The following is a 72,089-nucleotide window of genomic DNA, read 5'->3' as shown; positions in this document are numbered from 1 at the left end:
CATTAAGACGTCCCTTGATAACTAGATCTCAAGTTTGTTGCCTTTACGGAATAAAATAAGAGTTTAATGGAAGAACTAAGGTTCAACTCTGATACATTGGGCGTACTTGGAGGTACATTGCGCATACTAGGGATTAAGCATGTGGATTTGCGAAGGAACCCATCTACGCTAGGCGTAGAGGGGAGTACACAGCCCAGAAGACATCCATGACTTTTTTACTTTGACTTTGACTGGGATTTTGACCAAGTTTGACCTAGAGGTATTTTAGGTATTTTAAGTAGTAATTTAAGAGTAGGTCATTACTGTTGTATACGTGATCTGTAGAGCCAACAGTTAAAGTTGTGATTTGTTCAGCTATCTTTTCAGACTGTGAGGTGTGTTTTCCTCACTGTACTCGTGGTTCGTAGGCACTAATGTCGGCCCACTGGATTATCTATACTGGTATATTGGATTTGATGCTATGCTAAGTACATGTTAGATTGGTAGATCTATATGATTACATATGCTCATTGAGTATGCGTTAGATTGGAAGATCAGTATGAATACATGTGTTGCTGGTTATTGATGTGTATTGTATATTTCGACATGTTATTGTTTGTTAAGTTGAGGCACTCTTGCTTTGTGCATAAAGTCAAGATACTCGGGGAAATCATAATATAATAAAGTCATGTAAGGCGGTCCAGTCAGGTTGAAGGCTCGGAGAGCGGTCCAGATAGGTTGTACGCCCTGCGAGAAAGTCCAGTTAGGTTGGAGGCTCATATATGCATGTTGTTATTTGTATTGGTTGTGTGTAGTACTTTGGGGGAACTCACTAAGCTTTGGCTTACAGTTTATGTTTATTGTTTCATGTACTTTAGATTATTAGGGGAAAGCAAATGCGTAATTGTGCACATCCTTCTGATTTCATGATTTTTGATTTTCGGATACTCTGATACATGGTAATTGCATTTGGTAACCATTCTTTATAAACAACTCTAGTTTGTGGTTGGATTTTTAAAATGAAAAATTTTCCTTGATTTTTGGGATGTCGCAAATGTCATACGCCAAACACTCAATTTTATGACAGACAAAAATGTACGTAATAAAAAAATGTCATTTTTTGCGAAATCTTAAGGATTTACGATGAACATAATTCACTATCGTAAAATTTCGACATCTTTAACGAAATATAAAAATGTGTGTAATGTTTTAGTGTCATAGTTGAAAACTTCATATATATATATATATATATATATATATATATATATATATATATATATATGTGTGTGTGTGTGTGTGTGTGTGTATGTGTGTGGCACTTTCTCACTGTTATCTATCATCTTCAAAATAAAAATAGTAGACATGCATTCAATAGATATCCCGCTTCGATATGCTAGAATTAACGTCGAATCATCTCTCACTTTCTCTCAATACCTTAGCATTTTTCATGGTGAAATATTTTGGTGACATTGACCCTCCTGCCTTATCATTCCCTCATCGCAAATTTAATATTTTATTATTTAAGTTGTAGCACAAAATAGGTATGTTTGCGCATATGTGTATATATATATATGTATATATATATATATATATATATATATATATATGTGTGTGTGTGTGTGTGTGTGTGTGTGTATAGTCTATGTTCCTTATATGTATCACACCTTTGTGTAACGTCCCAAAATTATGAGGTAAAAATTTACATTTTTAATTCAACCAAGACATTAATTATCTTTAAGACAACATTCAATATATTTTTTCTAAATATCCAAAAGTAATTTATAAGAAAAAAGTTATCTGAGTAAAATCTTAAATCATCACAATGTGGAAACATGGGTGGATGCGCTGCGATCAAACTGGGCCCTTTCCTTCTAGACTGGAAGTACCTGAAACCATAACCATAAAAACTGTAAGCACAAAGCTTAGTGAGTTCCCCAATTACCATGTACCATACATAATAAACATATATTAGGCCACCACACTTCATCGGGCCTCGCCCAGCAGCGGGTCCACCCCGGTATCGAGCCTCGCCCGATATCGAGCGTCGTTCAGATATGTCAGTCATCAGGACCCGCCCGATACTCTTATAATAATATAAACCTATAATCATACGAACACATGCGATAATCACAAAGACAATAGCATACCATACAGTCATCGAGCCCTGCCCGACATCGATCCTTTCTCGATAAGCATAAAAACACATACTGATAACTAGCACATAATATACTTTTCAAGCCCCACCTGGCATCGAGCCTTTCCCGGTAAGCATACTATCACATAACTCATGCAAGATTCATACAGACATCCAACATCCTAATATATAAACCGTGGGCCAACATTGGTGCCTTCGACCTGCTAAACTCAGTAAGGAGACTTAATATACAAGTTGATAATTCATGAAACCTTCATTACGCTGAGTGTAATTCCTGCATAGACCCAACATACTCATCAGGGGCCCAAAACTATGAAATAAGTTCTTAAATGTTTAAGATAATGACTTCTAAACTTATATATGACCCTAATTAGATGTCTTAACACGTAAAGTTGGCAGCTTTATACCTCGACAAGGATTACTCTAAGGACCAAAATGAACCCAAAATACTCCTTAAAATAGATCTAAAACCTGGAGTCATCAATATAGAAATTTTATACCTCCACAAGGTAGATCAAGATGCAAAAGCTTCAAGCAATCTGTGACATCCCCATTTTCACGGCCAAAAAAGACCGATTTTGTTTATGCTTTATTTAAAAATCATAGTAACATTTTTAAGAAAAGTGTTGCTGAATTTGTTCCCAGAAAAACATGATAAATGTATTATCAAATCCTTTCCGAAGAAATATATTTTATTCTTTTTAAAACATTTGGGACGTCATCGTCAATACAAAAACATAAGCATAAACAGGACTTACATTCATTATCACTAGTGATTTATATCTCCTTAATCTCTCAGTGTAATGTAACTTCATATCGACACCTGTGATATAAATAAGTTTGAGTGGGTCAGGTTGGGAAACCTGGTGAGTACATACGGATTTCAATCCCACAATGTTATATCATATATATAATTTAGAACTCACAAAATATACAATTTCCCCATATATATAATCAACTCTTACCCCACCCTGTTAATCCTCAAACCGATATTATCCATACTCTCGGACCTTAGATTTTACATCTTACTCCGGGTCTAATCCATGTTCTTGGATCAATAATTGTGTCCATTCCATACTCTCAAATTAGGGACAAGTGTCTATGTCTAAATCCACACTCCCGGATTAGTGACGAATAACTATGTCCTATCTGTACTCCCGGACTAACGACAACTAACTATGTCTTAATCCATACTCCCAGATTAATGATATTTGACTATGTCCAATCCATACTTTCAGACTAGGGACAATGACTATGTCTAATCCATGCTCCCAGATCAATGACATATTAAAGTTCTATTCTCTGAGTATAACTCGCTCGTACTCGTAAGAACATACTACCCAATATTCCTCATAATTAATTTAGGTTTAATCTTGATCCTAAATCATCATATATAATCAGGTATGTTTTTCAACACGTATTTTAGACAACAAAAACTATTATTATATAAGTGTTTAAACAATACTTTTCACCCACTATGTACAGACAGGGGCCAGATATAAAACACCGGAGGGTAGGACCATTTTGGCATATAGCACTTTTGAAATCCAAAAACCCTATGCGGCTCTTTAAAACCAGATTCCCCGTACCGCGAGTAGTTAGAAAGATATTATAACGACAGTTATACAAGTCATAATCATAGCCCAAATATTTATTATAAGTTCATAATAACAATACTAATTTTAAATATAGGCTATATTTAAAATATGGTAAGCATAACTTATATACAAGGGGGTTTTAGCTAAAATCCGAGCTCTGCAGGGGTAGAACTTTGTCGCTGAATATTTCTAAGAAAGATTCGTGTAGAGCTTTAACGCTCACATTACTATACTAAAACTACAGAAAGAGACGTCGAATCACGAGGGACCGAAATGCTCGGGGGATAAGAATCGAAAAACTCTTGAATCAAGAAAATGATGCAAGAAATATGAGAGCTAGAGGCTCTTATTTATAGTAATTAAATATTCAAAAACTACCCTCTAAGTTAGTTAATGACCTTATAGTTATATAATGTAACATCCCCAAATCGAGACCCAAATTTTTTTTCCTTAATTATATTGATTATAAAAATAGTTTACGGAAAACATCATTGTTATCATTTCAAACATCAAGTCACAAATCATAAGTCTCAAAAAACCATATCATCAAATACTAATATGTCAGAGTACAATCCAAGGGTTCTCAAAGCGGAAATCATGTGTGCGCGATGCGTTACTACCCTGACGGCTCCTTCCCCTTAGCTGAAGAGGTACCTGAAACCAAAAATAAAAATTGGAAGCACGAAGCTTAGTAAGTCCCCCCATTATACCACATATCATACAATTATACATACTGCCATGAAATTCTAGGGTGCCCGACCTTCCCACGTCAAGCCATTCTGGGGTGCTGACCTACCTATGTCAGGACATTTTGGGGTGCCTGCCTACCCTATGGTCTATCTCACCCGGTCACGGGGACTATTTCACCCCTACTACTATCACATAATGACATATCATAAACATGTTGTCAGACATATATGGGGTGTCCGACCTACCCTTTGGTCCTAACGACTGAATCGGGGGACGATTCCCCTTCTACTACCTCTATCACATAGAACATATCATACTGGTACACAGGACACATCAAGTACTAGCAAACCAGACAATTATCACAAAGACAATCATCTCAGTTGTAATCACCCACTAGTGGGTCGGCCGTGGTGCCTTAGACCCACTTCTACTGAAAGGTAACTCGGCTCAACGTCGTGTAGTGTCTACACCATCCTCGGTGTGAAAATCGACTCTCCCCGACTCCTTAATCCCTACACAACAACTTTTCTAAGTTATCAACTCATACTCATAACCCTTACAAGAGTCACTCAAATCCAAGTCAAAGTCAAAATCAAATCCTTTGTCAAAGTTAACTTTTAGTTAAAGTCAACATCTGGTTGACTCGACTCGTCGAGTTGGCCTGCCAACTCGTCGAGTCCCCATATCTACATAATGTCATAATCGCGTCCCTACTCGTCGAGTCTAGCAAGAGCTCGACGAGTTCGCCTTCAATAACACATCAGACTATCTTCAACCGACTTGTCGAGTTCGTCCTTGAACTCGCCGAGTTCATCTTCATCCATAAGAAGGTGTTCAATCTATGACTCACCGAGTTCCCCTTGAACTCACCGAGTCCATCTTCACATGGCTGGGACATTGGTTTGAACTCACTGAGTCTGTTCATCCACTCGACGAGTCCTATGATTTCCAGGTCCCTATTGAACCTAAACAACTAAGGAACCTTCGATCTTAACATTTGGTCCATAAACAGAAAGGGTTTGATGGAAAATACACCCCGACTCGTCGAGTCCCTCTTTGTCCAAAACCATACAATCAATTATAATGGTTGTTAACACATCAAAACCATAGATCTGGACTCCTAGGGTCCATTTTATACGTAATGCTTCAAACTTGATGCACATGCATGGGGCCTTTGGTTTAAAAAGCCATAAAAAGAGGTCTACAAGATGCATGGGTCTTGTATGGCCATAAAGTTGGCACCTTTATGCCATGGGAACCCTCAATGGTTCCATATCTGAAGCACAAACTCACTTCTACACCCAGTCCCGAATATAACTTCACTAGTGCTTAGAAAAATGTAGAAAATAGCCCCAAATCAAGATCTAAGCATTGAATAGCCAAGGTTTCAGCTTTATACCTCAAATAAGCTAGAAATATGCCCAAAACTCTGGATCTTCTTGCTTCCTCATGATCTCACAAGCTTCCTACTCCTTCTCAAACTTCAATCACACAAAAATGGCACCACCAAGCTCAAGAACACTCAATAAATGGCTAGGGTTTTGAGTTAACGTTTTATCTGGGTTGGGAGGGACGATGGGGGTTGGGTTGGGGTGTTATAAGGTGTTTAAATAGGATGCAAACCCAAATACTAGGGTTTCATCCAGACAGTCCTACTCGCTGAGTCGGTCTTCTGACTCATCAAGTAGGTCACTTAAACCCCCGATCAAAAGTCCAGTCTACTCGACGAGTTGGACCTCTAACTCGCCGAGTCCCAGAGCAAATTACAACATTACTTGAATTTAAATACATACTAGGAACCGGGTGTTACAAATCTCCCCTACTTATTTTAGACTTTGTCCTCGAAGTCTACTGCTGAATCTGGAAAAAGCTTGGGTAGTGCTCCCTCATCTCATTCTTCGGCTCCCTGGTCCATTCCGAGCCCTTGCGGTGCTGCCATTGCACCTTCAGTAGTTCCACCCTCTTGTTTCTCAGATCCTTCGACTTCCTGTTGAGGATAGCTATCGGCCGCTCGATGTAGTTCAGGCTGTCATCCACCTAAATATCCTCCAAAGGCACCACTGCTAAGTCGTCCACCAGGAACTTTCTCAATTAGGAGACGTGAAAAGTACTGTCAATCCAGCTGAGTTCAGCTGGCATGTCTAGCCTATATGCCACCTTACCCACCCGTGTTGCAACCCTGAAAGGTCCAATGTATCTAGGGCCCAACTTTCCCCACTTCCTAAACCAGATGACACCTCTACAAGGTGACACCTTCAGGAGCACCATATCCCTGACCTGGAATTCTAAGTCCGAATGATGCTTGTCAGCGTAACTTTTCTGCCGACCCTGAGCAGTCTGAAGCTTGCTCTGCACATGTTGGATCCTCTCCTAGTATTGAGTACCACTTTGGTACTCCCCATGACCCTCTGGCCAACTTCGCCCCAGCATATCGGGGTCTTGCACTTCCTCTCATACAACATATCAAAGGGAGGACGGTCAATACTCGCATGATAGTTGTTATTATAGGAAAACTCAGCCAAAGGAAGGTAAGTATCTCAACCACCTCCGAAGTCTAAAATACAAGCCCACATCATATCCTCCAGAGTCTGGATGGTCCGCTCACTCTGACCATCCGTCTGCGGGTGAAAAGCGGTGTAGACGAGTACCCTACTCGTCGTGAAACTTCTTCCAGAATCTGGAAGTAAACCGCACGTCTCGGTCCGAAATCACTGAGACTGGCACTCCGTGCCGAGCTACTACATCTCGGATGTAGATATCAACCAGCTTCTCGACCGAGATGCTCTCCTGGATCAGTATGAAATGGGGACTCTTGGTCAACCGATCCATGATTACCCAAATTGAATCCACTCCTCGTGTAGTCCTGGGAAGCTTTGTGATGAAATCCATAGTAATATCTTCCTATTTCCACATGGGGATGTACAACGGCTGCGTCTTTCCATGAGGCCTCTAGTGCATGGCCTTGACCCTTCTGTAGGTCAAGCACCTCTGAACATACCAGGCAACGTCCCACTTCATTCAAGGTCACCAGTAGTCGGGTCGAAGATCTCTATACATCTTCGTTGTCGTTAGATCGATGGAGAACCTGGACTTGTGGGCCTCCTCCATCAAGATATGCAGTACCCCGCCCCAGTACGGTACCCATACCCTCTCATGCAAGGTCAACAATCCACGACTATCATAAACAAAGGAGGCCACCTGTCACACCCCCAAACCAAGAATGCAGGAAACGTTCGGGGGTGGTGGACTTCATGTGTATTATCATAACAATGAGTATAATAGTGTTCAAAGTAAATACAACCATCACAAATATAATAAAATTGTTACATCGTAGTACGTGTTCACATATTCTAAAAAAATTACATTATGATGACAAAATGAAATGTTTGACGTCTGAGCGTCCTATCCTCAAAAGCTGTTGTTTATCTGATTTACTGATTTCCTGAGAATACAAGTAGTTTCAAAAAAGTGTCAACAATTAAGTTGGTGAGTTCATAAGCTTTTGAATGTGATGCTAAAATCCTTTTCCGTTCGTAAAAGTGATGCTTATTCAAGAAAAATCCAATATTTCCCTTTATAAAACGCATTATAGTCTTAAAATTTAAGACTGAAATGTACAAGTATCTTTCCATACTTCAAATAAATTTTATGCAAGTCAAAATTGACCTAAACTTGTTCAATTTAAAAGTAAAAACCCATAAAACTTATGTTTTATTAATACCCCATGTGAGTTATTTTAACCATACTATGGCCCTGTCGGCCTTGTAATACGACGTTCTTCAGGCATCGCCAGTTAAATGACACTTGTCACCCCAGCCCTGCTGGTCTAGCTATGGCATGCAACTCAGGTGTAGGTTTTTCAGACCCAATATAGATCTTGTGACATCCCCATTTTCACGGCCAGAAAAATACCGATTTTGTTTATGCTTTATAAAAATCAGAGTACCTCTTTTAATAAAAATGTTGCGGAATTTGTTCCCAGTAAAACATGATAAATACGGTATCAAAGAATTTCCAAAGAAAAATATTTTTATTCATTTAAAACATTTGGGATGTCATCGTCAATTACATTCATTATCACTAGTGATTTATATCTCCTTAATCTCTCAGTGTAATGTGACTTCATATTAACACCTGTGATATAAATAAACTGAGTGGGTCAGGTTGGGAAACCCGGTGAGTATATAGGGTTTTCAACCCACAATAAATAATTTTATTAACTTTATCAAACAAAACAAACCCGATTACCCGTTCCCGTTATCCTCACTTTACATCCCTAAAACATCTAACACAAGGGACCTAGTCTAAGGGACTTTCATCGGGGTGACAACACATGCTTCGGGGGTTCCTCAACAATTCATGTCAAATAAGATAACCATGTGGGGGATGGAGTACTGCTGGTGAGCACACAGTTCAAATAAACACACAGTTCAAATAAACACCTACATGTTGCGAGCCTGCTAGCGTTCCACTAGACTGTCTAGAATAGTCTGTGGTCGTCATCTATACTCCGCTAGATGACTGGATCATCAATAACATCTATAACGAGGCCTCTCATTATTTTATTTTTTCACACAACAACTATTACATCTACCTATGTTTTACCTAACACATTTTGTAGATATAAAATACATATACAGTTTAAATCATTTAAAACATGTATAAAATTGTTCATCCAGCATAGATAACAAGTATTCAGATAATATTCACACATAGCACGTAATTTATATTAAATACTTCATATCTATGTGTAAGATGAAAGGGACAATGCACTCACTTGATAAGGTGGTGACTGGGTACTCGTACAGCGCTTCGTTTACTTTAAAATAATTTCCTTCGACGAAACCTAGTATTATTACCACTAGAGTTTAGTATATTATTTATCGAGATGAATTAATAGTCTAGCTATTATTACTATTATATAAGCATTAAAGAAGACTTATATAACCCATAATAATAGTTCAAGTACTTATTATAAGTTACTAGTAACGTTACTATAATTAAATAAAAGCTATATTAAAAATAGCGTAGGCGTAGCTCACTTACAACGGTTTTTATAGAAAATCGAGCTTTGCTTGGAGCAGCATTCGCGAGCCGAAAAGCTCTTCTTCTCAGAGCCGTCAAGCACTCCGGGGCTTCCGCCTCGTGCTAGGGAGGTTCCCTAGGCTTTTCAGGGCTTTCGCGGTTAGAGAGAGGTTCTAGAAAGAGAGTAAATAGAAGAAAGAATGGGAAATGTGTGAAGAAAATGAGTGTTGGAGAGGTTCTATTTATAGGGTGAAAATGGGTGAACTTGGTGCCAGATGTGACCATCTAGTGGCAAGACTTGGGGAGAAAGCAATGGCCAAGATTGTGCCACATCACCTATTTTCGCAAAGCACACTCCCGACTTCTAAAATCCGTAACTTTCACATACAAACTCCATTTTTGACGTTATTTATATCCACACGTAGGTAAAAATAAGATCTACAACTTTCATTTTGACTCCGTCGGCTAATTCTCGACCGATCTTAAATTTAATTGTACGAGGAGACTATACTGTTAAATGTCCGCGTAAAATTCATAACTTCTACGTACGGACTCTGTTTTCATCTGTCTTTTTACCGTTGAGTTCCTATTAATGAGATATTCAACTTTCATCTAGGTCACGTAGGCCAAAAACCACTCGAACTAAAATTTGAGTTTCGGGTTGTGTACTGCTATGCCAAATGTTAGAAAATTCATAACTTCCTCATACGAACTTAGATTACTATGCCAAATGTTAGAAAATTTGGGCGTTCTTTTTATGGACGCTCTTATTTTAACATATTCTACGACTTTTGTTTAGATTACTAAGGCTAAAAAGTCCTCTATCGTAAATTCACTATTTACGTCTCCCGGTGTCGTGTCGGTTATGCCAAAAAACTTCGATGTACCATAACTTCTTCGTTATAACTCGGATTTCAACGTTCTTTATATGTTTGGAACCCTTGAGACGTATTCTACAACTTAGTTAAGATTATTTATTTTAAATAATCTTTTGTTAAAAAGTCGTTTTCAACCCCTATTATCTCTAAATTGACTAGCCTGGATCTACGGGCGTTACAGATCTATACACAACTATCACATTCTCCCTACAAGAGACTCTGGTTACAATTTATAAGACTTTTGATTTCATTACTTTGGATGTAACGCGAAGCGAATGTCTCACAAATTTATTCATTAACAGATTTACGTGAACTGAAAACCTTTGGTAATGAGTTTGAAATGTAATTGAAACATAAACTATACCTATTATAGTTTAACATAACTTTTGTAATGTGTATGAAACATAAACTATGCCTATTATAGTTTATCAAAAATGTTTGTAATGCAATTGAACCCCATTTTATGTGAGTCGAATATATGGAAAAACATAACTATGTTTATCATGCCTTATCTGGTATTATTTGTAATGACAAAGGACTCTACCAATCAGCGAGAATTTTCTTTTATATAATTATACTACAACGGAAAACACAGGTAAAATATGAAATCATCAAAGATAAACACTTTGCTCAACACGTTACAAAGTGTGATGAAAGTTGTAAGCTGTTAACTGGTTTTTAACATTTCTGCACTGTTTTGGAAAAATCACAGAAAAATCATACAAAGTCGAAAATTTAATCCATAAACTCTGAGAGTTTATAAAGTGTGTCTAGTTTGTTCATAAATTTTATTATGATTTTTAGATGTCTCTCACTTATGTGAAAATGTCCATATTCACAGACTGGTTCGAATTCGTAGCTACAGTGATAGGCAATTTTGTTAAAATCGCCATAAATTGTAGAAATATTGTATGGACATATGCAAGTAGTCATTTTAAAGGTATAAACCTGAACTATTATCATCTAATATAGTTTTGAAAACTAAAATGTTTAGGTTGACCAAAACAGTCCGTGAATGGAGTTAAACTTTTCTGATGAAAGTTGTTGGATGAGTTTAGTTATGTTCTTGGTGTTTTAACTTGTATTCCCCCCCCCCCCCCTTAAAACTTGAGAAAACATGAAAATATAGTGGTATGAACTCACCTTGAGTGATTTCAGAAGATGGATGGTGAATAGAAGGAGTTTCCAAGTCAATAACACTTGGGAGATGCTTGAAGATTCGATGACCTAGCAATAATTATGATGATGTTTGAGTAAGGAATCCATGAATTGGGTGAAGGGATGCAAGATAATCAAGTGTAGGGTGAAGATACTTACCAAATGTGGAGGTAATGCTCAAGAACAACCTTGAAATCTCGAGATTTAGAGAGAGAAAGTGAGAGAGAGAATGAAGTTTGTTCTTTGGTGGAAAATGAGAGAAATGTGAGGAGAGAGAGGAGTTTGTAGCCTTTGACCAAGAGTGTAGCTGGAAAAATGGTGGGAAAGGACAATGAAATGACTGGGTATGGTGGAAGGACAAGGGCTGGTCATTGAGTGGGTATGGGGTGGTTGCTTGTGTTATACACTAAGGCAAAGTCAACACTCCACCTATAAATCTTACTTACTAGATTTTATTCTTAGGCAAGGATTTTCCCCAAAATATAATTAAAATATGAATATTTAGTGTTTATTATGTTAAAATATGAGTTTAGGTGAAAATTCCACATTAAAATCACCAAAAACGGGCTCAAAATGCTAAAAATATTGAAAATCGGGTAGAAATTGCTGAAATCCGAAACTCAAGGCCGAAGGTGCGAAGGTTCGGCTCCTTTGGAGCATAGAACCAAAGGTAGGGTTCGGTCTCAGTTTCGCCTCTCGGAACCGAAGGTTCTATCTCGGACCGAAGGCTGCAATCTCGGACCGAAGGTCATTCTTGTCAGAACCGAATCTTGTTAGAAGCAAAGGTGAAGTTCGGTCAAGGAGGCTTCTTAGGGTTCGGCTCCTTAAGAGGGTTTAGCTCCTTAAGGTTGTTTTTCGCGTAAACTTCTGTTTTTGAGCGGTTTTCGTCTAAATTAAGGGTCGGGATGCCCTGAGTGGTTATAAGAAGTTGAGAGAGATTCGGGAGAGATTTCACATACTTAGGGAGCTTTCTCATTCAGAGAGAGATTTCGGAGAGATTTCTCATTCAGAGAGAGATTTGGGAGAGATTTCACATGCTTGGAGAGATTTGGGAGAGATTTCACACACTTGGAGAGATTTCTCATTCAGAGAGAGATTTGGGAGAAATTTCACATGCTTGGAGAAATTTAGGAGAGATTTCCCATACATTGAGAGATTTCTCATTCAGAGAGAGATTTCTCATTCAGAGAGAGATTTGGGAGAGATATCTCATTCAGAGAGATAGAGTGAAAGAGATCGAGAGAGAGAGACTTTGTTTGCGACCTTTTTAAGTGTTTGGCTTCATAACGCAAGGTTTGTACATCCCGTTAAGGCTCGTTATGATTGTTATATGCCCCCGAGGGTTAAGGAATAAGGTTTTATCAAATAGATCCATCACGTGCCCTGATTAGGGTTTAGAATTTCCGAACATATGAACTTTCCAAGTGATGGATTCTTATTAAAATAGCGAGTTGAACAACTTTAAGCATAAGGAAAACCCTAATATACAAGGGTTAGATGAGTTGACCGGTTTGACCTGTTGACTTTATTTGACTTTGACTTGACCAGAAATTGACGATTATCACACCACCTGGCCTATGATCCGCTCGCACTTCCGACACTCCTCCTTCAGGCCCTCGACCTACGCCTCACGGATATGCTCCAACAGTGGAGTCACTACCGTCATCCATAGGCAAACCTCTCTAATCGGGGCTGCCTTGTGGCTAAGCGTGTCGGCCCCAACATTGGCCTTCCACGGGTGGTAAAGGATCTCACAATCAGAATCCTTCACCAAATCCAGCCATCAATGTTGTCTTATGTTCAGATTTGGCTGATCCATAAGATACCTCAAAATCTTATGGTCTGTGTAAATGGTACAACAGACCCCATAAAGATAATGACGCCAAATCTTGAGGGCGAAAACAACTGCCCCCAACTCCAAACATGCGTCGGATAGTTTGCCTCATAAGGCTTCTGCCGCCTCGAAGTGTAGGCGATAACATGCCCCCTCTACATCATTACCGTGCCTAAACCTGAGATAGACGCATCACAATATACCATAAAATCATCCATGTCCTCTGGCAGGGATAATATTGGCGCCTCGCACAATCTCTGTCTCAGAGTCTTGAATGCAGCATGCTGGTCTGACCCTCAGTAAAAAACCACTACTTTCATTGTCAACCGGTTCAAAGGCACGACTATCTTGGAGAAGTCTTGATTGAGTCTCCGATAGTACCCTGCCAATCCCAGGAAGCTCCAAATCTCAGATGGAGACTTTGGGACCTCCCACCTTATCATGGCCTCCACGTTGTCCGGATCGACTGAAATCCCGTCCTGGTTGACAAGCTGCCCAAGAAAATGCACCTCGCGCAACCAGAACTCACACTTGGAGAACTTGGCATACAAACTCTTCTCCTCAGAGTATCCAATACCTCCTGCAATTGCTCCTCATGCTACTCCCAAGTCTTGGAATAGACCAAGATGTCATCAATGAAAACTATCAGAGACCGATCCAACATCAGTCTACACACATGGTTCATGATATCCATGAACGCGACAGGAGCATTAGTGAGCCTAAAAGGCATCACCACAAACTCATAATGACCATATCGAGTCCGCAAATCATTCTTCTGATGGTAACCCGAACACAGATCGATCTTGGAGAACCAATATGCTCCCTAAAGCTGGTCAAAGAGGTTATCAATCCTCGGGAATGGGTAAAGGTTCTTCACCATTACCTTATTCAGCTCTCAGTAGTCTATACACATCTTATGCGACTCGTCCTTATTTTTCACGAATAGTATTGGGGGTCCCCAAGGCAAACTGCTCGGTCTGATGAATCCCTTGTCTAACAGCTCATGCAGCTGTGTAGACAACTCTTGCATCTCAGGAAGATCCAATCGATATGGTGCCTTGGCTATCGGAGCCCCACCAGGGACCAGGTTGATCCTGAACTCTACCTGCCTCTCCGGAGTAATCCCAGGCAGCTGCTCTGGAAATACATCCGTGTACTCTCGTACCACTAGCACATCACTCACCATCACCTGGCCCACCTCTCGGGTATCCAAAATATAGGCGACATACGCCACACAAACCTGTTGGAGGTAGCGCCTAGCACTTGCTGCTGAACATAAAGCTAGTCCACGTTGTGGCCTCTCGCCCTTAATCACCAGCTCTCCCCCACCTGTGGTCCTGATCCGAACCAACTGTTGCGCACAGTCGATCAGTGCCCCCATTGGAGCTCAACCAATACATCGCTATGATAACCTTGTTCCCCCGCAATGGTATGGGAACCAAATGTACCAAGTAGCGCTCCTCGTACAACCTCAAAACAGAATCTATAAATACCTTTGATGCCCACACTAACCGGTTGTCCGCAATCTCGACCTCTAGAGGGCAATCTAACATGTTCGAAAACTCAGGAAACCTCTTGCTAAGCACAAGAGAGACAAATGATCGGGTGGTACTTGAATCAAACAACACCTGGACCGGGATACCGTTCACATGGAACTATCCTAAACAAAACACATAGCATAATACATCAATATCACAAGCGACATATAATAAAAATTTAGAGGGAAGCAACCATAACCGTCACCACATCAGGTGCGGCGCGTGCCTCCTTGGTTGTCAACTGAAATGCTCGGCTCCTCACCACTGGAGCCTTTGAATTGACCTTTTGGTCATCTGTAGCTCGCGCAATCGCTGGAGTCAGCGCCACCACTGGCGTTGTTGCTGCTGTCAATCTAGGGCAATTGTCCTTTTTATGGCCCCTCTGATTGCAATGAAAAAAATCAGATACGAAGTCTGAACAGTGAGGGAAGGAGCACTACAATCCCTGCTAAAATGCCCCATCTTGTCGCACTTGTAGAATCTTGATGATTCCGCTCTACAAGATCCCTCATGCGGCCTACCGCATTTCCTACAACGGCTCTAGCCTAGCTGGCCCTTCGACCTAGCATCGGATCCCTTGGGTTTCTTCCTCGAAATTCCAATACTCTGCTCTGTCTCTTCCTTCCTCTTCTTGAGGTGCTCTAAGTCAATCTCTCTCTCTCTCTCTCTCTCTCTCTCTTTCTATCTCTCTCTAGCAATCATGGACTCCAGGGTGGGATAGGCTGAGAAGCTGACATGCTCCCGGATATCATCCCTTAACATGTCGTGATAGTGGGTCGTCCGCATGTCCTCATCTCCTACATACTGAGGTACCAACAAGGCCCTCTCCCAAAACTTAGTGTTGATCTCTGCCACTGACTCCGTAGTCTGTCTCATGTCAAGGAACTCCCTATCTAACTGCTGAAGCTCCACAGCTGGCACAAACTCATCCCTGAACCTGGTCACAAAGTCTAACCAAGTCATAGCCTCAATGGCTCAGGCTACCAGTGAGTTACCGACTAACTCCCACCAATCCCTAGCTCTGTCCCTCAAACAACCCGCAACAAAGCGGACCTTCGACCTATCCAGGCAGAAGCTCATCAATTGCATAGACTCGATGTCTTCGATCCATCTCCTTGATGGGTTTTAAGCATTCTAACACTCATATGGTGTACATGCAACCCTATAAACCTTCGATCTGTGTTTTCTCTATTATACATGCAAATATTCACTATTCCAAGGTTTCATCCCAACTAGCATAATATGAAGCAACTATAGTACAAAAGCCTAGTTAGATGACATACCTTTTGATGAAGCTTGAAGTCTTGAACTTTAAGAGCTCAGCCCCAATAGTGTGGCCTCAAGTGGAATCACAAATCACCAAAAAAACACGTTGGAAATCTTGAGAGAATAGTAAGCACACTAGAAATTTGCCCACTCTTGTTTTCTCACACACTCGTCCCATTCATGTGCCAAGGACCCTTCTATATAGTGTGGTGGATTAGGGTTACATTCATGTAAACCCTAATACCCATGACCTTTCATTTTCAAAATATCCATGGGTTAAAGCTCCATGGACTATCCATGCAAGCCTAGCCCATTCTAAAGAAGCATTGGCCCACTCTATATAAATATAAGAGTCCATATTTAATTAGTTACCTTTTGATCACTAAAGTAATTCTTCATCAATACTAATTAAATAATATTATTCCATATTAATATATTAGAACTTATAATATATTAATATAAATCATAAACATACTATTCTCAAAATACTATCCATATAAATTGTACCGGTGAAGTGCAACCTAAATGGACCATGCTACTCTCGGGTCGAATACATACCAATAATAGTTATGGGCTTATACATCTAGTCCAAAACTCCTGGAAACAATGGGGTCCCCTCATTGATCGACCATGCTACTCTCGGGTCGAATACTAGCTGGACACCAAGTCACTCCTGAATGTTCAGAGGTGATCCTCCATCAGCTCAACAATCCCCTCATTGATCGATCCGAAAATAATCGGGGTCGCCTCAAGGATACCTCTCGTGATCTCAGAGCGATGAACTCGTGTAGCCTGTCATCAACCTACTCGGATCCCGCACCCGAGCCTGACACTGATCCTGACCCAGATCCTGCTCCATGTTGTGTAATCGCCATACTGAAAATAAACACAATGATTTCAGGGTTATACATACTCTCAAGAGATCTCACACACTCTCCAAATTTCCTATTCTATCTTAACCCTCGTTGATTCGAGTACGGATCCACTGCTCAAGAATTGCCTTGACTTCACCAAGTCTTTTTTTACTTTCCAACTAATCTCATCCTAGGCATGTCCTAGGGCACTCTCTGACCTACTCTTCTGTTGGATAAGGTGACTAAGTCCATAACTATTTATGTTATGTATTTGAACCGACTCGGCATGGTCAATATGGGTTGCATGGCACCATGCAATTGGATAGACTAAATGAGAGAAATAACACTTGTGGATTATTAATATATTATAAGTTCTAATATATTAATAATATTATTTAATTAGTTTGATCAAGAATTAATTAAGTGATCAAAAGATAACTAATTAAATATATGGGTTGATTATGTAAATCATCCATACTTGTATAGTGGGCTAAGAGGCTCCATGGATTATCAAGTTGGGTTCCACCCATAGGATGCTCAATGGATGCTCCATAGGAGTTACAAACCCATGGGTCATGGAAATGAAGAGTCATGACACATTAAGGTTTACATGGTGTAACCCTAGATACGTCAACACTATATAAGGATCATATTCTCCACCAGAATCGGCTACACATGAACAAGTGAGGGCTAGGCAGATTTTTGCAAGTGTGAGATTCTCTTAAAGTTTACTCCTTTGCATTTGGTGTTGTGTGAAGCATTTGAGGCATCACACTTGGGGTGCTAGGCTCACAAGGTTTCAAGGATCACAAGCAACAACAAGGTATGTTATTCTATCTTTCATTCAAGTTGAAAATTGTTCCCTATGTATGCTAGATAGGAATATAACCTTGGAATTCAACTTTGCATGATAATTAGACAAACATAGATCCAAGGTTATTAGGGTTGCATGTACACTTAGGAAGTGTTAGAATGCTCAAAACCCATCATCTTCGCCATCAGCTGCACAAGAAGTCCCTACCATCTTTCCCTAACTAGCTTGCGGATACTATTACATATCAGCTCACTAGTTAGTTAAAGCTAGTCGGAACCCCTATTACCACAAAGCAAGCAGCATTCGTGCATTGAGTAACCAATACCAGGCATAACCTAATCAGGCTACCATATTGCTCACTAACCAGCCCTAGCATACAGCTTAGTAAACTCATACAATAGGCATATAAGGTATCCTTCCTAGATCCTTAGCCCTAATCTAGCATGCATCTCATAATCATATCATATAACATAACATAGCATGTACGGGTATCTTGGGGAAAACTTAATTGAGCTCGGCCGGTCGCACGCATCACACACCTTGTTCTTTCTCAAAACTCCTTATCTTAAATTTTAGAAAACCATTTCTCTTGTAAAAATCCTTCAAGCCCTCGATTTGAGTTCAGACACCCCGAAGGTGTGCGCGAATCCCTCAAACCAAGGCTCTGATACCAACTTGTAACATCCCAAAATCGAGACCCAAATTTTTTTTCTTAATTATATTAACTATGAATATAGCTTACCGAAAACATCATTGTTATCATTTCAAACATCAAGTCACAAATCACAATTCTCAAAAAAACCATATCATCAAATAGTAATATGTCAGAGTACAATCCCAGGGTTCTCAAAGCAGAAATCATGTGTGTGTAATGCGCTGCTACCCTACCAACTCCTTCCCCTCAGCTGAAGACGTACAGGAAACCAAAACTAAAAATTGTAAGCACGAAGCTTAGTGAGTTCCCCCGTCATACCACATACCATACAATCATACATACTGCCGGGCAATTCTGGGGTGCCCGACCTTCCCATGTCAAGCCATTCCAGGGTGCTGACCTACACATGTCAAGCCATTATGGGGTGCTAACCTACCCATCTTAGGACATTTTGGGGTGCCTGCCTACCCTCCGATCTATCTCACCTGGTTATGGGGACTATTTCACTCACTACTTCTATCACATAATAACATATCATAAACATGATGTCAGACATATATGGGGCGTCCGACCTACCCTTCGGTCCTAACGACCAAATCGGCGGACTATTCCCCTCTTACTACCTCTATCACATAGAACATATCATACTGGCACATAGAACACATCAAGTAATAGCAAACCAGACAATTATCACAAAGACAATAATCTTAACCATAATCAACTACTAGTGGGTTGCCCTTGGTGCCTTAGACCCACTTCTACTAAAAGGTAACTCACTTCAACATCGTGTAGTCTTTGCACTGTCCTCGGTGTGAAAATCGACTCTCCCCAAGTCCTCAATCCCCACACAACAACTTTTATAAGTTATCAACCCATACTAATAACCCTTACAAGAGTCACTAAAATCCAAGTCAAAGTCAAAGTCAAATCCTTGGTCAAATTCAACTTTTGGTTAATGTCAACATCTAGTTGACTCGACTCGCCAAGTTGGCCGCCAACTCGTCGAGTCCCCATATCCACAAAATGCCATAATCCCATCCCTACTCGTCGAGTCTTGCAAGAGCTCGACGAGTTCGCCTTCAATAACATATCGGACTATCTTCAATCGACTCACCGAGTTCATCTTCATCCATAAGAAGGTGTTTAGTCTATGACTTGTTGAGCTCCCTCTGAACTCGCTGAGTCCGTATTCATGTGGCTGGGACATTGCCTTGAACGCGCCGGGTCTGTTCATCCACTCGCTGAGTCCTATGATTTCCAGGTCCCTAGTGAAACTAAACAACTAGGGAACCTTCGATCTTAACATCTGGTCCATAAACAGAAAGGGTTTGACGGAAAATACACCCTAACTCGCCGAGTCCCATGAACGACTCACCAAGTCCCTCTTTGTCCAAAACCATAAAGTTGATTATAATGGTTCTTAATGCATCAAAACCATAGATCTGGACTCCTAGGGTCCATTTTATACGTAAAGCTTCAAACTTGATGGACATGCATGGGGCCTTTGGCTCAAAAAGCCAATAAAAGAGGTCTACAAGATGCATGGGTCTCCCATGGCCATAATTTGGCACCTTTATGCCATGGGAACCCTAAATGGTTTCAGATCTAAAGCACAAACTCACTTCTACACCCAATCCCGAATATAATTTCACTAATGCTTAGAAAAATGTAGAAAATATCCCTAAATCAAGATCTAAGCAATGAATAGCCAAGGTTTCAACTTTATACCTCAAATAAGCTAAAAATGTTCCCAAAACTCTGGAACTACTTGCTTCCTCTTGATCTCACAAGCTTCCTTCTCATTTTAAAACTACAATCACACAAAAATGGCACCACAAAGCTCAAGAACACTCAATAAATGGCTAGGGTTTCGAGTTAGGGTTTTCTATGGGTTGGGAGGGACGATGGGGGCTGGGTTGGGGTGTTATAAGGTGTTTAAATAGGGTGCAAACCCAAATATTAGGGTTTCATCCAGAAAGTCCTACTCGCCGAGTCGGTCTTCCGACTCGTCGAGTAGGTCACTTAAACCCCCGATCAAAAGTCGATTCGGCTCGACGAGTTGGGCCTCAAACTCGCTGAGTCCCAGAGCAAATTACAACATTACTTGAATTTAAATACGTACCAAGAACCAGGTGTTACATATAAACAACTAAACACCCCTTTATAATACTATTTTAAATAGATTTAAGTATATTTGTACTAAACTAATCTCGAAAGTACTCAACGCTAGTCTTATAATGATCGCATCGTCGATACCTTTCTAATGATATATGCATATGTATATATATGTGTACGTATATATGATTTATATTTTATTTTAATACGTAAATGTGTTATTAAAGACTATAACTCATTCATACGAACTCCATTTTTGATGTTCTTTATATCCACTCGTTGCTATCGACACGATCAACAATTTCGTTTAGACTCCGTCGATTAATTTTGAATTTATATTTTTGTTGATATTTTTATAAAATTAAATTTTTTTTGCTAAAATCATAACTCTCTCGTACAAACTCCGTTTTTTGCATTCTTTTTCTCAAAATTCCTATTTTAAGGAGTACTACGATTTTCATTTTGGTCACATTAGCTAAAAGTCAACCATTCTCTTCGTAGCTTTTTACGTCATACATTCATTGTGCGCGACTGACTTTTATATCTTATAAAAATCGTATCTAATTCATACGGATTCGGATTTCGACGAAATTTATATTTTCGGGATCGGGACGATGTGTACTTCATATATATATATATATATATATATATATATATATATATATATATATATATATATATATATATATATGTTTCGGTGCACTTATTTTTTCGATTTACGGACGATTCGATTTATTTTGTCTATTTTATTATATTATAATAATCATGAAACATATAATATTTAAATGGTTCTTCTTTATTACGTCAAATAGGTTACAATTGTTAACCGTAACATTACTTTTGTTAAGATTATTTATCCTAGATAATCTTCTATAAAAAATCATTTTTAACACTTATTATATATTAATTGACTAGCCCGAATCTGCAGTTGTTACAATTATCTTCCCCTTAGGATGATTACGTCCCGAAATCATCAAAAAATAGTACTTATATAATGACTCTGTTCATTTCCTTTCCATCCTAGGTGGAAATCGTAACTCTTATGTCCTTTCAAATGAGTATCTAACTCTAGGACTCCTTGACTGTTGGCAGTGCGCAATCTTGCACACGCTCTTTATCCTATGTTGGCCTTTCAATCTTAACCTTCGAGCTACAAACTCATTCCTTATTGGAGACTCATGCTCTTTCTTAAATGGACTTAAATTAAGATAAGTTCTTTACTTCGATTGTTGTAACAGACCGATGAGACATGTTCTAATGAGATCTTGTTGTATGATGCAACGCTTAGACTCAGGTCTTTTAGAGCAATGCTAGGAATCATGAATATACCTTCTTTCATGATCTAACGTGATATAATCACATTCTAGCATGTAGCACTTCTAGCTACAAGCTTCTTACCTTAACAACGGTTGCGATACTTCTATTTATCACTTCGATTATCTTTTACTTCAATCTTCTGACTTAAGTCAAATGCTACATCGATCTTGGTACTTTGAATAAAGTAACATATTCATCTAAGTCGGAATCGATTTGATATGACCACTAGGGTCCGATTAACAATCATCTTCTTAGTCATTACCGAAAAGATGGTAACGACAGACATAAACAAAACAGAATCAGTTATTAGTGCCTTGGTAACCTTGTGAGCTTCATTTATCCAAGCGCGAGTCCTGTGCGTCCAGTAGTATAAGCCTCTACTACCATTCACACCTACTCATACTCTCCCAAGTATTGTCTCATAGTTTTCCAAGTCACCATACAAGAAAATCACACAACAACTTAACATATCAGATAGCAAAACGAAGGTTTCATATTATTCCTTGAAACAATTACATAGGTGTTCAAGTTCACCCTAGACTATGCCTCTAATAGGCTACATCATATGATAATATCTGTACGGATACTTCATATCTTGATCTTTGGATATAAAATCCTTATTCATGATTCCTAACATTGTAATATTCTTCGTCAAGGATCATTTGAAATGATCTTGCCTTTGGTTTTGGTAGGACATTTGGATTTGCGATTTCTTCTCTCCTTGGGCAGTCTTGCTTGAAGTGTCCTTCTTCACTGCACTTAAAGCAAACTTCTCTCTTGGTTGTGCATTCGCTGGCATAATGACCAGTCTTTCCGCATTTGAAGCAGGTCATTTCTTTAGAGCATCTCCCAATGTGCTTCCTTCTGCACTTGTCACACCATTGTGCTCCTTCTCCAGGCTTCAAGAATTTTCTCTTCTCGTCGGACCTTGTGGATCCTTCAAACTTTCTGTTATCGCCAACTTCAACCTTGATGGCGGCTCTTCCCTTGATCATATCTTCAACAGACTTGGCAGCCCAAATAGCTGCCTCTAGAGTAGGTGCCTGATGTACCGGCACCGCGTACTCCCATGGAAGTCCCTTTGTGTACTTGTCGATTTTTGTTAGCTCGTCTGGGACAAGGCGCAAAGCAAACTCCATTTTTTCCGTGAAGTTATTGGTGTATTCATCGATGGACATGCTTCCTTTCTTCAAAGTCAGGAATTGGTTTTCTAGCTCGATCAAATTTTAGACTGAGCAATACTTGTGCTTAAAATGCACCAAAAACTCTGCCCAAGTCAGTTGTAGGGGCTCATTGGGGCTTAGAGTCTTCCCCAGGGTGTTCCACCAGCGAACAATGCCTCATCTGAACTGACGCACTACAAATGTGGTTTGTAGCTTACCCTTGCAACCACATGTTGGATTAATGTCTAAGTCCATAACTATAATTGGTAAGACTTGACCCGACCCGGCATGGTCCATTTGGGTTGCATACCGTCATGCACTTAGATAGACTATAATGAGAGAAATAAGACACTTATGGTTATTAATATATTATAAGTTCTAGTATATTAATAATAAGAATAATAAGATTATTTAATTAGTATTGATCAAGAGTTAATCTAGGATTAATTAAGTGATCAAAAGAAGACTAATTAAATATATGGGTTGATTGTGTAAATCATCCATACTTATATAGTGGGCTAATGCTCCATGAATAATCAAGTTGGGCTAAAACCCATAGGATGGTCCATGGATGCTCCATGGTGTATTTGAACCCATGGATCCAAGGAAATGGAAAGCCATGACAATTAAGGATTTACCCTAATTGTAACGCTATATAAAGAGCTTATTCTTGACAAAATCGGCCACTAGAATCACACTAGAAAGTGAAGAAGAGGGCTAGCCGATTTCATGAAGTGTAGAACTCTCTCAAGTTATTCTAAGTGTTTTGATGATTTTGATTCCATTTGAGGCTTCCACACTATTGGGGCTAGGCACTCAAGCTTCATGAAGACTTTCTACATCAAAGAGGTATGTATTCTATCTTGTTACACTCATTGTTTTGTATGCTAGATTAGGATAATACCTTGGATGTTCTTATTTGCATGTATAATAGAGAAAACATAGATCCAAGGTATTTAGGGTTGCATGTACACTTAGGAGTGTTAGAATGCTCAAAACCCAACAGTGGTATCAGAGCCTAGGCTTGTTTTCTTGTTATACTTGCAAATGGAGCTGAAAAATCGAGTTTTGATGCTGTCAGCCCAGCAGACTCACCGAGTCCATGAAGGGACTCGACGAGTCCAAGGCAAAATGCATCCAACTCGCTGAGTTTTGTTCATGCACTCGACGAGTTGGACCCCAGACAGCACATTTTCGAGGTGTTTGGCTAGAAATGGACTAGGAACATTACCCTAAGTTGTTTTTGAACTTATAAACTTGTTTTTTAATGTGGTAATGTTCATGCTAATCCATTTTCAAAGATAATTGTCAATAGATTCACGTTTTGTATTAGTTTAAGGTTTAGACTAATTACATGAAGAAGTTTGATATGAATTATCTTGTTCTTATGAGTTGCTTAGATTAATAGAAAAGTTAATTGAAATAGTTGTTTTCAATCCATTTTAATCTAAGAGTTGAGTATAAAATGTGTTTGTGTAACTTGTCCTCAAGTTACATGAATAGTCACATTAAAGACTCATAAAACTCATAAAAGTTGGTAATGGTTACAAAAATGAAGAGTCTTGTGTCATTGAATATTTTTTTTTATGACTCCATAACTTGTCCTCAAGTTATGGAAATTCAAGAATCACTTCATTAATAAATAAATAAAAATAATGTAACCTTAATTAATTCCATAAGTTATAAAAATAAAGAAAAGTTAATTCTTTTATTAGTTTAAAGTCTTTCATAAGTTATGGAACTTGAAAAGTTTTTTGGATTAAAACTACTTTAAACACATAAGTTATGGAATTAATTAGTTTTGAATAGTTTCAAAACTTGCCCTCAAGTTTTGGAATTTGAAAAGTTTTCACTTATGAATACTTTAATTCCAAGTTAGCCCTTAGAATTCTAAAGAGTTAAAATTCAACACTTATACTATTTATAACATTAATGGTTAATTATATATATATATATATATATATATATATATATATATATATATATATATATATATATATATATATATATATGTATAAGAACAAGTCGTTTTACCGTTAGTAGGCCTCATTCACGAAACCGGTCTATAAGGTGGGTATAAGGTTGTTGCCTATAAAATGGCGACTTAATGGGTGTCTACTCTCACCCACCGCTTGCTTGACTGGTGGAGGGTCGTTAGCCGAAAGGGTAGGACAATGACTTTAAATTCTCCCTTCATTAAAAGTATTAATGATAAATACTAAGTAACTAAACTCTTAATAATTCCCAATCTTAGTTACTTTAGGAAAAATGTGAATTTGGTGCTAGCCCATGGAATTCACACTTTATACCTTACCAAGTCGTTGGTGGAGTGTGTGTGGTTAACCGGCACACTAACTTAGACTAGTAAGGACCACGAAGGGTGACTTAATGTTTGTCATAGATCAATGGAGCGTGTGTGGTTAACCGGCACATTGAGTATGTGATAATATTAAGGGTACCAAGTGAATTGGTATGGTTATTCACACCTTGTTTTGTGATCCTCGGCATCCCAGTCACAAAATTTGAGAGGGCACACTCGAGATTGAAACATGCCATTGAAAAGTTCAATGAATCTCAAAAGATCTAGGAATTTCAAATACAATTAAAACCTAATAAATTATTTCGTTTTTCATGGTGGAAATTGGTGAATCGTCATTCGCCTACCTTCAAATATTTTATAGCTTGGATTACGGCATACCTCTTCTAAGTTATAAAATAGTTTGTTGGGTCCTAGCCTTAATATTTCATATTGGGTGTCATATTAAGGACTTTAAATCATCTATCTTGAATATCTCCCAAAACATGTCTGGTTTAGACATTTATGATCTTCCCAAATCTCTTGAAGATGATGTTCCTCAACATCATGCTTCACTTCCTCTATCTCCTCCAATTATTCTCCCTACCCCACAAGTTCTTGAAAAGTTTAAGGTCACTCGAGCCCTATTGGCAAGTAAAGGTCTTGGTGTGGTCACATCTTGGAGATGTAGTCACATATTGACAAGCCGGGAGAGTTGGGTGTCAAAGTCTTGAGAAAGTTGGTGGTTCAATCACTTTCTAAGTCACATAGTGAGTTCTTTTGGAACACCTATGAAACAGACTATGACAAGACCCTTAATGATTTTATCTATTTGTTAAGATCAACTTCCTCAAAACTTGATGGACATTGACAATAGTGACACAGGAAATCCAGAAAAACATTCTCTTCCCAATGGAAAGGGACCGGCCATAGTCAACTCGGTTGACCAAATGGTAAAGAGAAAAGCTAAGTCTGTGATAGTCTCGTGTACCATTATCAAAGGGTCCATATGTTTATATTGCCAAAGAAAGGGGCATTGGTTGCAAAGCTGCCATAATTTACCTAACGATGTTAAAGTCGATAAGTTTGACTCTACTTCAGGTAAAGTCCACTATCTAACTCTGCTAAGTTTCTATTTGGAGATTCTTATTACATAATGTGAATGGGTCACATGCTGATGTCTTTTGATAATCAAAGAAAAGATAGGAAGCTTAAAGAAGTATATGCTGATTTTGATTGCGGAGATGGGTTTCGATCGCATGGTTCGGTAATCAGAATTTTGAGTTGTTGCTTAGGAATTATAATATATTGCTTGTGAATAGATAACAACAAGGTTTTCATGTGGATTGTAAGGATAAGTTTTCCGCAAAGTTTTAAAAAAAAAGAAAAAAAAAGGTTTTAATTTTATTTATTTTAAAAATATCCTTACAATGGCATCTGTGGAAAATTGTTGCTTATATGTTTCCAGTAATAGCAATATTGGAAAGTGGATTTGATTCTTTTACTTGTGGTAGTGTCTGAATTTACCAAATGAAGAAAGTTTTTCATCATCCAAGTTTCAATTGGACAGAAACTTGGAATCATACAAGTTGTATTGTATGATGAATGAGAATTTTCATCTTTGAAAAATTAAGACTAATTCTTTGATCACATGTATATGTGGGTCAATTGAAGGACTAAGGAATTAGGTACACTGGGTGTGCACTAGTCAAGGTCCACCACAAAGATTTATTTGTCATTATTTACTAAAGATTAGTAAATATGATTATACTCATAAGGTTAAGTATAATTCTGTAACATTGGAAAGGTTCCAATGTATGGCAGAGCGAATAAGAAGAATCAAATTAGGCAGAAGGATAAAAGGTTCTCAAATCTGAAAAGATGGGAGAGTACTTTAGTATCAGTTTTATGATCATCTTAATGATTTAGAAACCATATCACAAATTCATACTCTAAGGACGTCTTAGTGCATTGTTATGGCTAAGAAGAGAGGTCATGAATTGTTGGATTGGTTAAGATCAAGGAGATGAGTCATACCTCGTTCCAAAACAATTCTTAGAGTCATACTCCAAGATTGTAACATTGAGTGACATAAAGTAAGGTTTAAAACACTTATCAAATGTAGTGTGAAATGTTTCTACTCTTGTACATTTGAGATTGGTAAGTTGTGATGTCTTGGATGAGACAAAGACCAACTAAGACCAATTGTGTGAAGTGTTAGTCTTGATAAGAATCCGCACTATCCCTTGAATATTTGTTTTGTCAAGGAATGGTTCTTGACTAGGAAAACTTATATGTCAAGGGGACAGTGGGAGCCTTAAAGATCCTGAAAGAGTTTCATGATTTAATCAAGAGTAAAACCTGTAATTTATCACTAGCACACGACTTAAGGTTTGCAACCTATCGTGTTGACATAATTCTCATTTCTGTACCTACTTCAAATAAGTTGGATTTGCATGTGAGTTATCAGAGTTCAACTTGGAAGCATTGGTGGGCCTTGTGCTACCAAGGTGACAAGAAAGTAAGATTGAATAAGTTTAATCCATGTAAGGCTGAATTTGTCACTAACCTTATCTTGTGATTATGGTTTTGACAAATTCGCATGGATAGGAACTCATACACTATAAAATCTAAGTGTCATAAGGTTTCTCTCCGATTCATGAAAATGATGGTGAGGAAACGCTTTCACTAAGTAGATTTTACGTAGATAGCAATTGTGTTATTTGCATTTTCAAAAGTCGTTAGTAGAGCGCGTGTGGTTAACCGGCACGCTAACATGGACTTGTGAGAAATGGCAAATGCCTAAGCAATTGAGACTATGATTACGGCATCCCTTTTCATAGTTCTGAAAATTGCTTAGACACACAGCTGAGCTATCTACGGAAAGGTGTATGAATCTAAATTTCAGAAGTCCAGCAAATTTCTGAAAATATGTCAAAGCTAGTGGGAGCATAAGTCTTATGCTGATAATCATCATGTTAGTGGGAGCATGATTATTATGATTAGTATTGCAAGCTAGCAATGTTAATTATAGAAAACAAAGTTTCAATTCGTGAAGTTGCAGTGGTTGAAAAGTTGTTTTGCTATAATTAAGGGAGAGGAAATTATACTTCATTTCAATTCTAAAGCATAGATTGAGATTTTAATCATCTTTAGTCAAGAATATATATAAGAATTTTATGTCTGAATGGTTCGACTTAAGAAAATTCTATATATATTGTGTTTTCAAAATTCGATTATGATTACGGCATCCCTCTTCATAGTTAAATCTTGAAAACATGGCAAATAAAAATATTGTAGCAAAAGACTTGTCTAGTATCATGTCTTTATGTCAAACATCATGAATCGTGTCCCATATGCTTCGCATATAGGGTCGATTGCATGTGCTATAATATTCATCCTTTCTAAATTTTTCCAAATGCTTAAGGTATTGAGAAGGGAAAAGTCTAGAACTGGATATGACTAAAGTGATTAAGCAATTGTCGAGGAAAATCTGAGGTTTGCCAAAGATTGGTTGCTCAAGGACATTTGGAAGTATAGTGTTAATTTTGGCAGGACCATATTGACATTTTCTGAAAAGAGGTAACTCTTGTTCAGAAGTGATAGTCAAAATGGGACTATGGAAATGTCTCCATAGGAGGAAGTTATTCAATCTATGTAAGATTAGAAAACCTTAATGCAAGAAGGATGTTCAAAGCCATGTACTTTGAATATGCGACTTCCGTTCCATAAAGGTTGACCTTCTTTGGAATACTCCGTAATGACTGGTGACAAGGTTCTGGTGACTTTGTGAATAATCATTACAAGAGGAACATTGCATAAAAGTTTAAATTCTAACAGTTTTTTTTTGGTAAATGATAGGAATCGAGGATTCTCATATTTACAATAAGGATTTGGGATTGTGAAATGAGTATCATTGGAATCATGTTCAATTGATCTACATCACAATGTAAGGATCATAGACAAACATAGTGTGCATACTTGGGGTATGGCATAACTATTGTTTAGAAAAACAAAGTGTACATGCTAGGAGCATGGGACGACTGTTGTTTTTATTCAAGTCTTAAGTTGATTATTTGAAACATTGAATAATGTGTAATCAATATGGTGATAAATAAAAGGTGGTTTTATTTATATTCAAAAGGGTTCTGAGACCATATTAGATTCGATTATTATTGTGTTTCACTTTGCATGTTTTGACTTCCAAAATAGCCAGGTTATTCTTTTCGAATGACTATGTTATTTAAACACTCCACAGTCGTTCATATGTTGGAAGTAGGTATGAATCAAGACTGTCATGAATCGGGTTTGTAGATGGCTAAATGGGTTTAGTCATGGCAATGGTTGCTACAACATTTATGAGTGCTCATAAGTTATGAGTATTGGAATAAACCCACGCTCACTTGTATCACTTCATGGAATTTATCTCGAGTGATCGTGAGACGGTAATATCATATAAATCTTCAAACCTAGAGATATGAGTTGTTACCTATGAGTTGGTTGTGCATTGATTGCACGTAAACGCATCAGTAACTTGATGTTATAAAATGTGCCTTTGTGTACAATTCAACCAGTAGTAGAACAAGCATATGAGTCGAAGTTTATCTGTTCCTTCTAGAAATAGAAGCGATATCTGGGCCCCTCGATGATTTTGTTGTGACCTATGTACCGGCTGGTCAGAACTAAATTGATGTGTTCGATTAAGTTCTTTGTCAAACAAATCGAAAATCGGGAAACAAACTGCTGGACAATAAGTACGATGTTGTTCCATGTATTTGTATCATGAGAACAGAGGATTATATGATCCCTTATCTAATGGACAAGTCATTGACAAGGTCAGAGTTCATCTACAAGGTCAGAGTTCAACAGAAGCTTTTGAGAGCTACGATTCCCAGTTAGTTCCTGAAGTCATACGCAATAATAGTTTTAGACTTATCCAAGTGGGAGACTGTTGGATTAATGTCTAAGTCCATAACTATAATTGGTAAGACTTGCCCGACCCGGCATGGTCCATTTGGGTTGCATACCGTCATGCACTTAGATAGACTATAATGAGAGAAATAAGACACTTATGGTTTTAATATATTATAAGTTCTAGTATATTAATAATAAGAATAATAAGATTATTTAATTAGTATTGATCAAGAGTTAATCTAGGATTAATTAAGTGATCAAAAGAAGACTAATTAAATATATGGGTTGATTGTGTAAATCATCCATACTTATATAGTGGGCTAATGCTCCATGGATAATCAAGTTGGGCTAAAACCCATAGGATGGTCCATGGATGCTCCATGGTGTATTTGAACCCATGGATCCAAGGAAATGGAAAGCCATGACAATTAAGGATTTACCCTAATTGTAACGCTATATAAAGAGCTTATTCTTGACAAAATCGGCCACTAGAATCACACTAGAAAGTGAAGAAGAGGGCTAGCCGATTTCATGACGTGTAGAACTCTCTCAAGTTATTCTAAGTGTTTTGATGATTGTGATTCCATTTAAGGCTTCCACACTATTGGGGCTAGGCACTCAAGCTTCATGAAGACTTTCTACATCAAAGAGGTATGTATTCTATCTTGTTACACTCATTGTTTTGTATGCTAGATTAGGATAATACCTTGGATGTTCTTATTTGCATGTATAATAGAGAAAACATAGATCCAAGGTATTTAGGGTTGCATGTACACTTAGGAGTGTTAGAATGCTCAAAACCCAACACCACATGTCATGAAGGCTAATTCCATCTCCGAGATCCAATCATAACTCCGATCGGATCTTCCTTCCCAGTGAAATTTGATGGCTTGCAAGTTAGAAAATCTTTGTACTTGCATCCATTCCTCTCGACTCCGTCATCTTGGTTGTTCCTCCTAATCACCAGTGGATCAGCTTGACCAACGGTCCTACTGTAGTTTCTCTCCTCAGACCGCCCATCATTTAATTCGGGTTGTTCCACAGGCATCGTAGGTTTGTCCCTATCTTGTAGTAGTAATCACCTTGTCTCCTCCATTTGATGATCCAACATCATCTGGATCATTGCTTGTACCCCGACCATTGTGATTGACTCAGATGCAGTTGCTACCTCTGGTGCACGTTCAATCATAGTCCGCTGATTAACATCTCCGTCAGCATTTCCGAGTCCGCTTCGAGTTCTTACCATGTTGATCTATACACCAATGTAAAAGTTCGGTGTGTAGTGACGAGAATTTAGATAAGACAGATTTTATTTATGATCAACGTGTAAATCTCCTTATCACTCCGAAAATTTACATGTCAGTTCTAATATCATAATCAAACATTCAGAAATCTGAGCACATAAAATTGCCAGATCTAGTTGGCAATAGGCCATAGATCCGATCATATAATGCATATCATAAATCATTTAGCACATATAAGCATGTTAGGCATTTTCCCTAAATAAGCTAGTGTTTGTGTCTTATTCAGGTGCATTACCTAAATTTATTAGACACACTCCTCACGATCATCGTTTATCATTCTAAGTTTAAGTCTAGAAATAAATCCTTATTCCTAGTTCGCTTAAACTAATGCTCTGATACCAACTATGACATCCCCATTTTCACAGCCAGAAAAGACCGATTTTGTTTATGCTTTATTTAAAAACCAGAGAAACATTTTTATGAAAAGTGTTGTGGAATTTGTTTTCAGAAAAACATGATAAATGTATTATCAAAGCATTTCTGAATAAATGTATTTTATTCTTTTTAAAACATTTGGGATTTCATCATCAATACAGAAACATAAGCATAAACAGAACTTACATTCATTATCACTAGTGATTTATATCTCCTTAATCTCTCAATGTAATGTAACTTCATATCGATACCTGTGATATAAATAAGTTTGAGTGGGTCAGGTTGGGAAACCTGGTGAGTACATAGGGATTTCAATCCCACAATATTATATCATATATATAATTTAGAACTCACAAAATATACAATTTCCCCATATATATAATCAACTCTTACCCCCACCCCGTTAATCCTCACAACGATATTATCCATACTCTCGGACCTTAGATTTTACCTCTTACTCCCGGATCTAATCAATGCCCTTGGATCAATATTTGTGCCCATTCCATACTCTCGGATTAAGCACAAGTGTCTATGTCTAAATCCATACTCCCAGATTAGTGACGAATAACTATGTCCAATCCATACTCCCAGACAAAGGACAACTGATTATGTCTTAATCTATACTCCTGAATTAATGATATTTGACTATGTCCAATCCATACTCTCGGACTAAGGATAATGACTATGTCTAATCCATGCTCCCGGATCAATGACATATATTAAAGTTCTATTCTCTGAGTATAACACACTCGTACTCGTAAGAAGATACTACCCAATATTCCGCATAATTAATTTATGTTTACTCTTGATCCTAAATCATCATATATAATCAGGTATGTTCTTTAACACGTATTTTAAGCAACATCAAATAATCCGCACATAAACATATATTTAATACTTCAATCAATACTTGTATTAAAATCATGTTCATGAAAGGGACTATGCACTCACTTGTTAAGGTGCGAATTCCGAACTCAGACAGCGTTTCGCTTCTTAAAAATAATTTCATTTGACGAAACCTAGTATTATTACCACTAGATTTTAGTTATTTACCGTGACTAATTATTATTATTATTATTATTATTATTATTATTATTATTATTATTATTATTATTATTATTATTATATAAGCGTTTAAACAATACTTTTCACCCACTACGTACAAACAGGGCCAAACATAAAACATCGGAGGGCATGACCATTTTGACATATAGCACTTCTGAAATCTAACAACCCTATACGGCCCTTTAAACCAGATTCTCCGTACCGCGAGTAGTTAAAAAGATATTATAATGACGCTTATACAAGTCATAATAATAGCCCAAATATTTATTATAAGTTAATAATAACAATACTAATTTAAATATAAGCTACATTTAAAATATGGTAAGCATAACTTACTTTCAAGGGGGTTTTAGCTAGGAGCCGAGCTCTGCAGGGGCAGAACTTCGTCGCTGAATTTTCTAAGAAAGATTCGTGCAGCGCTTCAGCGCTCACCTTACTGTACTAAAACTATAGAAAGAGAAGTCAAATCACGGGGGACCGAAATGCTCGGTGGATAAGAAGAGAAAGACTCTTGAATCAAGAGAATGGTGCAAGAAATATGAGAACTAGAGGCTCTTATTTATTGCAATTGAATTTTCAGAAACTGCCTTCTAAGTTACTTAATGACCTTATAGTTATTTGAACAACTAAACACCCCTTTATAATACTAATTTAAATAGATTTAACTATATTTGTACTAAACTAATATCGAAAGTACTCAACACAAGTCTTATAATGAACACATCGTCGATACCTTTTTAATGATATATACATATGTGTGTGTATGTTTGTGTGTGTGTGTGTGTGTGTGTATATATATATATATATACGCTTGTGTGTATGTATATATGATTTATACTTTATTTTAATACGTAAATGTGCTATTAAAAACTATAACCCGTTCATACGAACTCCGTTTTTGATGTTCTTAATATCCACGCGTAGCTATCGACAAGATCTACAACTTTCTTTTAGACTCCGTCGACTAATTTTGAATTTAGATTTTTGTCGATATTTTTTTTAAATTAAATAATTTTGCTAAAATTATTACTCTCTCGTATGGACTCCGTTTTTTGCATTTTTGTCTCAAAATTCCTATTTTAAGGAGTACTATGATTTTTATTTTGGTCGCATTAGCTAAAAGTCAACTATTCTCTTCGTAGCTTTTTACATCATACATTTGTTGTGCGCGACTGACTTTTATATCTTATAAAAATCATATCTAATTCATACGGATTCGTATTTCGACGAAATTTATATTTTCAGGATCTGGATGATGTGTACTTCATATATATATATATATATATATATATATATATATATATGTTTCGGCACATTTATTTTTACGATTTACGGACGATTTGACTTATTTTTCCTATTTTATTATATTATAATAACATGAAACATATAATATTCAAATGATTCTTCTTTATTACATCAAATAGGTTACAATTGTTAACCCTAACTATTAATTTGGTTAAGATTATTTATCGTAGATAATCTTCTATAAAAAAAATCATTTTTAACACTTATTATATCTTAATTGACTAGCCCGAATATGCGGGTGTTACATAATCCCTCACTTCTCCAAGAAGTTTCTTATTCTTCAATGAACACCAAAAAGCATGAAATACCACAAAAATCTCAAAAGCCACTCAAACATGGAGTACGCCCAACATACCCCAAAGAACACCCGCGATGCATATACTTAGTACGCCCAACGTACACCAATGTACGTCCCGCGTACTAGACTGAACACTAATATGCCCTATGTACACTGGTGTACGCCCCGCGTACTCGGTTTAACCTTAAAACCACCAAACTTCCGAAGGCCATAACTTCTTCATTGTAAGTCCGTTTCTGACGATCCTTATATCCGCAGAAAAGTAAAGAGAAGTTCTACGCTTCTATCAACTCATACTTTCCTTAAACCTTCCCGAACTAAAATCTGGTTTCTATAAAATCCCGAAATGACACTTTACCGATATACCTTTTGGCTCCAAAACACAAACCGAACTCTTTGACCACCTAAATTACATTACCCACATCAAAATGGGTCTAAATTTTTCTTTTCCAAAGGCCCTAAGCCTTATGATAACCTATCCTCGGGCCACAAGCCCGAATTAGAAAACGTTTCAGAAAAGGGTGTTACAACTCTCCCCCACTTTAATTATTTTTCATCCTCAAAATCACTCCTTACTACCTCCTAGGAACCAACATTCCGAACAAAGCCCTCTAGTGATGAACAAAAGACTGATCCCATAACCATCGATCCAACACATTACTGCTATAATTTCGAAGCCCGATAACTTGCCCGACCTCGCACATGTAGAGCCATTCCAAATAATCATAAGGGTCTCATCCTACCATCACAAGTGAAAACATCCTTTTCACCCTGAATGTAACACCGTAAATTTCAAAACAAAATTTTCAATTTTCTTATAAAACATAATTCGATTAATATTCATCAAACAACCATATTAATTATCCAATATAGGTTAATACAAAATCCCAAGATCACAATGTACAAACTCCGAGTGTGTGTGTACGGATCAAGCCGGCGCCTTCCCGCGGTCGTCACTAGTACCTGAAACAATAACATCAAACACTGTAAGCACAAGGCTTAGTGAGTTCCCCAAAATACCACATATAGCACATATTAGCCACTCAAGGCTATAACTCTGTGGGTCCGTGCACCCAAACTGTGTGAACCCTCAGGTTCTAGCTCTGATTAACATGCACTACATAAATCACATAGAAATAATGCAGTACAACACATAACATACATAGCATACAAATACTCTATCACATAACTCTGGTTACCTACTCAAGGTAATATAGTATAGTGAGAAGACTCACCTCGCGTATCTCGGTATCTCACGAATCCTGGAAATCCCTCGTGCTCGATCCTCCGAGCTCTAATCCTCCTATAACATTATATGTTTCTAATTAACACTTTATATCTCTAAGGTTCACTATCCATAAGAAGTCAACACATATCAACTCTGGTCAACGGTCAACGGTCAACTCTGACCGGACTCGGCGAGTACCATGGTGACTCGGCGAGTCTAGACGTTTTCACCAATCCTCTGAAATCTCCTTACTACACGTCGAGTATTCCCCCCCTTTACTCGACGAGTTTCACCTGAATGAATCGCGGGGCCACCCCGACTCAACTCGCCGAGTCTCAAGGACAACTCGGCGAGTCCAAGTTTGACTCAGTCCACTCGTCATCCCTCTCCAACTCACCCTGACTCACTGAGTCTACCCATGACTCGATTGGACCACTCGCTGAGCAGTCCCAAGGCAATCTTCAAGCTACTCGCCGAGTCGGATGAACAGACTCGGCGAGTCCATGCCATGCAACCACTCCAACTTGCTTCTAAGGTCAGATCTGTTTCCGAAAACTATAGATCTGGCCTCCGTCGACTGATTCATCACGTAAAGATCCTATCTTGGTGCTCATAACACACCTTATAGCTCATAAATGGAGTTTTTGACCTAAGGCATGAGGATTCCAATCCAAAGCCTCCATTAATTCCCAAAAAGCTTGGGTAAAGGGACACTCTGGACCTCTAAGGGTCCAGATCTATGGTTCAAACCTCATAAGGGACCAAGAGGACACTAAATCTTGCCATAAATGGGTTCAACAAACCCTAAATCTAGATAAACAATCAACAAGGAAGAAGGTAACTCGGATCTATTACCACAAAAGTGTTGCTCTGGACTCCAAACCCACAGAAGTGGCTCCTCTTGCTTTCCCTTGGCTAGCTCTTCTCCTTCCTTGCAACAATAGCACCTCCAAGGTCAATAATGGCCTCCTACTTAGCTCCAAATGCTCACACTCGATTAGGGTTTCACTCAAGGGGCTGGTGAGCACAAATGACGGCCATTAGGCCCTTTAAATAAATCTCAAACCCGAGAAATTAGGGTTTCATTACACAGCACTGACTCGCCGAGTCCATATCCTGGACTCGTCGAGTCCAGGCGCGATCCCGCGTCCAAATCCGCGTCCCTACTCGGCGAGTCTGAGCTCTAACTCGCCGAGTCCCCCCACAAATCAACAAAATAAAATAAACAAGATACCTGATAAAAATCCGGCTGTTACAACTCTCCCCCACTAGGACTAGACTTCGCCCTCGAAGTCTCGCTCTAAAAACAGCTCCGGATGCTGCTCCTGCATCATACGCTCGGGCTCCCAGGTCATCTCTGATCCCCTCCGGTGTTGCCACTGAACCAACACCAGAGGTACCTCCTTGTTTCTCAAAACCTTGATCTTCCGATCCCTGATGGCCACTGGTCTCTCGGCATAATTCAGGCTTGCATCCACCTGAATATCCTCTAACGGAACCACTGCCGATTCATTGGTTATACACTTCCTCAACTGCGACACATGAAAAGTGTCGTGAATCTGTCCCAACTCTGCTGGCAACTCCATCCGATAGGCTACCCAGCCTACCCTCGCAATCACACGAAATGAACCTATAAACCGGGGCCCCAACTTGCCCTTCTTCTTGAACCGAATCACTCCTTTCCAAGGAGAAACCTTCAGGAGAACGAAGTCGCCGACCTGAAATTCAAGCTCGGACCGGCGCCTGTCCGCATAGCTCTTTTGTCGGCTCTGGGCGGTCAATAACCTCTATCTGACCCGTTGTATCTGCTCTGTCGTCTGAATCACGATCTCTGTACTGCCCATCACTCTCTGCCCAACCTCACCCCAACAAATGGGAGTCCAACACCTCCTACCATACAACAGCTCAAAGGGCGGCATACCGATGCTCGAATGATGGCTGTTATTGTAGGAAAACTCTACCAAAGGTAAATACGTATCCCAGCTACCCCCAAAATCCAATACACATGCACGAAGCATGTCCTCAAGCGTCTGAATCGTCCGCTCACTCTGGCCGTTTGTCTGGGGGTGATATGCGGTACTAAAATGCAGCTTAGTACCCAACTCCTCATGAAATCTCTTCCAGAATCGGGAAGTGAAGCGCACATCACGGTCCGAAACAATCGAGATCGGCACCCCATGCCGAGATACCACTTCTCTCACATAAACATCCGCCAACTTCTCCGCCGAAGAACTCTCACTGATGGCAAGAAAGTGAGCACTCTTCGTCAACCTATCCACAATCACCCAAATTGCATCAACTCCTCTGGCACTCCTCGGCAATTTGGTGATGAAATCCATAGTGATCTGTTCCCACTTCCACTCGGGAACCTCCAATGGCTGCAACTTGCCATGCGGTCTCTGGTGCTCGGGCTTCACCCTTCGACAGGTCAAACACCTCTCGACAAACCATGCGACGTCCCTCTTCATACAAGGCCACCAATACTCTTTCCTCAAATCCAAATACATTTTTGTAGCCCCGGGATGGATCGAAAATTTCGATATATGAGCTTCCTCCATCAATGTAGTACGCGTACCGCCCACAAACGGTACCCAAATCCGGCCCTGAAAAGTCATAAGCCCTCGACTATCCGACACAAACTTAGAAACCAAACCAACGACCCGTTCTCTCTTCTGCATCTCCGGATGCACAGCCTCGGCCTGTGCCCCACGAATGGCGTCCAGAACTAGAGCTATCACGGTCAGTCTCAAACATACATTTCGCAGTGGAGTACTTTCCGCCCTGCGACTCAATGCGTCGGCTACCACATTAGCCTTGCCCGGGTGGTACAAGATCTCACAATCATAATCCTTGACCACATCTAACCACCTCCTCTGCCGCATATTTAGGTTAGGCTGATCCATCAAGTACTTCAAGCTCTTATGGTCCGTGTATATCGTACAACGAACCCCATACAAGTAGTGTTGCCAAATCTTGAGAGCGAACACCACTGCCCCCAACTCTAAATCATGTGTAGGATATCTCGTCTCATGAGGCTTCAACTGCCTCGATGCATATGCTATCACATGTCCCTTCTGCATCAGCACCGCTCCCAGCCCTAAAATCGATGCATCACAGAATACCACAAAATCTTCCATCCCTTCAGGAAGAGCTAATATCGGAGCTTCGCACAACCTTTGGCGAAGCGTCTCAAAGGAGGTCTGCTGCTCGGGACCCCATAAAAATGTAACACCCTTCCGGGTCAATCTGGTAAGTGGCACTGCGATCTTGGAGAAATCCTTGATAAACCTCCGATAGTACCCTGCCAACCCAAGGAAGCTCCTGATCTCAGAGGGTGACTTTGGCACCTCCCATCTCATCACCGCGTCAACCTTGGCCGGATCGACCAATATCCCTTTCTGATTAACGAGGTGCCCCAGAAACTGGACCTCCCGCAACCAGAAATCGCACTTGGAAAACTTTGCATAAAGTTTCTCCGATCTCAAAACTCCAAGAACTTCCCTTAAATGCTCCTCATGCTGCTCTCTAGATCTCGAATATACCATAATATCATCGATAAACACAATCACCGACCAATCCAACATCGGCCTGCATACCCTGTTCATGAGGTCCATGAACACAGCCGGGGCATTGGTGAGCCCAAAAGGCATCACCACAAACTCATAATGCCCATAACGCGTCTTGAATGCTGTCTTCTGGACATCCTCGTCCCGCACTCTCACCTGATGATAGCCCGACCTCAAATCGATCTTGGAGAACCAAGATGCTCCCTGTAACTGATCGAATAAATCGTCGATCCTCGGCAACGGGTAACGGTTCTTGACCATCAGCTTATTCAATTCTCGGTAATCAATACACATTCGATGCGAGCCATCCTTCTTCTTCACAAACAGAATGGGTGCTCCCCACGGCGAGCTACTCGGCCGAATAAACCCCTTCCCCAGCAGCTCCTAAAGCTGCGAGGATAACTCTTGCATCTCTGGAGGTGCAAGACGATAAGGCACCTTAGCGATAGGCGCGGCTCCCGAAACCAAATCGATACTGAACTCCACTTGCCTCACGGGAGGCACACCCGGTAATTCTTCGGGAAAAACATCTGGAAACTCACGCACCACCGGAACTTCATCCACTAAACTCAGTCTCTCGGAGATCACTCGCGTATCCATCACATACGCCACAAAACCCTTACAGCCCTGCTGTAAACACTGCCTCACCCTAACGGCCGAACAAAAGGCTGATCCAGAACGTGTACCCTCGCCGTATACCGAAAGAACCCCCCCACTAGGGTCTCGTATGGTCACCAGCTGACGCTCGCAGTCGATAACCGCGCCGAATCGGCTCGACCAGTCCATGCCCACTATGACACAGACATCACCCATCGCAATAGGAACCAGATCGATCGGAAACTCAACCCCAAAAATCTCTAACACACATCCCCGGAGGACCTCCGTGGCACAAATCACTCTGTCGGCCGCTATGGAAACCCGCAGAGGCCAACTCAATGCCTCACGACTAACACTGATATGCTGACTAAAGGCCAAAGATACAAAAGACCGACTCGCACCCGAGTCAAATAACACTAAAGCAGGCACAGAGTTCACAAGGAAGGTACCTATGCATAACATAATATAAGAATAATATCTCAACACCAAAAATAAATATATAGAAGGAAACGTACCAGCCACAACGTTGGGTGCAGCGCGGACCTCTTCCGCAGTCAGCTGAAAGGCTCTCCCTCGAGCTCTCGGTGCCTCGGCCTTCACGGGCCGACTTTCTGTAGCTCTGATGGCGGCGGGAGCAGATCCTTGAGATGCTCCGCGCAGCAGCGGACACTCCGCCTTCCGGTGTCCGGTCTGGTTGCAGTGAAAACACACTGCAAACCCCTTGGGGCAGTCCTTGGCCATATGGCCCTCCTTGCCACATTTGTAGCAAGATCCTGCTCGACAGACTCCATCGTGACCCTTGCCGCACTTCCCGCAAGTGCGGCCCTTCTGGCTCCCGGGTTTGGGATCAGCGGGCTTGGCCCGCTTGGCTGTCGGCTGCCGATCCCTCCCCAGAGACTCCGCCTCCTCCCTGGCCTGAGTCTCAAGCTCAATCTCCCTCTTCCGGGCATTTGCCTGAAGCTCAGCAAATGTCCGATACGAGGAGTTCGTGGCGAACTCCCGAATATCCCGTCTCAAAATGCTCAAGTAACGGCTCATACGTGCCTGTTTAGTGGACACGTGCTCAGGGCAGAACATCGCCCTCTCATGAAACATCCTCGTGATCGTTGTAACTGACTCAGTACCCTGCTTGAGGGTCAGAAACTCCTGTGCCAAACGCTCCCTCTCCACCTGGGGAACGTACTCATCTCGGAACATGGTAGTGAACCTCTCCCAGGTCACTACCGAAAGCTCAGCAGGCGTGAAATGCGCCGTCACAAACTTCCACCAGTCCTTCGCTCCCAAGCGAAGCTGGTTCAGCGCGAACCGAACCTTCAGATGCTCAGGGGATGAGCAAGTGAAGAAGCACCCCTCCATATCAGATATCCACCTCATAGCTGCCACCGGATCCTGTGTACCATCAAACTCTGGTGGTTTGGTGTTGCTGAACTCCCGAAACAGTGACGCATCACCTCCCTGGGGTCTCGCCGCAGCGATCGCTGCAGTAGCCGCTGCAACAGCAGCCTCAGAAAGAGCGGCATAACGCTCGTCAAATGTCTCAATCAGTGCGGTCTTAATAGACCCGAACATCTCTGGTATCTCAGCTCTGATGACCGCAGCCACCTCCTCATGAATGATCTGTCAAATCTCCTCATCACTAGCTCCGGCACCCTCCGACATATGACGTGTCCTCACCATGATCAACCTCTGAAATACAACATGCGATAAATTAGAATTCACTTGAACATTCTTACACTCGAAAATCCACCCCTCCTTGATTCTTGGTATCCCAAGATTCTTATTTGGACTGTGTACTGCCCCGCTGCTTTCAGTAGTACGGGCCCAATACTACTGTCCACACCGTCTCAGTACACACCCCAAACCTTCCTCTTCGAATCCCAATTTCCAAGTACTCTATCATGCGTAGACCACTCTCTAATAGATCTCTCATAAACCCCTTGCTGCTACCTACTCATTCTTAGCATCTCATAGCAGCTCACCCCTCCCTAGGCTAAGGCATCACAAATCAGGCCACTCTAGTCCTATTAGCAATACCTAGCCTACTCTAGCATGCAGATACATCATATCAATATTAATATCACGTAATATAAAGGTATTTTGGGAATTCACCGTTCGGGCGCTGACTGATCGTACACACGTTTCTTCCTGGAATTTGTTTCTTTTTCAAGAAAATCTTTTACTCTTAGAAAAGTTAGGTTTTCTTTTGAAAATATCTTTCCAATTCCTCAGTTTGAGTTCAAATACACCCGAAGGTGTACCCGAATCCCTCAAACCAAGGCTCTGATACCATATTGTAACACCGTAAATTTCAAAACAAATTTTTCAATTTTCTTATAAAACATAATTCGATTAATATTCATCAAACAACCATATTAATTATCCAATATAGGTTAATACAAAATCCCAAGATCACAATGTAAAAACTCCGAGTGTGTGTGTACGGATCAAGCCGGCGCCTTCCCGCGGTCGTCACTAGTACCTGAAACAATAACATCAAACACTGTAAGCACAAGGCTTAGTGAGTTCCCCAAAATACCACATATAACACATATTAGCCACTCGAGGCTATAACTCGGTGGGTCCGTGCACCCAAACTCTGTGAACCCTCAGGTTCTAGCTCTGATAAACATGCACTACATAAATCACATATAAATAATGCAGTACAACACATAACATACATAGCATACAAATACTCTATCACATAACTCTGGTTACCTACTCAAGGTAATATAGTATAGTGAGAAGACTCACCTCGCGTATCTCGGTATCTCATGAATCCTGGAAATCCCTCGTGCTCGATCCTCCGAGCTCTAATCCTCCTATAACATTATATGTTTCTAATTAACACTTTATATCTCTAAGGTTGACTATCCATAAGAAGTCAACACAGGTCAACTCTGGTCAACGGTCAACGGTCAACTCTGATCGGACTCGGCGAGTACCATGGTGACTCGGCGAGTCTAGACGTTTTCACCAATCCTCTGAAATCTCCTTACTACACGTCGAGTATTCCCCCCCCCCCTTTACTCGACGAGTTTCACCTGAATGAATCGCGGGGCCACCCCGACTCAACTCGCCGAGTCTCAAGGACAACTCGGCGAGTCCAAGTTTGACTCAGTCCACTTGTCATCCCTCTCCAACTCACCCTGACTCACTGAGTCTACCCATGACTCGATTGGACCACTCGCTGAGCAGTCCCAAGGCAATCTTCAAGCTACTCGCCGAGTCGGATGAACAGACTCGGCGAGTCCATGCCATGCAACCACTCCAACTTGCTTCTAAGGTCAGATCTGTTTCCGAAAACTATAGATCTGGCCTCCGTCGACTGATTCATCACGTAAAGATCCTATCTTGGTGCTCATAACACACCTTATAGCTCATAAATGGAGTTTTTGACCTAAGGCATGAGGATTCCAATCCAAAGCCTCCATTAATTCCCAAAAAGCTTGGGTAAAGGGACACTCTGGACCTCTAAGGGTCCAGATCTATGGTTCAAACCTCATAAGGGACCAAGAGGACACTAAATCTTGCCATAAATGGGTTCAACAAACCCTAAATCTAGATAAACAATCAACAAGGAAGAAGGTAACTCGGATCTATTACCACAAAAGTGTTGCTCTGGACTCCAAACCCACAGAAGTGGCTCCTCTTGCTTTCCCTTGGCTAGCTCTTCTCCTTCCTTGCAACAATAGCACCTCCAAGGTCAATAATGGCCTCCTACTTAGCTCCAAATGCTCACACTCGATTAGGGTTTCACTCAAGGGGCTGGTGAGCACAAATGACGGCCATTAGGCCCTTTAAATAAGTCTCAAACCCGAGAAATTAGGGTTTCATTACACAGTGCTGACTCGCCGAGTCCATATCCTGGACTCGTCGAGTCCAGGCGCGATCCCGCGTCCAAATCCGCGTCCCTACTCGGCGAGTCTGAGCTCCAACTCGCCGAGTCCCCCCACAAATCAACAAAATAAAATAAACAAGATACCTGATAAAAATCCGGCTGTTACACTGAACCTTACAACTGATAACCCAACATATAGATTCCTTAATCCATAACTTGTTGAAGTAGAGATCTTACACATATACACTAACGATTCCTAATGCGAGTCTCAACCAAAAGCCAACTCGATACATAACTCATAACCGAATACCCAAGGACTTGAACTTGCATTTCACCCAAAATCTTCTGATACAAGACAACCATTCAATCAACTGGGATATAAAAATCCCCAAACCACCGCTGAGACTACCAGTCTTGCACCTGGTCCAGCCACCAGGTTCCTGAGAGTCCAATTAATAAGGCTACCAGGCTCACCATTTTGATTTTTTTTCTTGTTATTTTATTCACGTTCTTTATTATATAATCTATCGATCTTAATTTTTATTCTCACAATTAGTTTCAGAGCAGGAGATAGTGGAATTCGCTATTCTTCTATCGAGTACTATTATGGTTTTACATTTTTCTTGGATAAGTTCTTATTGTCTCAATCATCTCAATCGATTGTAGACTTTAGATCTAGATCTCTTAATATCCCTTGAACTCGATTCAAGTTTTAGATATCTGTTTTTTTATTAGTTTTTGTGAACTTTTGACAATATGTAGAACGAAGGTCCTCATTCTCTTTTGTTCAATATCTCTAGTAGTATTGGATCTAAGACAAGAATTCTGATCCTCTTCCCACTGGATTATGAAGTATTGGCATTGCACGTTGAAGATTACGTTCTTGGTACTGAAGAACATGGTTCGACTATATGGTATGCAATGACGCAGGAGACATACTCGCATACGACAAAAAGGAAGGTAATAGAGACTTAGGCTGATTACGATGTTGTTATTCTTGAACACATTGTTGTTCCTTGGGGTGAAAAGAATAAGTTAATGAGCAACATAAAGGCAATGAGAATTATACAGTTTGCACTTCCTCCAGACACTTTTCTTCTCACAAGTAGATGTGATATTGTTGGGTCAAAAAATGGTTTATACATTGCTTTTCTAGGCTTTTGTAGTTTTTGATCTATGGCCGAAAACAATCTTGGGTTTTGTTGTAGCGTGGACCAAAATCTCATGTGATTTTGTTCTAGATATTGGGTTTTGGGCTTGGGATTTAGTCCATATTTATAAATAGGGTGGAAGAGGCATATTTTAGGAGTCTAGACCAAGGAAGGGACGTTTTCGGTCAAGAGAGGAGCCATCATTGTCATACTTAGTGTTCTAGAGAGAGAAAGTAAGAGAGAACAAGTGTGTGTGTAGGTGTGAATCTTGTGTAACCGAATCATCATTCAAATCATTGAATACATTGAAGATTCATCTAGTTCTTGTTCTTTTTATTCTCCATTTGATCTTGCATCATCCACTTGATTGGGATTCCATTCCATCAAGTGGATTGGATTGATACATCAAGCGAATTTGGGGACTTACTGTTGGTATCAGAGCTTGGAACGTATCAATTGTTTTTGGCAAAATCTTGAACGTTTTTGGACTTTTTCTTGAATGTTATGGCGTTTTTAATTAGTTTATATTGGGGGTTTGTTCTTTGTGTTCTTCATAAAAATTAGTTTTTGATCGAGTTTTGCATCAAAAAGTTGAAAAATCATGTTTTTTGGTCGTAACCAGCGAGGACGAGGGGCATTTTCGAGGTGTTTTGGTCGGAAGATCATATTCAGTCAACAGGTTCTCCCTATTTAAAGAACATCATGGCTTCATTTATGGCCACCTTTACCAGCCTCTAACCCTCCCATAAACCCTAATCTCGTGTGAGTGGCTTGTGTGTTTGTTATTGCAAGTTTTGAGTGTTCTGGTTTGTGTAGTTGAAGAAGGAGGTTAGAGAAGAAGAAGAAGGTGCTAGCAAGCTTGAAGATGCAAAAACTTCCTAGCATTGTGCATCATTTTCAGGTATAAAGTTTATGCCATGGCAAGGATTCTTCTAGATCTCTTTGGTTTAAGACTTATGAGCTAAAAGTCCCCAAGTTTGGACCTTTATTAGTTTGGTACTCTCTTGAGGGTTTAAGATGTTCTTTCAAGCATATTAGGGCATTTAGATTCATAAAAATGCTTGCTTGATCTTCCCCTTTGGCTCATACATGAGTAAAGTTGGTTAGAATAGATGAAATGATGCTTTGAGCCTTTCCCTGCCTTACAATGGCTTAAAGCCCGCAACTTTATAGATTAGAAGGTCTTAAATTAGTCAGATACGTGGTTGGGTTGGATATCTTAAGGGATTAAGACACTAACTTAGTAGATTTAGAGACCGATGGAGTACGTCGGGCATACTCCCGGCTACGCACAACGTAGCCTGATCCTTCCCCCATGAATTCTGACCATGTTTTATGCCCAACATAAGGAGTTGTACGCTCAACATACGCTCTAAGTGTTGACTTTTGTTGACTTTCACCTTTGGTCAAGTTTTAGGGTTTTTGGACCATGAGAAGGGCAAAATGGTCGTTTTCTCTTAGAGGTTTTAGCCATGGGTTTTGGACTAGCAAGTAAGGTTTTTGACCTTAATTATTAATTAGGGTTAATTATTTTGTTGACTAAGCAGAGTTTAGATCCGACAGTTTGGGTGCTAGGTTTTTGTGTCGTCAGTATCAGGTGAGTCTCCTCACTTACTCTTACCTTTTTGGTAGGATAATTGTATTTATGATGACCAGAGTGGTCTAGATGTTATGACTATGTTATGTTTCTATATGTGACTGGGGCTACTGATAGCCAACCAGGGTTGCTGATAACTCATTGGGTGTGCTATTAGCTCATCGGGACTGCTGATAGTCCCTAGGGTTGCTGATAACCCATAGTTGTTTGGTATGTTGTGTTGTATGTGGTATCTTGGGGAACTCACTAAGCTTTATGCTTACAGTTGTTGATTTATATGTGATAGGTACTTCTTAGGACTGTAGGAAGGCGAAAGTCTGATTGTACACACATGCGCTGGGGAATTTACTACTGGGACATGTTTATGAACTCTGATAATTATGATGCTAGTTTTTTTGGATAATCATGTATTTGATAACTTGGTTGTGAAAATTTGATTTTGGTAAATTAAAAATGAAATTTTTTGTCTAAAATTTTAGTTGTTACAGATGCAATCAACTAGCACATGACCTAAGTAAATTAAAATTTTTGATTTTGGTCTCCTCTCAAGGCAATCAAACCACAAGAATCATTTTGTGTATTCCCATACTGCCGTATTTGTTACCAAAAACCACAACTATCTAGCTCCATGTTGAGTCTACATTCCAATTCTAAAAATCTCATGCATGCCTTCTTTACCCTCTGAACACAGAAATCCGGAAGAACATATCTCTATTCGAAGATAGTGATATCCCAATCTATCTGTCGATCACTCAGCCTCCGACGACAATCCTCGAGTCGATCATCACATTCGCTTCCTTCTTGAGTCCTGCGACTCAACTGACACTACCTCGAGCAAGGGCCTCGAGACCTCGAAATCAACTAACTCATCTAGGTCTGCACCATTCGAAACCCAAACTGACATGGCTACTAAGGTCCAAGAAATCACCAAACCCATCCAGAGTCTGAACAACCATAACCGTTAATTTGATAAGGACGGAAACACACTGTAGTGAACTACGGTGGTAAATCATACAATCTACCCTCCATCAGCTCCGTAAAATCCCTTAAAGAAAGCTTTCATTTACTAGCATATGACCACATTTCAATTGGACTTGTTATTAAGCCCGACTTAGTCTAAATTTGACTTTAATGTTGGCACAAGGCTAATTAAATGATAATAACGAGTGATGATGGTCGTGTGTTGAGGCGGGTTTATTCATCGTATATTTTCAACTAATAAACTAATACAAAAGATTGATATGTAAAATAACTTGCAAATTTTATATATTTGAGATAAACACATGCAAAAGAATTTTAAAAATAAAGTTAGAAAGATGACATAGTTATTTAAACAAACAACAAATAATTATATAATAAGATTAAAATAAGAAAAGACAAAAGTTAGGTTAAAATGGTCATTTAAAAGAGATTTAATAGATGAGGGTTGATGGTAATAGTTAGGACCAATTGTGTAATTTTTTTGCCAACAACGATGATCATTAATAATAATAAAAAAAAATTCATATCTTGTACCTAAAATGCACAACAATGCAAACTACAAGGACCTTACTTTATTTCTTTTAGAATTAAAAACTTTAGGACTAAAAATGTATTTTCTTAAACTAAGAAATTATAGAGATGGAAATTTTAATTCCTGAATTTTCTTTTAGAACTAAAAAGTATAAGGACACTTAGATACATTTTATGCATCTTTTAATACATTTATTCTATAAATTTATATAACTTTTAGATTTTTAAATCACATGCACTCTATGCATTTTCGAGAATTTTATGCAAAACTGAAAGCAAGCTTTTAGATGGATTTTAGGTGATTCGAATCTTAAAACACTATTATGATATTGACAGGAAGCTATTGTCAAAATTTCATGAAGAAATAAGTTGATATGCAAAAGTCGAAAAATTCGAAGAATCAAACAATTTCAGAGGACTCGGTCGCGTTAGGCCTTGCCTCGGTTTGACTCGACGGAGTCCGTAAAAAACATGTTTCAGAAGTCAAAAAGTAGAGAGAGAGAGAGAGAGAGAGAGATAATTTTTGTCTCTGGTCAAGTGACTCAAATGAGTCAAAGGTAACTTGGTCCACAAGCTTCTTAAAACCTATAAAAAAACAAACTAAGTGGGTGTTTGAGATAGCTTTTAAGAAAAGTTTATTAGTTTTTTAGCTTTTTAAAAAGCTAATAAGTTAAAAAAGTGTTTGTCTATTTAAAAAACGTTTTTTAAAACAACTTTTTGGATATGAAAAAGTAAATCTTTTAAAAAACTGAAAAATCCTAGCTTTTTAGTTTTTTAACCATTTTAGTTGTGAAAAAACAGCTTGTCGCATCCAAACACTTTTTAAAATCAGTTTTTCCTAAAAGCAATAAGTTAATAAGCACTTTTTTTTTTTAAAAAAAAAATCACTTTTAACATAAAAAAGCTAACCCAAACATACCCTAAATCGTTGGTAAATTTCGTCACGAAGTAGCGATAGATGGATTTTAAAGCAACAAAACGTTAAATATCAGACTTTAGAGTAACAATTCAATATTTTAGTCTTTCAATTCATAGAACTTGTTAATTCAAGTATTTGAACTATTATTTTTGGCTATGAACGACTACAAACTTCTCTTTTTCGGTTCTAGTTCGCAATTCAACTATGTGTAATTGATATTATTGGATTGACGTTTTAGATTTTACTTTTACATAGTGATTTATGTTTTCGTTTTAATAAAGTGCTTGAACTTTCTTTTTTTCATGAACGAGAGCATGAAAGAGTTTAATTTGAGTAAAATTAGTTAATTTATAAAATCCGTAATTTTTTAAAATAAATTAACACAAGTAACAAGCAATAATTGATTGTTAATTTAGGATTTAATTGGTTGTAAACATAAAATCACATAAGTTTACGCTTCTGAACTTTTAAGGATTATTCAATATGGTTAGAAATACTTGTAAATAACATAATGTAACTTTTAATCATCATATATTAACTTATTTAGAGTAGGTTAGTAAAGTTAATTCTAGTTAAAGAGTTTATTTTAAGAAAATAATTACATAAGCAAGTGGAGTTTGTTAGTATTGCTTAGTATTAACTTTTATTAAAAATTATCTAAACATCTATTCATGATAATTTCCGTAAATCTAACCATAATGATCTCAAATATAATTTTCTTTAGAGTAAATTACACAAATGGTCCCTATGGTTTGGAGAAATTTATACGTTTGGTTTCTAACTTATTTTTTAATTCGAAATGTTCATACTATTTGTTTTTGTTGCACGCTTGGTTCTTATCTTAATGAAAAAATTGATTTTTTAATTTATTTAAATAAGATGGAGTATGTAAGATAAGATAAAATGATGTGGAAGTGTGGTTATGGGTGTGCTTATTTAAATAAATTAAAAAATCAAGGACAAAATATTTTTTTAGGTAAGACAGAGACCAAACGCCTAACAAAAACAAACAATAGAAAGCTTCCGAGTTAAAAAAAATAAGTTAGGGACTAAACATGCAAATTATCCCAAACCATAAGGACTATTCATGTAATTTACTCTTTTCTTTAAAATTCTAGTTTTTATTTATTTTGTTGTGTGTTAATTCTAGTCTCATTCTTATTTTAGTTTTGATTTATTTTTATGTTAAGTCAATAATATATCTAGTTCAAATATGTACTTTAGCTAGCAAATATTTTTATGCCACTATTATTTGTTGGGTCACGACGTTGTTAATAAGGAGCAAAAAGATATTTTCGATAATTTCCTAGAAATTAAAGGATAGTAGAATGGGGATTGGTTGGTATAGTATAAGGAAATCAAAGCAGCAATAAGGGCCATTGAGACAAAAATTCAACTAAAGGGCTATGTTTGCATATCGACAAATAGTTTAGGGATGTTTTTTGCATTTCGCTCTAAACGTTTTTTTGGTAACATTCCATGCCCCAGGGTCAAATCAAATTGCTCGTCTTCGGATCCATCCAAAAGGGGTTTTTTCCGGTGGGACATTAACACAAACAGTTGGACGACACACGAACTGCAGTCTAAGCTACGAACCTGTTTGAGCTTCTTCTTCTCCGCATCGGATAAAAGTTTAATGTCGTCGATATATGTATCGGAGCCTCCCACGAAGGGTAAGGTTGTACTCCAGACCAATTACGGAGCGATTGACATCGAATTATGGCCAAAGGAGGCGCCGAAAGCCGTGAGAAACTTCGTTCAACTGTGCGTTGATGGTTACTACGATGGCACCATATTCCATCGCATTATTAAGTCTTTTATGGTTCAAGGTGGTGATCCCACTGGAACTGGCACAGGTATTTCACCTTTTAACTCTTCCTCTATGCAACCATATCAGACGCACACGCGTATATTCGCGCACACACACACACACTCAATCGCTCAGATACACTGTTCTTCTATATCATTGTAGCTACTGAACAGTGTTATCAGTAATGGCCCTCCTGATTATGTGATTGACCTAAGTTTATCGATTGCTCACATCCTATAAACATTACCCCTCCATTTCCTGAAAAATGGGCTGCAATAAGCGGTTAATTTTCAAGTTCATGTTTGATATGATTTTGGAAGGATTGGTTAGTTTACTAACTTAATTCCAACAAAATATGTAGCAATTTTGAAAAACATTGAGGTTTGACATTAAACATTTGAAGTTTATGTCTCATTTTGGAATGAAGGGAGTAGTTACATAAATGGTGTTTCTGAATCCAGGTGGTGAAAGCATATATGGAGGTACATTTTCTGATGAGTTCCATTCACGTTTAAGATTCAGCCATAGGGGTATAGTTGCATGTGCAAATACTGGTTCACCACATTCAAATGGAAGTCAATTCTTTATAACCCTAGATAAATGTGATTGGCTAGACAAGAAGAATACGATATTTGGCAAGGTAACAACTAACAACAGATTCACTGATACATAGGTTCACAATATTTGGACATTGATTGATTCTATTTGTTTTATAGGTCACTGGAGATTCAATATATAATCTGTTAACATTTGGTGATATTGAAACTGATAAAGATGACAGACCTCTGGATTCTCCTCCAAAAATACTTTCTATCGAGGTATTATTTTTTCTGCTTAATGTCTAATAGTTTCAAAATAAACCTTCATTAATGCCAATTTTGTTGGAAATTGGATTGTTTTTCAAATAACTTCAGGTGTTGTGGAATCCATTTGATGATGTTTTTCCAAGAGCTGCACCTTCTAAATCTTTGTCATCAACTACTGTTGAAGCTGCCAACAAAGATACAAAAAAGAAGGCTACAAAGTAATCACTTTTATCATGTCTTGGAAGTGGTCAACATGAGATTAGATAATCTTTATGTTGTAAGTATTCTTTCTCATGTGATTATGTTCAATATTTACAGAAAGTTGAACTTGCTTTCATTTGGAGAAGAAGCACAAGAAGAGGAGAAAGAACTTGCAGCTGTGAAAACTAAGATAAAAAGTAGTCATGATGTATTGAATGATCCTAGGCTCTTAAAAGATGAAAATGCAAAAGATAAATTGGTAAGTATACACATATTTTTTATTTATTTTTTATTCTTATGGTGAACTCTTAATAGATGAATTGTTGATAAATAAACAAATTTTGATTAGTATGACATAAATGCTGCAGGATCCATCTGAAGATAAAGCAAGAAGAGATTTGCAAAAGAGTGTTAGAGAAGCTTTAAGCTCCAAGAAGGAAGAGTTACCCAAGGATTCAGATGCTGAGTCAGCAGGTGACAGTGATGATGACGAGGCAAACTTCGATTCACGCATGCGTCAGCAGATTATTAAAAAGAAGAAAGAGCTTGGTGATATGCCAACCAAGAAAAAAGGGCAAAAAGGTAATTTTCAATCCACAAATAAACTCAGGTTCTGTTTTTTTTTTAATTAACAGGGACATGGGGATGAGAAGGGCATTTACGTCTTTTTCACATATGAATCTATCTCCCATTTACATCATTTTGATTTCTAACAGTTTGATTTCTCTGTTGCATGTTCAGAGAGTTCAACATCTAGAAGCAATGAAAAGTCTCCACCAAGGTATTTATCTAATTTAATTCACTATATTTACTTTGTAATTTTAAGGGTTAAATTCAAGAAATTGAAATCTACTTTCATATATTTGTGTATTATAGCATCTTACCCACTTATAGCATTTTACTTTCAAAATAAAATCCTTATATTAAACTTTTTTTAAAGTACAATGCTATAATAGGAAGAAAATGAAAGTAGGATGCTATAACAAACAAGTCAATGAAAATACATTGCTACTTCTTGCACTTAAACCTAGTTGTAATTTCTAAATGATACTTGGGTAACTTCTTGTGTACATTTTATCCGCTTTATATTTTCTCTCATCTTAAGGTTTTGCACTTTTTTTTTATTTTTTATTTTTGTCATAATTAAAAAGATCAAAAGGTGAAAGGCATGATGATAGGCCGAAAGTGGATAAATTGTCTTTGAAGAAAAAAGGAATTGGATCCGAAGTGAGAGCTGAACGAATGGCCAATGCAGATGCAGACATGCAGCTTCTAAATGAACATGAAAGAGAAAGACAATTACAAAAGCAAAAAAGACGCAGGCGTCAAGGCCACGAAGAAGATGTATGTCATATTCTCATACATATTTTATTTTATTTTTATATTTTTTATAAAAATCTTTTTTTTTTCGTTAAAGCGGTTATAACGCTGTACAAGTCCCTTTTGGCCCCACTTGTTACCCAGTACAAGGTGCAGCAGAACAGGTTGTACTGCATTTGACATACATCAGACCAGGAGACTGACCTCAAAAATTTCAATTTTATCCCAATCAAAAAGGTGGAACAAGGTAGGACATATACTCGCTCCTGGTCTCCCATCTATGGAAAAGACGAAAATGCCCTTCGCATCCCCATCATTAAAAATAGCGATACAAAGCCAATTTTGTACTCTCCATCCCGTCCAACTGGACGGGATGAGACTGGATAAGCTTCGTATTGCTATTTTCAATGATGGGGATGCGAAGGGTATTTCCGTCTTTTGCATAGATGGGAGACCAGGAGCGAGTATATGTCCTACCTTGTTCCACCTTTTTGATCGGGATAAAAACTGAAAATTTTGAGGTCGGTCCTCGTCTGATATATGTCAAACGCAGTACAACCTGTTCTGTTACACCTTGTACTAGGTAACAAGTGGGGCCAAAAGGGACTTGTACAATGTTATAACCGATTTAAAGAAAAAGAAAGATTTGCATAAAAATATAAAATAAAATATGTGCATATTTATCTTTTTGTGATATGTAGGTGCTAGCTAAACTTGAGAAGTTTAAAAATTCCATGTTTACAAAACCTGATGCATCTAATGGTGAACAAGAGGGTAAAGCTGAAGAAGATTTGTCTGATTGGACTAAAGCCAAGTTGAAGTTTGTGGCTGATAAGGTAACATCATTTTTTTTTTTTTTTAAAGTTTATTTCTTTTTAAAGCGTTGTACTTCAAATTATAGAAGTTTAAATAATTTTTTTTATTATGATGTTGTACTTTAAAATATCTCTGATGCATATATTTTTGTTTTGTTGTAAATGATTTGCAGGATAATATGACACGTAGGAATGATCCAAATGATTATGTGGTGCATGATCCTCTTTTGGAAAAAGGAAAAGAAAAATTCAACAAGATGATAGCAAAACAAAAGAAACGAGAACGAGAATGGGCTGGAAAATCTCTTACATGATGATACATATATTCAACTTCATGTATTATTTATTATACACTATGTGGGACCATGTCATAGAGAATCAATCAATTATATATATTTGACTTGTTGCATTTGCAATTTCATTTTATTACAGTTTTCAAATAAATAATCGTTTTAATTCACAAGGAAAATGACAATCAACGAAGGTAAATGATGGAGTACCATATTTGAAAATGAGTGCTAATTTGTATAGATCAATGAAAGCTACCTCTTTTTGAAATAAATTTCCACTTTGGCCATTTTGTAATGAGAAGTTATTTCAGAAAATTATATTAGGTTATTTTAGAATGTAAATATTATGTCATGCAAGTTAATGAGAAGTTTTGTAGGTCTACATCGAAAATAAAAGGTCATTAGTGATAGTAGCAAACTTCTTTAGAAAATGAATGACTTTCATCCATCAAAATGAAATATAGAAATATAAACAACAAAGAAATAAAATTATAAGAACTTTATGTATATTACCCTACACTACATAATTATTTTTATTTGGAAGCAAGTCGACAACAATGCATGTAATCAAGCACTCATCAAAATAATTTGTGTTCCTTATTTCAGAACATGTATTACGTGAACATAATGGAAGTACAATACCACAATGACATTGGGTATCCACCATTTGGTTTTGGATTCGGATCTAGGTTGTGGTTTCATAAAGTTTGAATTTATTGGGCTTAATTCAGAATATTTATTTTTAAGAATTGTTATATGTCGGGTACCCTAGATAGGTTCCATACGAACTATCCATTATGCACTTTTCATTATACGAATAAAAGCATATTAAATCCTATGCACTTCAAATATATTGAAGTTTAGTTTTAGTTTCATATTTTGGTCATAAAACTTTTTTGTTTTAGATTTTTTGCACAAAACTTTTTACGTTGCGATTTGATCCCAAAATTTTGTATGTTGGTACTTTCCACTCCATGCTTTGTAAATGGTACTTTCCACACCTATGCTTTGTAAAATTTTTGTAATAGCCCGAAATTTCCAGGTATTTATTATTGGTGTTTTTTTTTTTTAGATTTGTGAGTGGACTCGGCGAGTTGGAGCTCGAACTCGCCGAGTAGGATCGCAATTTTGGACACGGGTTCGCGTCTGGACTCGGCGAGTCCACGCTGTGTAATGAAACCCTAATTCCCAGGGTTTGAGACCTATTTAAAGGGCCTTATGGCCGTCATTTGTGCTCACCAATCCATAGAGAGAAACCCTAGAGTGCTTGAGCGTTTTGAGAGAGAAAGGAAGCCATTCTTGACCTTTGTGGTGTTGTTTAGCAAGAAGAAGGAGGTCCTAGCCAAGAGGAAGCAAAGGAGGTTGCTATACTGGGGATTTGAAGCTTAGATCATCGAACTTGAGGTATCATTTCAGCTCATCTTCTGTTTTATGAAGTATATTTGGATTTAGGGTTTCTTTTGGCCTTTGTTGGGTTGATTTGATGCCCAAATAGTCCTTTTCTAGTGGTAAGGCTTTGGATCTGGATCCATAGAGGTCCAGAGAGCCTCACTCATTAAGCTTTATGAAGAGCAATGGAGGTTATGACCTTGAGTTGTGGTATTTGGGGCTAAATCATCATATATGGTCATATAGATGTTGTATGTACATCAAGATAGCAACTTTACGTGATAGATAAGCTTGGAAGGACTGGATCTATGAGTTAGTGGAATAGATCTGACCTCAGGAGTGAGTTTGAGTTGTTGCATGGCATGGACTCGCCGAGTCCAAGAACAGACTCGGCGAGTAGCATGAAGATTGCCCAGCACCACTCAGCGAGTGGTCTTGCCGAGTTGAGGGATTGACTCAGTGAGTCAGGGAGAGTCAGAGTGGGTTGACAGGTGGACTGAGTGAAGCTGGGACTCGCCGAGTTGTTCTTGAGACTCGGCGAGTTGAGTCGTGGAGGCCCCACAACTCATGCCAGGTGGAACTCGTCAAGTTAAGAGAATACTCGACGTGTCAAGTGAGGATTTCAGGGAAATCAGTGTATGCGCCTAGACTCGCCGAGTCGTTATAGTGCACTCGCCGAGTCCGGTCAAAGTTGACCATTGACCATTGACCAGTGTTGACCTATGTTGACTTGTTTAGGGATAGTAAAACTTAGTTGGGAAAGTATTAATTAGAGATGTATTGTGTTATAGGAGGACTATAGCTTGGGAGGTCGAGTACTAGTGATTTCAGGGATTTACGAATTATCGAGACACGCGAGGTGAGTCTTCTCACTATACTTTACCTTGAGTAGGTAAATAGAGTTATGTGATATAGTGCTTGTATGCTATATTTATATGTTATGTGTTGCGTTGCATTATTCTTTATGATTTATGATGTGCATGTTTACAGACTTAGAACCTGAGGGTTCATAGAGTTTGGGTGCACGGACCCACAAAGTTATAGCCTCGAGTGGCTAATATGTGTTATATGTGGTATTTTGGGGAACTCACTAAGCTTTGTGCTTACAGTGTTTGGTGTTATTTGTTTCAGGTACTAGTGACGACCGTAGGAAGGCGCCGGCTTGATCCGTACACACGCATGGGATTTATGATTTTTGAGATCTTGGGATTTTTGTATTAATTGGATTGAATGTTCAAATATGGTTGTTTTATGAATATTAAGTGAATTATGTTCTATAAAATTTGAAAATTTTGTTTTGAAATTTACGGTGTTACAAATTAGTATCAGAGCCTTGGTTTGAGGGATTCGGGTACACCTTCGGGAGTATTTGAACTCAAACTGAGGATTTGGAAAATATTTTCAAAAGAGAACCAAATTTTTCTAAAAGTAAAAGATTTTTAGAGAAATTAAGAGAAGAAACGTGTGTACGATCAGTCAGTGCCCGAACGGTGATTTCCCAAAATATCCTTATATTATATGTTTATGAAAATTGATATGATGTATTCTCTTGCTAGAGTAGGTTAGGTATTCCTATTAGGACTAGAGTGCCCTGATTTGTGATGCCTTAGCCTAGAGAGAGGTGAGCTGCTATGAGATGCTTGAGAGTGAATAGGTAGCAGCGAGGAGCTTATGAGAGATCTGTCAGAGAGTAATAGAGTACTTGGAAATTGGGATCCGAAGAGGAGGATTTAGGGTGTATACTAAAACGGTGTGGACAGTAGTATTGGGCCCGTACTACTGAAAGCACCGGGGCGGTATACGGTCCAAGTAAGAATCTTCGGAATGCCAAGGATCAAGGAGGGATGAGTTGTCGAGTGTGAGTATGCTCGAGCGTATTCTAATTTATCATATGTTGTATTTCAGAGGTTGATCATGGTGAGGACACGTCATATGCCGGAGGGCGTCGGGGCTAGTGATGAGGAGATCCGTCAAATCATTCACAAGGAGGTGGCTGCGGTCATCCGGGCAGAGATACCAGAGATGTTTGGGTCTATTAAGACCGCGATGATTGAGACTTTCGACGAGCATTATGCTGCTCTTTCTGAGGCTGCTATTGCGGCGACCACCGCAGCTGTTGCTGCTGCGAGGCCGCAGGGTGGTGATGCGTTGCTGTTCCGGGAGTTCAGCAACACGAAACCACCAGAGTTTGATGGGACCCAAGACTCGGTGGCAGCTATGAGATGGATTTCTGATATAGAGGGGTGTTTCTTCACTTGCTCATCTCCTGAGCATTTGAGAGTTCGGTTCGCGTTGAACCAGCTTCGCTTGGGAACGAAGGACTGGTGGAAGTTTGTCACATCACACTTTTCGCCTGCTGAGCTTGCAGCAGTGACTTGGGAGAGGTTCACTACCATGTTCCGAGATGAGTACGTTCCCCAGGTGGAGAGGGAGCGTTCGGCCTAGGAGTTTCTGACCCTCAAGCAGGGCACTGAGTTTGTTACGGTGATTACCAGGATGTTTCACGAGAGGGCGATGTTCTGCCCTGAGCACGTGTCCACTGAGCAGACACATATGAGCCGGTATTTGAGTATCTTGAGGCGAGACATTCGGGAGTTCGTGGCGAACTCCTCATACCGGACAATTGCTGAGCTTCAGGAAAATGCCCGGAAGAGGGAGATCGAGCTGGAGACTCAGGCTAGGGAGGAGGCTGAGTCTCAGGGGAAAGATCGGCGACCGGCACAATTCCAGCCGGCAGCCAAGCGGGCCAAGCCCGTTGATCCCAAATCAGGGAGCCAGAAGGGCCGCACTTGTGGAAAGTGCGGCAAGGGTCATGATGGAGTATGTAGAGCTGGATCTTGCTACAAATGTGGCAAGGAGGGGCATATGGCCAAGGACTGCCCCCAAGGGGTTTGCAGTGTGTTTCCACTGCAACCAGACCGGACACCGGAAGGCGGAGTGTTCGCAGTTGCGAGGATCAGCTCAGGGAGCACTTCAGGGATCTGCCCCTTCCGCCATCAGAGCTACCGAGAGTTGGCCAGTGAAGGCCAAGGCGTCGAGGGCACGTGGGAGAGCGTTTCAGTTGACCGTGGAGGAGGTCCGCGCAATGCCCGATGTCGTGGCTGGTATGTATTCTTTCGTGTATTTATTGTAATGTTGAGATATTATGCTTATATTATGTTATGCGTAGGTACTTTTCTTGTGAATTCTGTACCTGCCTTGGTATTATTTGACTCGGGTGCGAGTCGGTCTTTTGTATCTTTGGCTTTTAGTCAGCACATCAGTGTTAGTCGCGAGGCGCTGAGTCGGCCTCTGAGAGTTTCCATAGCTGAAGAGAAGGTGATATATGCCACGGAGGTGATCCGTGGGTGCGTACTCGAGATTTTCGGTGTTGAGTTCCCGATTGATTTGGTTCTTATTGCCATGGGGGACGTCTGTCATTTTGGGCATGGACTGGTTGAGTAGGTTTGGTGCGATTATTGACTGCGAGCGATAGCAAATGACCATACGAGACCCTAGTGGGGGAGTTCTTACAGTGTACGACGAGGGTACCCGTTCTGGATCAGCATTTTGTTCGGCCGCTAGAGTGAGGCAGTGTCTACAGTAGGGCTGTAAGGGTTTTGTGGCGTACGTGTCAGATATGCGGGTTGATTCCAAGAGGCCGAGGTCGGTGGAGGAGGTTCCTATAGTGCGTGGGTTCCCGGATATCTTTCCAGAGGAGTTGCCGGGTGTACCTCCCGTGAGGCAAGTAGAGTTTAGTATCGATTTGGTCCCGGGGGCTGCGCCTATCGCTAAGGTGCCTTATCATCTTGCACCTCTAGAGATGCAAGAGTTATCCTCGCAGCTTCAGGAGCTGCTGGGAAAGGGTTTATTCGGCCGAGCAGCTCACCGTGGGGAGCGTCAATTCTGTTTGTCAAGAAGAAGGATGGTTCACACCGGATGTGCATTGATTATCGGGAGTTGAACAAGTTGACGGTCAAGAACCGTTGCCTGTTACCGAGGATCGACGATTTGTTCGACCAGTTGCAGGGAGCATCTTGGTTCTCCAAGATCGATTTGAGGTGTGGATACCATCAGGTGAGGGTGCGAGATGAGGACGTCCAGAAGACAGCGTTTAGGACGCGTTATGGGCACTATGAGTTTGTGGTGATGCCTTTCGGACTCACCAATGCCCCGGTAGTGTTCATGGATCTCATGAACCGGGTGTGCAGGCCGATGTTGGATCGGTTGGTGATTGTATTCATTGATGACATTTTGGTATATTCGAGATCTAGAGAGCAGCATGAGGAGCATTTGAGGGAGATCCTCGGAGTTCTGAGGTCAGAGAGGTTTTATGCCAAATTCTCCAAGTGTGATTTCTGGTTGCGAGAGGTCTAGTTCCTAGGATATCTTGTTAACCAGGAAGGGATATTGGTTGACCCGACCAAAGTTGAGGCGGTGATGAGTTGGGAGGTGCCGATCACCCTCCGAGATTAGGAGTTTTCTAGGGTTGACCGGTTATTATCGGAGATTTACCAGGGATTTCTCTAAGATCGCAGTGCCACTCACTAGGTTGACCTAGAAGGGTGTCGCTTTTTCATGGGGCCCCGAGCAGTAGGCCTCCTTCGAGATGCTTCGCCAAAGGTTATGCGAGGCCCCGGTGTTAGCCCTCCTGGAGGGAATGGAGGACTTTGTAGTATACTGTGATGCATCGATCTTGGGGTTGGGAGCGGTGCTGATGCAGAGAGGGCATGTGATAGCATATGCATCGAGGCAGTTGAAGCCTCATGAGACGAGGTATCCCACCCATGACCTAGAGTTGGGGGCAGTGGTGTTCGCCCTCAAGATTTGGCGCCACTATTTGTATGGGGTTCGGTGTACAATATACACGGACCATAAGACTCTGAAGTATTTAATGGATCAGCCCAACCTAAATATGCGGCAGAGGAGGTGGTTGGATGTGGTTAAGGATTACGATTGTGAGATCCTGTACCATCCGGGTAAGGCTAATGTGGTAGCCGACGCCCTGAGTCGCAGGGCGGAGAGCGCCCCATTGCGAGATGTATGTTTGTGATTGACCGTGATGACTCCGGTGTTGGACACCATTCGAGGAGCACAGGCTGAGGCAGTGAGGTCAGAAAACCAGAAGAAGGAGCGAGTTGTTGGGTAGGTATCGGAGTTCGTTATCGATGGTCGGGGGCTTATGACTTTTCAGGGGCGTATTTGGGTACCGTTTGTGGAAGGAACGCGTACCATTTTGATGGAAGAGGCTCATCGGTCGAAATTCTCGATCCATCCTGGGGCCACTAAGATGTATTTGGATTTGAGGAGGGAGTATTGGTGGCCCTGTATGAAGAGGGATGTTGCGTGGTTTGTTAAGAGGTGCTTAACCTGCCGTAGGGTTAAGGCCGAACACTAGAGACCGCATGGTAAGTTGCAGCCGTTAGAGGTTCCTGAATGGAAGTGGGAACAGATCACCATGGATTTCATCACCAAATTGCCAAGGACTGTTCAGGGAGTTGATGCAATTTGGGTGATTGTGGACAGGTTGACGAAGAGCGCTCTCTTCCTTGCTATCAGCGAGAGTTCTTCCGCATAGCAGTTAGCAGAGATATATGTGAGGGATGTAGTATCGCGGCATGTGGTGCCGATCTCGATTGTCTCAGACAGGGATGTACGTTTCACTTCCAGATTTTGGAAGAAGTTTCACGAGGAGCTGGGTACTAGGCTGCATTTTAGTACCGCATATCACCCCCAGACAGACGAACAGTGTGAGCAGACGATTCAGACGCTCGAGGACATGCTCCGAGCATGTGTATTGGATTTCGGGGGAAGTTGGGATTCGTATTTGCCCTTGGCCGAGTTTTCTGATAACAACAACCATCATTCGAGCATCGGTATGCCACCTTTTGAGCTGTTGTACGGGAGGAGGTGTCGGACCCCCATTTACTGGGGAGAAGTCGGACAATGCATTGTGGGAAACACTGAGATCGTACTTCAAACGACAGAGCAGATCCAGCAGGTCAGACAGAGGTTACTGACTGCTCAGAGTCGACAGAAGAGTTATGCGGACAGACGCTGGTCCGAGCTTGAGTTCCAGGTCGGTGATTTTGTGCTCATGAAGGTCTCTCCTTGGAAAGGAGTTATTTGATTCAAGAAGAGGGGCAAGTTGGGGCCCCGATATATCGGACCATTTCGGGTAGTCGCGAGGGTAGGTAGGGTAGCCTATCGTTTGGATTTGCCAGCAGAGTTGGGGTAGATTCACGACACTTTCCATGTGTCGCAATTGCGGAAATGTATAGCCGATGAGTCGGCAGTGGTTCCATTAGAGGATATTCAGGTGGATGCGAGCCTGAATTATGCTGAGAGACCAGTGGCAATCAGAGATCGGAAAATCAAAGTTCTGAGGAACAAGGAGGTACCTTTTGTTTTGGTTCAGTGGCAACATCGGAAGGGGTCCGAGATGACTTCGGAACCGGAGCGTGACATGCGCGAGCAGCATCCGGAGTTATTTGCAGAGCGAGACTTCGAGGGCGAAGTCTAGTTCTAGTGGGGGAGAATTGTAACAGCCCGGAATTTCTAGGTATTTGTTATTGGTGTTTTTTTTGAGATTTGTGAGTGGACTCGGCGAGTTGGAGCTCGAACTCGCCGAGTAGGATCGCGATTTTGGACACAGGTTCGCGTCTGGACTCGGCGAGTCCACATTGTGTAATGAAACCCTAATTCCCAGGGTTTGAGACCTATTTAAAGGGCCTTATGGCCGTCATTTGTGCTCACCAATCCATAGAGAGAAACCCTAGAGTGCTTGAGCGTTTTGAGAGAGAAAGGAAGCTATTCTTGACCTTTGTGGTGTTGTTTAGCAAGAAGAAGGAGGTCCTAGCCAAGAGGAAGCAAAGTAGGTTGCTATACTGTGGATTTGAAGCTTAGATCATCGAACTTGAGGTATCATTTTAGCTCATCTTCTGTTTTATGAAGTATATTTGGATTTAGGGTTTCTTTTGGCCTTTGTTGGGTTGATTTGATGCCCAAATAGTCCCTTTCTAGTGGTAAGGCTTTGGCTCTGGATCCATAGAGGTCCAGAGAGCCTCACTCATCAAGCTTTATGAAGAGAAATGGAGATTATGACCTTGAGTTGTGGTATTTGGGGCTAAATCTGTTGGATTAATGTCTAAGTCCATAACTGTAATTGGTAAGACTTGACCCGACCCGGCATGGTCCATTTGGGTTGCATGGCATCATGCACTTGGATAGACTATAATGAGAGAAATAAGACACTTATGGTTATTAATATATTATAAGTTCTAATATATTAATAATAAGAATAATAAGATTATTTAATTAGTATTGATCAAGAATTAATCTAGGATTAATTAAGTGATCAAAAGAAGACTAATTAAATATATGGGTTGATTGTACAAATCATCCATACTTATATAGTGGGCTAATGCTCCATGGATTATCTAGTTGGGCCAAAACCCATATGATGCTCCATGGATGCTCCATGGTGTATTTGAACCCATGGATCCAAGGAAATGGAAAGTCATGACAATTAGGGTTTACCCTAATTGTATAACTATATAAACATCTTATTATTGATCAAAATCGGCCACTAGTGAGAGTAAGAAAGGGCTAGCCGATTTCATGAAGTGTAGAATTCTCTCAAGTTATTCCAAGTGTATTTGGTGTTGTGTGAACCATTTGAGGTGTCACACTTGGGGCACTAGGCACTCAAGCTTCATGAAGACATTCTACATCAAAGAGGTATGTATTCTATCTTGTTATATTGATAGTTTTGTATGCTAGATTAGGATAATACCTTGGATGTTCATATTTGCATGTATAATAGAGAAAACATAGATCCAAGGTATTTAGGGTTGCATGTACACTTAGGAGTGTTAGAATGCTCATAACCCAACAGTGGTATCAGAGCCTAGGCTTGTTTTCTTGTTATACTTGCAATAGAAGCTGAAAAATCGAAATTGGTGCTGTCAGCTCAGCAGACTCGCCGAGTCCATGAAGGGACTCGACGAGTCCAAGGCAAAATGCATCCAACTCGCCGAGTTATGTTCATGCACTCGACGAGTTGGACCCCATACAACATATTTTCGAGGTTTTTGGCTAGAAATGGACTAGGAACATTACCCTAAGTTGTTTTGAACTTATAAACTTGTTTTTTTTTAATGTGGTAATGTTCATGCTAATCCATTTTCAAAGATAATTGTCAATAGATTCATGTTTTGTTTTAGTTCAAAGGTTAGACTAATTACATGAAAAAGTTTGATTTGAATTATCTTGTTCTTATGAGTTTCTTAGATTAATAGAAAAGTTGAATGAAATAGTTGTTTTCAATCCAAATTAATCTAAGAGTTGATTCTAAAATGTGTTTTTGTAACTTGTCCTCACGTTATATGAAAAGTCACATTTAAGTTTCATAAAACTCATAAAAGTTGGCAAAGGTTACAAAAATGAAGAGTCTGGTTCTAATTTATTGGAGTTATGACTCCATAATTTGTCCTCAAGTTATGGAGGACCAAGAGTCTCTTCATTAAATAAATAAAAAAAATAATGTAACCTTAATTAATTCCATAAGTTATAAAATAAAGAAAAGTTAATTCTTTATTAGTTTAAAGTCTTCCATAATTTGTCCACAAATTATGGAACTTGAAGAGTTTTTGGATTAAAACTACTTTAAATACATAAGTTATGGAATTAATTAGTTTTGAATAGTTTCAAAACTTGCCCTCAAGTTTTGGAATTTGTAAAGTTTTCTCTTATGAATACTTTAATTCCAAGTTAGCCCTTAGAATTTTAAAAGTTAAAATTCAACCCTTATACTTTATAATATTATAAGTTAATAATATATGTATATATATATATATATATATATATATATATATATATATATATATATATATATGTATGTATGTATAAGAGTAAAGTCAGTCTTACCGCTAGTACGCCTCATTCACGAAGCCGGTCTATAAGGTGGGTATAAGGTTGTTGCCTATAAAATGGCAACTTAATGGGTGTCCACTCTCACCCACTGCTTGCTTGACTGGTGGAGGGTCGTTAGCCGAACGGGTTTGACAGGACTATAATTCTCCCTTCATTAAAAGTATTAATGATAAATACTAAGTAACTAAACTCTTAATAATACCCAATCTTAGTTACTTAGGAAAATGTGAATAAGGTGCTAATCCATGAAATTACACTTTGCACTTTGTTTAAGTCGGTTAGTGGAGCGTGTGTGGTTAACCGGCACACTAACTCGTATTTAACAAGGTAGGCAAAGGGTAACTTAATGTTTATCATAGTATCGATGGAGCGTGTGTGGTTAACCGGCACATCGATTGAGGGGTAAACACTTAAGGGTACCAAGTAATTTGAATGGTTACTTCACACCTTGTTTTTTGATCCTCGGCATCCCAGTCACAAAACCTGAAGGGCACACTCGAGATTGAAACATGCCATTGAACAGTTCAATGAATCTCAAAAGATCTAGGAGTTTCAAAACCAATTAAAACCTAATAATACATTTCGTTTATCTTGGTTGAAATTGGTGAATCGTCATTCACCTACCTTCAAATTGTTTTATAGCTTGGATTACGACATACCTCTTCTAAGTTATAAAATAGTTTGATGGGTCCTAGCCTTAATATTTCATATTGGGTGTCATATTAAGGACTTTAATATCAACTATCTTGAATATCTCCCAAAAGATGTATGGTTTAGACATTTATGATCTTCCCAAATCTCTTGAAACAAGCTTTCCTAATGAAGATGATGTCCCATGGATATCATACTTCTTTCTCCTCCTCCAATTATTCTCCCTAACCCACAAGTTCTTGAAAAGTTTAAGGTCACTCAAGCCCTAATGGCAAGGCAAGGTCTAGGTGTGATCACATCTTGGAGATGTAGTCACATATTGACAAGCCGGGAGAGTTGGGTGTCAAAGTCTTGAGAAAGTTAGTGGCTCAACTACTTTCTAAGTCACATAGTGAGTTCCTTTGGGAAATCTATGAAACAGACTATGATAAGACCCTTAATGATCTTATCTATTTGCTAAGATCAACTTCCTAAAACTTTATGGACATTGACAATAGTGACACAGGAAATCCAGAAAAGCATTCTCTTCCCAATGGAAAGGGATCGGCCATAGTCAACTCGGTTGAACAAATGGTAAAGAGAAAAGCTAAGTCTGTGATAGTCCCGTGTACCATTATCAAAGGGTCCATATGTTTATATTGCCAAAGGAAGGGTCATTAGTTGCAAAGCTGCCAAATTTACCTAAGGATGTTAAAGTCAATAAGTTTGACTCTACTTCAGGTAAAGTCCACTAATCTAACTCTGTTAAGTTTCTATTCTGAGATTCCTGATACATGATGTGACTGGGTCACACGGTAATGTTTTAAGAATCAAAGAAAAGTGAAGAAACTTAAAGAAAGAATATGCTGAATCTGATCGCATAGATGGATTTCTATCGCGTAGTTTGAAAATCGGATTCTTGAGCTACTTCTTAGGAGTTATGAGATATTGCTTAGGAATAGATAAGAACAAGTTTTCATTTGGATTGTAAGGATAAGTTTTTCCGCATAGTTTTAAAATAAAAGAAAATTTTTCATTTTAGTTATTTTAAAATATCCTTACAATGGCATTTGAGAAAAAATTGTTGCTTATATGATTCCATTAATAGCAAGAGTGGAAGTATGAAATTGATTCTTTAATTTGTGGTAATGTCTAAATTTACCAAGTAAGGAAAGATTCTCATCATCCAAGTTTCAGTTGGACCGGAACTTGGAATTATGCAAGTTGTATAGCATGATGAATGAGAACTTTCAAGTATTGGAAAAATTAAGACTAATTACTTGTTCACATGGATGTGTGAGTCAAGTAATGGACTAAGGGATTGAGTACATAGTCATGTGCACTGATTAAGTCCACCACAAAAGATATAAGGCTATTCGTCATAGTTTACTAAAGCTCAGTAAATATGATTATACTTACAAGCTTAAGTGTAACTCTGAGACATTGGAAAAGGTTCCAATGTAAGGCAGAGCGAATAAGAAGAATCAAATTAGGCAGAAGGATAAAAGTTTCTCAAATCTGAAAAGATGGGAGAGTACTTTAGTATCAGTTTTTGTGATCATCTTAATGTTTAAGAAACCATATCAAAATTAGTTCTCTAAGGAAGTCTTAGTGCATTCTTATGACTAAGAAGAAGGGATCTTGAAATTGTTGAAATGGTTAAATCAAGAAGATGAGTCATACTTCGTTCCAATACAAGTCTTAGCATCATACTCCAAGATTGTAATTTGAGTGACATGTCTTAAAGAAGGTTTAAAACACTTGTCAAATGTATGAGTAAAAGTTTTCTACTCTTGTACATTTGAAATTGGTAAGTTGTGATGTTTTGGATAAAACAAAGACCAACTTCGGCCAATTGTGTGAAGTGTTTATCTTGATTAGAATCCACACTATCTCTTGGATGTTTGACAAGGAAGTATTATAGGTCAAGAGGACAGTGGGAGTCGTAAAGGTCTTGAAAGTCTCAAGAACTAATCAAGAATAAAACCTAAAGTTTTTCACTAGTACACGACTTAAGGTTTATAGCCTATCGTGTTGACATATTCTGTGCCCATTCCAATCAAAGTTGGCTTTGTATATGGGTTCTTAGAGTTCTCAATTGGCTGCACAACAACTTGGAAGCAATGGCAGGCCCTTGAGCTGCCAGGTGGCAAGAAATTAAGATTGAGTTCAATCCATATGGTTTTGGATTTGTCATTATCTTTGTCTTGTGACTATGGTTTTGACAATTCACATGGATAAGAACACATACACCATTAAATCTAAGTGTCATAAGGTTTCTCTCCGATTCATGAAAATGATGGTGAGGAAACACTTTCACTAAGTAGATTTTAGTTAGATAGCAATTGTGATATTTGCATTCTCAAAGTCGTTAGTGGAGCGTGTGTGGTTTACCGGCACACTAACCTGGACTTGTGAGAAGTGGCAAAAAGGTCTAACCATTATGATTACGACATCCCTCTTCATAATTGTTTAGACACACGAGTGTGCTATCTAAGGGAATGTGTATGTTTTTGATAAAGTTTTATCAAAATAATCCAGTATAAGAAATCTGAACTTTGGTAAGAAAGTCAATAAAGTATTGATTTCTAGAAGTTCAACTGATTTCTGAGTACATGTCAAAGCTAGTAGGAGCATAAGTGTTATGCTAATGATCATCATGTTAGTGGGAGCATGATAATTATGATAAAGATTGCAAGTTAGCAATGTTAATTATAGAAAACAAAAGGTTTCAATTGGGAAAAAGTTGTTTTGCTATAATTAAGGGAGAGGAAATTATACTTCATCTCAAATCTATAAGCTTAGATCGTGAGGTTTTAATCATTTAGTCAAGGAAAGATATATGAATTTCATGTTGGAATGGCTCAACATAAGGAAATTATGTATATGGTTCCATTATTTGCGTTGTAAAATTCGATTATGATTACGACATCCCTTTTCATAATCTGAATTATGAGAACTTGGCAAATAGAAATGGAAATGTTATAGCAAAAGACTGGTTTAGTCTTTATGTGAGACATTATGAATCGTGTCCCATATGCTTCGGATATAGGATCGATTACATGTGCTATATTCATCCTTTCTAAAAGGTTCCAAATGCCTGGGGCATTAAGAAGGGAAAAGGTTTAGAACTGGATATGACTATAAGGATTAAACAATTGTCGAGGACAATCTAAGGTTTACCAAAGATTGGTTGCTCAAGGACAGTTGGAAGTATAGTGATAATTCTGGAAGGACCATATTGACATAATCTGTAAGGAGGCAACTCTTATTCAGAAGTGATAGTCAAAATGAATCTGGAAATGTTTCAAAGTCAGAAATTTCAATATGTGTAAGATTAAGGAAACTCAATGCAAGAAGGTTGTTTCCAAGGAGCTGATCTCCTTTGGAATACTCTGTAATGATTGTTGTCAAGTTCTTATGACTCTGTGCATAATCATTACAAGAGGATCAATGCATATAAGTTTAGAATCTAACAGATTTCAGTAAATGACATGAATTTGGAATTCTTGCATTTGCAGTAAGGATTTGGGAGTGTGAATAGAGAATCATTGAAGTTATGTTCAATGGATCTAGTTCACAAAGTAAAGATCATAGACAAACATAGTATGCATACTTGGTGTACGGCATGACTAGTGTTTAGAAAACATAGTGTACATGCTTGGAGCATGGGACAACTATTGTTTTTAAATTCAAGAATAAAGTTGATAGCTGAAACAGTATACAATGAATAATGTGTAATCATATGGTGATAAATAAAAGGTGTTTTATTTATGTTCATAGGTTTTCATACCATATTGGATTCAATTATTCTTGTGTTTCATTTTGCATGTTTTGACTTCCAGAATAAACTAGGTTATTCTTCCGGAATGACTAAGTTATTCAAACCATCCACAGTCGGTCATATGTTGGAAGTAGATATGAATCAAGATTGTCATGGGTTGGCTTGTAGAGGTCTAAGATGTTGGACAAAGGGCTACAACACTCATGAGTGCTCATAAGTTCTGAGTATTGGATTCAATCCACGCTCATTGGAATCACTTCATGGATTTTATCACGAGTGATCATCAGACGATAATATCTTATATTCTTCAAACCTAGAGATATGAGTTGTTACTATCAGTTGGTTGTACATTGATTGCACGAAACCGCATTTGGTAACTCGGTGCTATAAAACGTGCCTTTGTGTATGATTCAACAAGTAGTAGAACAAGCCATATGAGTCGAAGTTTATCCATTCTTTTTACCTTTGGGATAAAAGCGATATCTGTGGGCCCCTCGATGATTTGATGATGACAAATGGAAGTGCTCGGCCGGGCCAGGACTGATTTGATTTGTTCAATTAGTCAGTCGTCATAAATCGGAAATCAGGAAACAACAAATGGACAGAGAGAATGATTATAATCCATGTCTCAGTTCATATGATATATAGAATGGAGGAATATATGACCCCTTATCTAATGGACAAGTCATTAACAAAGGTCAGAGTTCATCTACAAGGTCAAAGTTCGATAGAAGCTTTTGAGAGCTACGATTGCCAGTTGGTTCCTGAAGTCATACGCAATAATAGTTTTAGACTTATCCAAGTGGGAGACTGTTGGATTAATGTCTAAGTCCATAACTGTAATTGGTAAGACTTGACCCGACCCGGCATGGTCCATTTGGGTTGCATGGCGTCATGCACTTGGATAGACTATAATGAGAGAAATAAGACACTTATGGTTATTAATATATTATAAGTTCTAATATATTAATAATAAGAATAATAAGATTATTTAATTAGTATTGATCAAGAATTAATCTAGGATTAATTAAGTGATCAAAAGAAGACTAATTAAATATATGGGTTGATTGTACAAATCATCCATACTTATATAGTGGGCTAATGCTCCATGGATTATCTAGTTGGTCCAAAACCCATATGATGCTCCATGGTGTATTTGAACCCATGGATCCAAGGAAATGGAAAGTCATGACAATTAGGGTTTACCCTAATTGTATAACTATATAAACATCTTATTATTGATCAAAATCGGCCACTAGTGAGAGTAAGAAAGGGCTAGCCGATTTCATGAAGTGTAGAATTCTCTCAAGTTATTCCAAGTGTATTTGGTGTTGTGTGATGTGACAACCGTCAAATTCTGGTAAATTCAAAGTCAAATAAAGTCAACAAGTCAAACCGATCAGCTCAACTAACCCTTGTGTACTTGGACTTACGTTCAGTATTTACTAAACAACTCTCTATTCTGATAAGAAAACATAAATCGAAAAGTAGTTACAACTAGATCTCTTTAACCTAAAAACTGTAGTACGTGGCGAGCCAAACCGATAAAACAATGATGCTTACTCATCGGGAGTGTGTAAGATCCTTAAACGAGGCTTAACAGGGTTTACGAACCATGCATTGCGATGCCGGACACTTACAACTGTCCCACACGGAACCTCTCTCAATCGTTTTCACTCTATCTCTCTCTATGTCAAATCTCTCCCAAATCTCTCCAAGTATGTGAAATCTCTCTCAAATATCTCTCGGTAATAGAAATCTCTCCAAGAATGTCAAATCTCTCCTAAATCTCTCCAAGTATGTGAAATCTCTCTCAAATATCTCTCTGTATGAGAAATCTCTCCAAGAATGTCAAATCTCTCCCAAATCTCTCCAAGTATGTGAAACCTCTCTCAAATATCTCTTGTATGAGAAATCTCTCCAAGAATGTCAAATCTCTCCCAAATCTCTCCAAGTGTGAGAAATCTCTCCCAAATCTCTCTCAAAAGCTTCCCGTAACTTTTTGGAATCATTCGGGTCATTCCGACCCTTAACCGGGTCAAAAACGGCTCAAAACGAGGCGAAAACGAGAAAAATAGGCTTTAGGAACCGAAACCAAGAGAGAAGCCTCTTAGGACCCGAAGGTCCTCTTAGGGACCAAGAGCAAGGAGGAGCCGAACCCTCCTGAGCCGAAGGTCCTCTCAGGGCCGAACCTCGCCCAGGAGGAACCGAACCCGAGAGCAAGGAACCGAACCCGAGAGCAAGGAACCGAAACCGAACCGAAGGTACTGTTCACTAACCGAACCGAAGGTACTGTTCACTAACCGAACCGAAGGTACTGTTCACTACAGTCCGTTCGGTTCTGACTTCTCGCCTTTCATCGCCAGACCGAACCCTCGCCTCGCCTCTCACTTCCGGTTCGCGCCTTCTCGTTTCTCACCTCCTCGCCCCTTCGTTTCCCTCTGTTCGTTTCCGGCTACAATCCTCAGCATGGACCGAGTCTCGGCCTAGGGACCGAACCTCGGCCTAGGACCGAGAGGTCTCGCTGGGAACTCATTTTCTCCCGGTTTTCGCGTAGTTTTGCGTTTAAGGCCCGTTTTTAATTATTTTAACGTGGGAATTTCACCCAAAATCATATTTTAACATAATAAACCCTAAATATTCACAATTTAATCATATTTTCATAAAAATCTTTATTTAAATAATGAAAGCAAGTGGGTAAAGTACAAAGAGGTGGAGTGTTGACTTTGCTTTACCTTATAACACAAGCAACCACTCCCACACCCACTCTATGACCAGCCACACCTCCCCACCTTACCTAGGTCACATCAATGTCCTTTCCACTCAATTATCACTCTTTCCCACGTTTTTGAGAGCTGAATATTCATCCTTTCTCCTCACTTCTCTCATTTGCTCTCATTTCACAAGAAGATCAAACTCTTTCCTCTCTCACTTTCTCTCTCTAGAAATTCGAGATTCAAGGGCTGATCTTGAGTTTTTCCTCCACATTTGGTAAGCATAATCCATTCTCTTTATGATTATCTCATTTATTTCCACTCAAATCATGGATATCTTAAACAAACTCTCTCATAATTGTGTTAGATCTTCGAATCTTCAAGTGATTCTTCAAGTGTTCTTGGGTTGAACA

The 72,089-nt window shown here is 39.2% G+C and overlaps 1 protein-coding gene across 1 annotated transcript; it reads left to right on the top strand.

Moving 5' to 3' along the window:
• The first annotated feature begins 50,500 nt into the window (after positions 1-50,500).
• On the top strand, positions 50,501-54,372 carry LOC145006258 (Cyclophilin-like peptidyl-prolyl cis-trans isomerase family protein). Its single transcript, XM_078965348.1, has 10 exons — positions 50,501-50,860; positions 51,276-51,454; positions 51,531-51,632; positions 51,729-51,838; positions 51,939-52,080; positions 52,190-52,403; positions 52,563-52,602; positions 52,973-53,165; positions 53,843-53,977; positions 54,130-54,372. The coding sequence occupies exons 1-10, from the start codon at positions 50,641-50,643 to the stop codon at positions 54,268-54,270; spliced, it is 1,476 nt and encodes a 491-aa protein (XP_078821474.1). The 5' UTR covers positions 50,501-50,640; the 3' UTR covers positions 54,271-54,372.
• Positions 54,373-72,089: the final 17,717 nt, after the last annotated feature.

The sequence above is a fragment of the Lactuca saligna genome, chromosome 7 (genome assembly GCF_052625555.1).
Source record: "Lactuca saligna cultivar CGN05327 chromosome 7, ASM5262555v1, whole genome shotgun sequence".
Classification (NCBI taxonomy): Eukaryota; Viridiplantae; Streptophyta; class Magnoliopsida; order Asterales; family Asteraceae; genus Lactuca; species Lactuca saligna.
This window is presented reverse-complemented; position numbering and strand designations above follow the sequence as displayed.

Bases quoted from the DNA above. Each gene is read 5' to 3' on its own strand.
- LOC145006258 (XM_078965348.1), top strand. From the start codon at position 50,641: ATGTCGTCGATATATGTATCGGAGCCTCCCACGAAGGGTAAGGTTGTA. The intron at 50,861-51,275 runs GTATTTCACCTT...TTCTGAATCCAG, and splicing joins TCCCACTGGAACTGGCACAG to GTGGTGAAAGCATATATGGA. The intron at 53,166-53,842 runs GTATGTCATATT...TGTGATATGTAG, and splicing joins GTCAAGGCCACGAAGAAGAT to GTGCTAGCTAAACTTGAGAA.